At 42.3% G+C, this 72,089-nt stretch overlaps 1 protein-coding gene across 5 annotated transcripts; it reads left to right on the forward strand.

Moving 5' to 3' along the window:
* Positions 1–16,130: 16,130 nt before the first annotated feature.
* On the forward strand, positions 16,131–57,013 carry LOC110532248 (solute carrier organic anion transporter family, member 4A1). Of its 5 annotated transcripts, none has more exons than XM_036988190.2 (13): positions 16,157–16,432; positions 46,618–46,688; positions 47,300–48,375; positions 49,651–49,741; positions 50,087–50,208; positions 50,329–50,440; positions 50,788–50,942; positions 51,184–51,454; positions 52,170–52,332; positions 54,478–54,656; positions 54,735–54,799; positions 54,903–55,051; positions 55,239–57,013. In XM_036988190.2, exons 3-13 carry the CDS (start codon positions 47,547–47,549, stop codon positions 55,416–55,418), a joined length of 2,316 nt encoding a protein of 771 aa, XP_036844085.2. In that variant the 5' UTR covers positions 16,157–16,432; positions 46,618–46,688; positions 47,300–47,546; the 3' UTR covers positions 55,419–57,013. The 5 variants fall into 5 exon arrangements, with proteins under 5 accessions (XP_036844086.2, XP_036844085.2, XP_036844083.2 ...); XM_036988188.2 differs by lacking the exon at positions 16,157–16,432 and adding an exon at positions 32,240–32,506; XM_036988187.2 differs by lacking the exon at positions 16,157–16,432 and adding an exon at positions 35,922–36,006.
* Positions 57,014–72,089: the final 15,076 nt, after the last annotated feature.

Consider the following 72,089-nt stretch of genomic DNA (forward strand, 5'->3'; position numbering starts at 1 on the left):
TTGCAGCCATCCACTTCCTTATGTCTGAAACACAGGCTTCTAAGCGAGGGCAATTTTGGGTTTTCACCATGTTTCATTGAAATGTGTGTCATCCGCATAGCAGTGAAAGTTAATATTATGTTTTTGAAAGACATCCACAAGAGATAAAATATATAGTGAAAACAATAGTGGTCCTAAAACGGAACCTTGAGGAACACCGAAATGTACAGTTGATTTGTCAGAGGACAAACCATTCACAGAGACAAACTGATATCTTTCCGACAGATAAGATCTAAACCAGGCCAGAACTTGTCCGTGTCGACCAATTTGGGTTTCCAATCTCTCCAAAAGAATGTGGTGATCGATGGTATCAAAAGCAGCACTAAGGTCTAGGAGCACGAGGACAGATGCAGAGCCTCGGTCTGATGCCATTAAAAGGTCATTTACCACCTTCACACGTGCAGTATCGGTGCTATGATGGGTCTAAAACCAGACTGAAGCATTTCGTATACATTGTTTGTATTCAGGAGGGCAGTGAGTTGCCGCGCTTTTTCTAACATTTTTGAGAAGAATGGAAGATTCGATATAGGCCGATAGTTTTTTATATTTTCTTGGTCAAGGTTTGGCTTTTTCAAGAGAGGCTTTATTACTGCCACTTTTAGTGAGTTTGGTACACATCCGGTGGATAGAGAGACATTTATTATGTTCAACATAGGAGGGCAAAGCACAGGAAGCTGCTCTTTCAGTAGTTTAGTTGGACTAGGGTCCAGTATGCAGCTTGACGGTTTAGAGGCCATGATTATTTTTATCATTGTGTCAGGAGATATAGTACTAAAACACTTGAGTGTCTCTCTTGATCCTAGGTCCTGGCAGAGTTGTGCAGACTCAGGACAACTGAGCTTTGAAGGAATACGCAGATTTAAAGAGGAGTCCGTAATTTGCTTTCTAATATATGATCTCTTCCTCAAAGAAGTTCATGAATTTGTTATTGCTGAAGTGAAAGCCGTCCTCACTTGGGGAATGTTGCTTTTTAGTTAGCTTTGCGACAGTATCAAAAATACATTTCAATTGTTCTTATTTCCCTCAATTAGGTTGGAAAAATAGGATGATCGAGCAGCAGTGAGGGCTCTTCGATACTGCACGGTACTGTCTTTCCAAGCTAGTCGGAAGACTTCCAGTTTGGTGTGGCGCCATTTCCGTTCCAATTTTCTGGAAGCTTGCTTCAGAGCTCGGGTATTTCCTGTATACCAGGGAGCTAGTTTCTTATGACAAATGTTTTTAGTTTTTAGGGGTGCAACTGCATCTAGGGTATTGCACAAGGTTAAATTGAGTTCCTCAGTTAGGTGGTTAACTGATTTTTGTCCTCTGACGTCCTTGGGTAGGCAGAGGGAGTCTGGAAGGGCATCAAGGAATCTTTGTGTTGTCTGAAAATTTATAGCACGACTTTTGATGCTCCTTGGTTGGGGTCTGAGCAGATTATTTGTTGCAATTGCAAACATAATAAAAATGGTGGTCCGATTGTCCAGTGTTATGAGGAAAAATATTATTAAAAAAACAAATATTATAAAACAAAATAACAATAACGAGGCTATATACAGGGGGTACCGGTACTGAGTCAGTGTGTATAGGTTAGTCTAAGTAATTTGTACATTTAGGTGGGGGTGACTATTCATAGATAATAAACAGCGAGTAGCAGCACTGTTAATTCTTGAATCTACTTGAGACGCACATGTCCCAAGTAGGCACCTGGAAATGCAAATGCGCTACGCTAAATGCTAAATGTACTCGTTAAAACTCAAACCTTGATCAAAATTCACAAGCAGGGTATTAAATTAAAGCTACACTCGTTGTGAACCTAGCCAGCAAGTCAGATTTTTAAAATGCTTTTCGGCGAAAGCATCAGAAGCTATTATCTGATAGCATGCACCCCCCAAAATGCCAGCTCGACACGTAAACAACAGATTTTGCGATAGACGGCGCTACCCAAAACGCAGAAATAAAATATAAAACATTCATTACCTTAGACGAGCTTCTTTCTTGGCACTCCTATATGCCCCATAAACATCACTATTGGGTCTTTTTTTCGTTTAAATCGGTCCATATATACCCAAAATAGCTTTGTATAGAAGTAGTGTCATTCAGAAAAATTCATCGTTTTTAAACGCTGCGTAATTTTTTAAAATTAAAAAAGTCGACGATAAACTTTCACAAAACACTTCGAAATCCTTTTGTAATCCAACTTTAGGTATTAGTAAACGTTTATAATCTATCAAAACGATTACAGGGCGATGTCTCTTCAATAGGTCCTCACTTGAAAAACAATGCAATCTGATCTCTCCTTAAACTGCATCCGGGTGAAGACTGGAGAACTTGGGGTCAGACGGATGGATTTTCCAACAATTAATTCGATTGAAAATTAGTACAATGGCGCCATCGTGCGGAATTTGTAGACGGTGCAGGCAAATTCCCATTAAATTCTGTTCTCCTTTAACAACTGGTGGAAGTGACTTATGGAAATTATTTTTTGCTTTCAGAGAGCAGTTTTTCTTGCGTTTTTCAATGAAACACACGCTCTGTTATAGTCACAGCCGTGATTTAACCAGTTTTATAAACTTCAGAGTGTTTTCTATCCACACATACTAATCATATGCATATACTATATTCCTGGCATGAGTAGCAGGACGCTGAAAAGTTGCGCGATTTTTAACAGAATTTTCAAAAAAGGGGGGGGTAGATTTAAGAGGTTAAAATCAAATGGGGGAGTGTCAATGTAAATAATCCGGTGGTCATTTGATTAATTGTTCAACAGTCTTATGGCTTGGGGGTAGAAGCTGTTAAGGAGCCTTTTGGTCCTAGACTTTGCGCTCCGGTACCACTTGCCGTGCGGTATCAGAGGAAACAGCCTATGACTTGGAGTCTTTGACAATTTTTGGGGCTTTCCTCTGACACCGCCTAGTATATATGTCCTCGATGGCAGGAAGCTTGGCCCCAGTGATGTACTGGGCCATACGCACTACCCTCTGTCGTGCCTTACGGTCAGATGCCGTTCAGTTACCATACCAGGCGGTGATGCAACCGGTCAAGATGGTCGCGATGGTGCAGCTGTAGAACTTTTTGAGGATTTGGGGACCCATGCCAAATCTTTTCAGTCTCCTGAGGGGGAAAAGGTGTTGTCGTGCCCTCTTCATGACTGTCTTGGTGCGTTCGGACTATGATAGTTTGTTGGTGATGTGGACACCAAGGAACTTGAAACTCTCGACCCACTCTGCTGCAGCCCCATTGATGTTAATGGAGGCTTGATCGGTCCTCCTTTTCCTGTAGTCCGAGATTATCGTTGTCGGTGATCAGGCCTACCATTGTTGTGTTGTCAGCAAACTTAATGATGGTGTTGGAGTTGTGTTTGGCCACGCAGTCGTGGGTGAACACAGAGTACAGGAGGGGACTAAGAAAACACCCCTGAGGGGCCCCAGTGTTGAGGATCAGTTTAGCAGTTGTTTATGCAGGATTATTCACTAAGTATACAGAACATTAAGGACACCTGCTCTTTCCTGACATAGACTGACCAGGTGAATCCAGGTGAAAGCTATGATCTCTTATTGATGCCACTTGTTAAATTCACTTCAATCACTATAGATGAAGTGGAGGAGACAGGTTAAAGAAGGATTTTTAAGTCTTGAGACAATTGAGACAAGGGTAAATGGTCAAGACAATTAATGTATGTGCCTTTAAACAGGGTATGGTAGTAGATGCCAGGTGTAATGGTTTGTGTCAAGAACTGCAGCGTTTTTCAAGCTCAACAGTTTCCCATGTGTATCAGAGGAGAAACCAAACTTCCACGAATGATATATCATCGAATAGATATGTGAAAAACACCTTGAGGATTGATTCTAAACAACGTTTGCCATGTTTCTGTTGATATTATGGAGTTAATTTGGAAAAAAGTTTGGCGTTATGACTGAATTTTCGTTTTTTTTTCTTAGCCAAACGTGATGAACAAAACGGAGCGATTTCTCCTACACAAATAATATTTTTGGAAAAACTGAACATTTGCTATCTAACTGAGTCTCCTCATTGAAAACATCTGAAGTTCTTCAAAGGTAAATTATTTTATTTGAATGCTTTTCTTGTTTTTGTGAAAATGTTGCATGCTGAATGCTAGGCTTAATGCTATGCTAGCTATCAATACTCTCACACAAATGCTTCTTTTGCTATGGTTGAAAAGCATATTTTGAAAATCTGAGATGACAGTGTTGTTAACAAAAGGCTATGCTTGAGAGCCAATATATTTATTTCATTTAATTTGAGATTTTCATGAATAGTTAACGTTGCGTTATGGTAATTAGCTTGAGGCTATAATTACGCTCCCGGATACGGGATTGCTCGTCGCAACATATTTGTCAAGTTACAATATGTGAAAGTGAGGAAGATGTGTGTGAAAAGCCTCTAATCATCTAAATCATAAATTGTTAATTATAAAAAGTCAACTAGTATGATACAATTTGGTATACAGTCAGATACATAATTATTGGCACCCTTGATAAAGATGAGCAAAAAAAGACTATATAAAATAAATAATACTAATACTGAGATATATTGTATGCAAAAGAAAATGGGAATTGTGTATGATTTTAGACTAATACTATTGCTCATGGAAAGAGATTTTGTAAGAATGAGGAAACGGCCTTCTACTTATATTTAAAGTGTAACTTATTAAATTGATCAACCAGTTTGCACTTTGCCCTGCTGTAGATCACCACACATTGTCTATGGATAATTAACGTGTCTTATCAACCAAGACACAGAGCCAGAAATCTTATAGCAGTAGGAAAGGAGGCTACATGTGCAACATCATATTCTAGTGGTTAATCATTCTAAACATAGACTTTAGTCAGACGTTGTGTTACACAGCAAACATTCAGAATAATTTGCCCTGGCCCTAAGATATGTCAGTTATGTTTATCTTCAGTCTGTCCCCAACATTATTTGAATGACGATGAGGGAGACTAGGCACATCTATTCCACCCGTATAATTTACTTTGCAGGATTATATGCATGCTTGTGAACTCCTCAACCATAGCAGTAACCGAACAGAGAACAAACAACCCCTTATCTGACCACAAAAACAGACTTCTGAGACTGGGATGCACCTGGTCTGCCTCTGACATACACAGTACAGCCACCTATAACATCCGTGAGAACATCACTTCGCAAGGAAGATGATGCTGCAGACTGCAACCACGTCCTCAACCTGCCAACCCAACAGGACATGGTTGAATGACACCCAGACAGAGTTGCAGATTACTTCACCCTCACAACACAACAGTATCTGATGACAGACATGGACTATATACTGTAGCTCTACAACCCCCAACACATTTAATTGGGTAAATATTTTCACATGAATTGTGCAGGAAACACATAAAGTACATTGGTAGCCTAAAATACAAGCTGCTCCAAAATCCTTCTCATCTAGCCTAGCCCACTTCAGTAGCCTACACTTTCTCCCATTTGATATGTTTACCATAAACTATATTGAAATGAATGACATCTCCAAGCAGTTTAGACTAATCGTTTGACCAAATATCGTAAGAAAGGTCACGAATTGGAGCCACATCTCATACTCATACTCATATCGATGCCTGTCATCCGATAGATCCTGCGTCACACCAATTGCTCCAGAAACAATAGCGCCATAGGGGGATCTATACGTGCTTTCTATACGTGCTTTATTTCAAAGGGACATTGTATCCATTCCTTGTGTCACAACTTACTGGAATACGTTTGTCAATAATATCTGTTGGGAAAAAAAGGTCTGGTTATTACCACAGAAATACCTGCTTGTTAACAAGGTCAAAGAGGTCTCTTTCAGAATGATCCATAAGTGTTACCCTGCAAATCATTACCTGAAGAAACTCAAAATAAAGACATGACTGTACTCTTTGTGTTGAGCATCCAGAAACAGTTTTGCATTTATTTTGACAAAGTCTACATGTAAGTAAATTACAGAAAGATATAGTGTTCATAGTGTTATAATTGTTAATATTTTTTGATGACTTGTTTTTTTTTATGGGAGAATGTGCTGCTCGGTCCCTTCATTTTACCTCATAAATGTAACTGTGCTAATGGCAAAATGTCATATTCATAAATGTAAATTCAATAATAAAAACCACTCTTCCGTGTTTTCTATAAGGAATTCAAGCAGTACATTAAGACAATTCTAATAAGAAAGCTGTTAAAGCAATCAATGTGTGTTTCTTTTAAGGTCTTTGTATGATCTGTAATTTGTTGTACCTCCTAGCATATGTCATCATTGTCTGTTTGTATACGTCTTGTATGTATACTGCTTTTTCTGACTTTTTCTTCTTCTTCTAATAATAATAAAAATACAGCGGCATAGGGGGTGGAATATCATTGGACACCATCAGCCTCTTTGAATTTGACTGCATACCATTTTGCGTACCTACACAACTAAACTATACTACAACTATAACGCATGTGGCTTGATGTGAGAATGTACCATGTGGTCATTGTTTTACTAAAAACCCAAGTCAATAGGCTATACACCAACTTAACTGTCACAGATCCACAAGTAGCCTAAAACTATACTGTACAGCTCAAAGAATATATATATATACATATACATACATACACTACCGTTCAAAAGTTTGGGGTCACTTAGAAATGTCCTTGTTTTTGAAAGAAAATCACATTTTTTTGTCCATTAAAATAACGTAAAATTGATGAGAAATACAGTGCAGTCATAGTTAATGTTGTAAATGACTATTGTAGCTGGAAATGTCAGATATTTTATGGAATATCTACATAGGCGTACAGAGGCCCATTATCAGCAACGATCACTCCATCACTCCTGTGAGTCTACAGTGAAGAGGCTACTCCGGGATGCTGGCCTTCTAGGCAGAGTTCCTCTATCCAGTGTCTGTGTTCTTTTTCCCATCTTAATATTTGATTTTTATTTGCCAGCCTGAGATAAGGCCATCATCCCGAAGTCCCCTCTTCACTCTTGACCTTGAGACGGGTGTTTTGCAGGTACTCTTTAAGGAAGCTGCCAGCTGCCAGTGAGGCATCTGTTTCTCAAACTAATCTAATGTACTTTTACTTGTCCTCTTTCTCCTCTTTCTATTCTGGTTAGAGACCGTTTGCGCTGTTCTGTGAAGGGAGTAGTTCAGAGCATTGTCCGAGATCTTCAGTTTCTTGGAAATTTCTAGCAAGGAATAGCCCTTAATTTCTCAGAACAAGAATAGACTGACGGGTTTCAGAAGAAACGTATTTGTTTCTGGCCAATTTGAGCCTGTAATAGAACCAACAAATGCTGATGCTGCAGATACTCAACTAGTCTGAAGAAGGCCAGTTGTATTGCTTCTTTAATCAGAACAACAGTTTTTAGCTGTGCTAACATAATTGCAAAATGGTTTGCTAATGATCAATTAGCTAACACAACTTGCCATTGGAACACAGGAGTGATGTTTGCTGATTATGGGCCTCTGGATGCCTATGTACTGTATATATTTCAATAAAAAAATCGGCCGAGTCCTATATCGACATAACCTGAAAGGCCGCTCAGCAAGGAAGAAGCCGGCTTGCAACTGCACATGTTTCCCTTCATGTCTTTGTTGGTGATTGTTTGTTGTATGTTTTGTGCAAGTCGTGTTCTGGTGTGCGACGGGTTTTGTACCCTTTAATATTATTTTTGTATATATTGGTTTGAATTTTTTTTTTAGCATTTATTAAACTGCTCCGTTTATACCAAGTTCACTCTCCTGCGCCTGACTTCCCTGCCACCAGCACGCACCCATTACAGTCACAAAAACTGTTGTGTTAAATAGCAAATGTGCTCACTCTGGTCTTGGCATGTGCACTCTAGCAAACAGCTCACAGATATAGTGCAGGTAAGCTACCTACATTATGAGATCCTTACGAATAAGAGTGATGTAATTTTTATTTGTCAAACGGCAGCCAAGCATCGATCATCATGTCACCAGAATAAAACCCTTGACATTTATTGGAAAGTAGCATCAATCTCAATCTCACTGAGTACCATAAAATGAGTCAAAATACCCATAAAACATAGCGGTAAAACTCGGAAAAGGTTCCAATCATTTTCCACCATTCATATTTCTGTAGGGTATTTTAGAACTACTTCATGTAAGGTCTGTGTTTCGTGTAGGTTTACCCTGGCTTGATCTTTTCATAACTGCCCAATTCTTTCTCCGACAAGGTCACTTTTATAAATATATTCGCAAGTAATTACAAAACAAAATGAAATGCTAATTAGATGCTAATGTGGCTATCAAACAGAACTATACAACCTGTTGCAAGCTTTGACGTAATCACTCAAGACACAGGGTGGGGAAAAGCTCCATATTTCTCAATGCAAACTCTCATCGACAATTAGCAAGTAACCTAGTAAGTAGATTACATAGCCTGTGGTTAGCTAGATGTTTTTGAAAATTAGCTAGATAGCCACTGACTGTAGTTAAGTGTATAACGCACGTTACTTTTCTAATAAGTAAAAATAAAACCAGCATAGCCTAACATAATGACCTGTTGTGACCTTTTATTGTTGACAATTCTTTTGTGAGCTAGCCAACTATTTAACTTCCGCTCACAGTTTGTGTAGTCATACTTTTGAAATGTTAGCTAACCAGGGCAGGGATATAGCTTGCTAAGTACTGCCTGGTGGGCTAGCTAGTTAGGCACCTTGGTTGGCTAGTTTGCTGCATTAGATAATATTAGCTGGCTAACGTTGCACAGTATCTCACATGGTGTAGTCGGACTTTCCCAACAGGCGGTGACATGCTAGCGAAGGTGACTAACATTAGCAGTTAGTGCTAACTAGCTAATGTTAAATATCACTGCCATGGTGGACTAGCTAGCATGACACAACCTATGGGGTGGGGAAAAGTCTGACTACACGAAAGATGAGCTAACGTGACTAGCTAGCTAAACGGTATCTAAATATCCCTGCCCTTGTGTACAAACATTAGCTAGCATGTCACCACATGGAAAATTGTGACAACACGAAAGGTGAGTTCATGTGAAGTCAGTTATAAATGTCAGCAGGGATGGAAATTAAGCTTGCCTGAGGCTAGTACTTTTCAGACTGGGCTAGTAGACAAAGTGCCAAACAAGCTTGGCACAGAAGTGAAACGTTGCCTTCACAAACATCGCATGGCACAGATTTAGCACCCGAATTTTACCCAGTGTAGTAGAAATTGTGGTCTGCTGGCCAGTGCCCAAAATCCTTGTGTTCCATCCCTGCATGTCAGTACCTTTCCCCCATCACTGTTGGTCCTCCTCAGTGACCTCACGGCTGAGGGTTTTCTCTTTTCTCTTGAGAATTAGAATCAGGACTACAGTTGTATAGCTCATCGCAAATTTCACCTCTTCGGGCAGAAATTACCCTAGACTGTCCTGATCATGTAGTTCAGCATTCCAGATAATTCCTCCATCCCAGCAGAAATGTCCCATCCACATAGGAGGATTTTAGATGTGCAGCCAAACCAAAGCCCAGCCTATTTTACCATTACTATAGTCAAGTCTATGGGTTATGGTATTTTTAATAGAAATGTTACCATTTTAGTAATCAACTTAGCTAGCTAGTAACAGTTGAAAAAAAATCTCTTTAACATGGGCGGACTGGAAACCCAGTGACAACACTCGTGTCTGCAGCTGCCATTTTCCAGTGGGAAAGAGAAATGGCCCTGTATTTACCAGAAAAGGTAATTCATCCATCATGACAAAAGAGGAATATCCAGACTGTTGATTGGGAAACAAGAACAAATAATGAGGCATGAGGATTGGGTGTTGAGGGACCACTTGTCACATTGTCCAAGGGGGGTTTGTGTTATGATAAACAACGCCTTTTCTGCCAAGATAAAGATGGTAATACAGAATTGAAAAAGATCTACCACTGACCAAATGTCTCTTTGTTTTCCAGTCCAACAGGAGTATATTTCCTTAGCCACTGATGGTTCCTTAGCAACTGAAGATCCTCCTCTGTGGGCGCTCGGGACAGAGGGTTGTAATTCTTCGGCTGGGTACAGGTCCTGCCCTGACTGCAACTGGTTGGGCACGGCTGACTTCCTCCACTCGCATTCCACATCCATACGGTTGATATTGTGAACCGCCAAAATAGGCTGCATGGCTAGACTTGAGGATCAAATCAAATCAAATTCTATTGGTCTCATACACAGATTTAGCAATGTTATTGCGGGTGTAGCGAAATGCTCGTGTTCCTAGCTACAACAGTGCAGTAATATCCAACAACACACAACAATACACACAAATCTAAAAAGTAAAAGACTGGAATTAAGAAACATAGAAATATTAAGATGAGCAATGTCAGAGTCTGCAGTATATACAGTACCAGTCAAAAGTTTAAACACACCTACTCATTCCAGGGTTTTTCTTTATTTTTTCAATTTTCTACATTGTAGAATAATAGTGAAGACATCAAAACTATGAAATTACACATATGGAATCATGTAGTAAATCATGTTGTTGAGTTCATTTTTGGAATGTCTTTCCTTCGTAATGTGTTTGAGCCAATCAGTTGTGACAAGGTAGGGGTGGTATACAGAAGATAGCCCTATTTGGTAAAAGACCAAGTCCATATTATGGCAAGAAAAGCTCAAATGAGCAAAGAGAATAGACAGTCCATAGACAGTCCATCAATACTTTTAAGACAGGAAGGTCAGTCAATACGGAACATTTCAAGAACTTTGAACGTTTTTTAGAGTGCAGTTGCAAAAACCATCAAGGGCTGTGATGAAACTGGCTCTCCACGGGAAAGGAAGACCCAGAGTTACCTCTAATGCAGAGGATACGTTCTTAAGAGTTACCAGCCTCAGAAATTGCAGCCCAAGTAAATGTTTCACAGACTTCAAGTAACAGATAAATCTCAACATCAACTGTTCAGAAGAGACTGTGTAAATCATGTTTTCATGGTGGAATTGCTGAAAAGAAACCACTACTAAAGGACACCAATAATAAGAAGAGACTTGCTTTGGCCAAGAAACACGAACAATGGACATTAGACCGGTGGAAATCTGTCCTTTGCTCTGATGAGTCCAATTTTGAGATTTTTGGTTCCAACCGCCGTGTCTTTGTGAGACGCAGAGTAGGTCGACGGATGATCTTTGCATGTGTCGTTCCCACCGAGAAGCATGGAGGTGTGATGGTGTGGGGGTGCTTTTCTGGTGACACTGTCTGTGAACAATTTCAAATTCAAGGGACACTTAACCAGCATGACTACCACAGGATTCTGCAGCGATATACCATCCCTTCTGGTTTGTTCTTCAACAGGACAATGACCCAATACACTTCGAGGTTGTGTAATGGCTATTTGACCAAGAAGGGGAGTGATTGAGTACTGCATCAGGTGAACTGGCCTCCACAATTGAGATGAGTTGGAGCACAGAGTGAAGGAAACGCAGCCAACATGTGCTCAGCTTATGTGGAAACTCCTTCAAGACTGTTGGAAAAGCATTCCTGGTGAAGCTGGTTAAGAGAATGCCAAGAGTGTGCAAAGCTGTCATCAAGGGGAAGGGTGGTTACTTTGAAGAATAAAAATATATTTTGATATTTTTAACAATTTTTTGGTTACTACATGATTAATGTGTTATTTCATAGGTTTGATGTCTTCACTATTATTCTTCAATGTAGAAAATAGTAAAAATAAAGAAAAACCCTTGAATGAGTAGGTGTGTCCAAACTTTTGACTGGTACTGTACATATACAGTGGGGAGAACAAGTATTTGATACACTGCCGATTTTGCAGGTTTTCCTACTTACAAAACATGTAGAGGTCTGTTATTTTTATCATAGGTACACTTCAACTGTGAGAGACGGAATCTAATCTAATCTACTCCTTTCCTCAGTGAGAGCATTGAAGATGGGTCGTGGCTGGGTATTCCAGCATGACAACGACCCGAAACACACAGCCAGGGCAACTAAGGAGTGGCTCCGTAAGATGCATCTCAAGGTCCTGGAGTGGCCTAGCCAGTCTCCAGACCTGAACCCAATAGAAAATCTTTGGAGGGAGCTGAAAGTCCGTTTTGCCCAGCGACAGCCCCGAAACCTGAAGGATCTGGAGAAGGTCTGTATGGAGGAGTGGGCCAAAATCCCTGCTGCATTGTGTGCAAACCTGGTCAAGAACTACAGGAAACGTATGTTCTCTGTAATTGCAAACAAAGGTTTCTGTACCAAATATTAATTTCTGCTTTTCTGATGGATCAAACTTATGTCATGCAATAAAATGCAAATTAATTACTTAAAAATCATACAATGTGATTTTCTGGATTTTTAGATTCCGTCTCACAGTTGAAGTGTACCTATGATAAAAATTACAGACCTCTACATGCTTTGTAAGTAGGAAAACCTGCAAAATCAGCAGTGTATCAAATACTTGTTAGAATCAAATCAAATCAAATTTGTTTATATAGCCCTTCATACATCAGCTGATATCTCAAAGTGCTGTACAGAAACCCAGCCTAAATCCCCAAACAGCAAGAAATGCAAGTGTAGAAGCACGGTGGCTAGGAAAAACTCCCTAGAAAGGCCAAAACCTAGGAAGAAACCTAGAGAGGAACCAGGCTATGTGGGGTGGCCAGTCCTCTTCTGGCTGTGCCAGGTGAAGATTATAACAGAACATGGCCAAGATGTTCAAATGTTCATAAATGACCAGCATGGTCAAATAATAATAATCACAGGCAGAACAGTTGAAACTGGAGCAGCAGCACGGCCAGGTGGACTGGGGACAGCAAGGACTTGTTCTCCCCACTGTATATACAGTGTGTGCAATTGAGGTAAGATAAGGGAGGTAAGTCAATAAAATAAACCATAATGGTGAGGAAATTATGATATAGCAATTAAACACTGGAGTGATAGATGTGCAGAAGATGAATGTGCAAGTGGAGATACTGGGGTGCAAAGGAGCAAAATAAATAAATACAGTATGGGGATGGGGTATTTGGATGGGCTATTTACAGATGGGCTATGTACAGGTGCAATGATATGTGAGCTGCTCTGACAGCTGGTGCTTGAAGTTAGTGAGGGAGATAAGAGTCTCCAGCTCCAGCGATTTTTGCCGTTTGTTCCAGTCATTGGCAGCAGAGATGCGGGTGGGTGCTGCTATGGTGATCATTGAACTGAGATAAGGTGGGGTTTTACCTAGCAAAGACTTGTAGATGACCTGGAGACAGTGGGTTTGGCGACGGGTATGAAGCGAGGGCCAGCCAACGAGAGCATACAGGTCGCTGTGGTGGGTAGTATATGGGGCTTTGGTGACAAAAAGAATGGCACTGTGATAGACTGCATCCAATTTGTTGAGTAGAGTGTTGGAGGCTATTTTGTAAATGACATTGCTGAAGTCGAGGATCGGTAGGATGGTCAGTTTTACGAGGGTATGTTTGGCAGCATGAGTGAAGGATGCTTTGTTGTGAAATAGGAAGCCGATTCTAGATTTCATTTTGGATTGGAGATGCTTAATGTGGGTCTGGAAGGAGAGTTTACAGTCTAACCAGACACCTAGGTATTTGTAGTTGTCCACATATTCTACGTCGGAACCGTCCAGAATAGTGATGCTGGACGGGCGGGCAGGTGTGGGCAGTGATCGGTTGAAGAGCATGCATTTAGTTTTACTTGCATTTAAGAGCAATTGGAGGCCACGGAAGGAGATTTGTATGGCATTGAAGCTCGTCTGGAGGTTAGTTAGCACAGCGTCCATAGTAGAGCCAGAAGTATACAGAATGGGGTCGTGTGTGTGGAGGTGGATCAGAAAATCACCAGCAGCAAGAGCGACATCATTGATGTATACAGAGAAGAGAGTCAGCCCGAGAATTGAAACCTGTGGCACCCCCATTGAGACTGCCAGAGGTCCGGACAACAGGCCCTCCGATTTGACACACTGAACCCTATCAGAGAAGTAGTTGGTGAACCAGGCAAGGCAGTCATGTCAAGACCCGGTTACGAACTCGGGTCTCCGGTGTGAGAAACAGTCACTTAGTAAACTGAGCCACTAATAGTCGGCAGAACCCAGAAGATGAGGCAGACACAGCAGTACTTGAGACGGTGTCTTAATAAAGTAAAAAGGAAAGTTCGGACTTTGGGGTGGGCCAATCCGCTACCGCCCCTACCTTCCTGGAGTGCATTTGGACTTGACCGGGTCCAAAAAAAAGCACAATGGGGGCATCTAGTGGCCAAAACCGGAACAATCCTGGCCAAATCCTGACAAGTCATTTGAGAAACCAAGACTGTTGAGTCTGCCGACAAGAATTTGGTGATTGACAGAGTCTAAAGCATTGGCCATGTCGATGGATACGGCTGCACAGTATTGTCTCTTATCGATGGCAGTTATGATATTGTTTAGGACCTTGAGCGTGGCTGAGGTGCCTCCATGACCAGCTCTGAAACCAGATTGCGTAGCAGAGAAGTTACGGCGGGATTCAAAATGGTCGGTGATCTGTTTGTTAACTTGGCTTTCGAAGACCTTAGAAAGGCAGGGTAAGATAAATATAGGTCTGTAGCAGTTTGGGTCTAGAGTATCTCCCCCTTTGAAGAGGGGGATGACCACGGCAGCTTTCCAAGCTTTGGGGATCTCAGACGACACGAAAGAGAGGTTGAACAGTCTAGTAATAGGGGTTGCAACAATTTCGGCAGAACATTTTAGAAATAGAGGGTCCAGATTGTCTAGCCCGGCTGATTTGTAGGGGTTCGAATTTTGCAGCTCTTTCAGAACACCCGCTATCTGGATTTGGGTGAAGGAGAAATGGGGCGAGTTGCTGTGGGGGGTGCAGGGCTGTTGACCGGGGTAAAGGTAGCTAGGTGCAAAGCATGGCCAGCCGTAGAAAAATACTTATTGAAATTCTCAATTATCATAACATTCTACCCATGAGGCCACGGGGTAATTTGACTGCAGGAAAGGGCTACTGATTATATTATTGATTAAGTGTCTCTTTCCTTGTAGAATGTTGACAGCTGTATAGAACACATTGTATTGCTAAGATGCTCAAACTTAACTTAATAGATACACTCACCAACACAGGATAAACTTTAACCCTCATATTAGCCCTGACCAAACCGGTAAGTATCCACTCACTATAGCTGCACTTCGCCACATGCTCATCCTTGAAAAATTCAAAAAGGTCTGAAATAGACACCAAAGACGACATACTGTACAAACAATTATGTAGGCTAAGTAATACAAAATTATTGTTTTACCTACTGCTCTCCTAACTAGCTAGCTAAAGCGTAGTCAATGGCTAGAAAGAGAAAGACGGTGATCAAAACGTCACGCCAAGGTAAGCCTACACCAAACACATACTTAAGTGTTTGTAAAATTATGGTGGAAAGATGATTGGAACCATTTCCGTGTTTGACAGCTAGGTTTTATGGGTATTATGACCTGTCCACTGTGGCGGACTATTAACTGTATAATTTCCTGAGTCGTAGTGGGCGGACAACACAACATAAAAGCGTTTCCACCGCAATTTCTCGTGAAATTCATTTGACAGAAAGAAAAAGATCCCACCATGACGAACAAACAAATTGTCTCTCACCATTTATAAGATTGTACTGACATATCCCGTTTCCATCAGCTGGGTTGTAACGTTTTTCATGCATCAGCTCAGGTAATTCATCCACATGAAATGGTTGGATGGAAACCTGGTTAAAGAGAAGAATAAAACGAATGAATCTAAGTACACAGTGATTTATCCTTTATTCTCGTTACAGAGTACTATTGGGTTACATTTGCACCACACCAATTACGAAAAAGGATGGCATTCAGAGTGCAGTATAACTGCTGTTAGAGTGCAGTATAACTGCTGTCAGAGTGCAGTATAACTGCTGTCAGAGTGCAGTATAACTGCTGTCAGAGTGCAGTATAACTGCTGTCAGAGTGCAGTATAACTGCTGTCAGAGTGCAGTATAACTGCTGTTAGAGTGCAGTATAACTGCAGTGTGCTGCTAATACTGAGTCCAAAATAACAATGTTTCTTTTACTGCAGTTTTATTGCAGTAAAACAGCAATTTAACTGCAGTACACTGCAGATATTCTGCAATTACTGCGTCCAAAATACCACAGTTGACTGCAGTTACTTCAAAACGGCAATATTTTTTTTGTAAGAGACAGAACGCACTGCCTCTGCAATGCTGCAAGGCAAATGCAGGGTTCTATTGGAAATTCATGTAGGCTACATCTTGTGGACCAAAACGCAATAACACTGTCGGTCTAACCGAAACATCACGGACTGTCTAATCGAGGCGTAGAGACCCGACGCTGCCGCCAACTGGGAGGACCAACAAACAGGGAAGGACGTCGTTACGTATCAATGTAGACATTTTAATCATTATTTCATTCACCCAATGGAATTGTCATCCGCCCAATGGCATGGTCGAGACAACGGGTAGCAACCTAAAAGGACACTAACATGTAAGTATTTTACATTTTGCATCCGATACATCAGTCATTCCAGTTCTGTTTAGGGATACTCTCAGGAATTCTGTATCCCGATGGCCAGCATGTTCGTGGTCTATGGCTGTCATTACTGTAAAGCCAACGAACGTGGATACCGTTACCCAGTGGCGCACATGTTTTACTCCAAGTCATTAATACAATATTTATTCTCAGCTCTGCATAGCCTAAACTGATTAAAGCATTGTTGTTCCTCAGTCACATCGGGCTTAATGATGGTTGATAGATAAACAAAAGCGTCTACAGCATCAACAACATCTGGTCGTATCTAGCCTATTTAATCCTTTACATTGCGTAGGAAGCATTATAAAGGCATTCTGTATAGGATGTAAATGAGTTAGTTCATACAATACAGTCACCATACGGACTGATGGGCTGATAACCGACTGTTTGATTATTATTATTATTATTATTGATCATTATTTTACAATTAGGTGGATTTAACTGGCTACCTGTCCATTGGTATATGCCTTAGCATATAATCTATTTACAGGAGTATGAGAGGATTCACTCGAATACTTTTTGGGTTATTAGCGCATTAATTTGCTGCTGGATTTGCCCATCATGACAAGAGGAAGTGTTGAGGCGTGACACCGAGGAAAACAATGGAAGAAAACGAAATGGATATTAAATAGGGCGAAACTAAACTTGGTGGCATAATTTCTCCTGGTATTATTATTCCGTTATAACAGTGCCACAGCAGCTATTTGTTTTTGGTCTCACTGTTGTAGCCCGAATAGCCTACATATCTGAGCAATGAACGGTCGACATGCAGGGTGTTTATATATAAGACACCTACGTCTCTTCTGCATAGGCCTACTGGGTTTCCGATCATACTCCCATCCTTTGTCTATGCAGTCGCGCAACAAAGCCATGCAGAGCGCAACACAGTTTCATGCATGTTATTGTATTCACTCAGGTTATTATTAAAAAGGGTCAAACACTAACACCTGCGTCTCTATGGTCAAACAGTGACACCTGCGTCTCTATGGTCAAACAGTGACACCTGCGTCTCTATGGTCAAACAGTGACACCTGCGTCTCTCGTGTTGCTTCCTCGTACTTAGGCTAAGTCAACATGGCAAAATGTCTTCCATGCAGTCTCCAAACGCTACTGTGTGCGAGTGGCATGCCTGCATTGTGCACCTGCTCTTTTACAAAAGCACGTGAAATAGGCCTTGGCCCAATGAATGCATACCAACCTACTCAAATATAAACCTTATGCTTACTCATGGTACACATTATGTGCATCATATGGTCTGTAACCTTTGGTAACCAGTATTTGCATATAAACCTATAGCATACTGAATAAAACAGAAATGTTGACCAAAAAAGAAAAAAGAAATGTCCCCTATATCTTGTATGCCTGGGGATATATTGTCATTACACTATAACAGTCTCTGTGAGAATTTGATTTCAAATCTGAACCACTGCCAGACCAGGCTTGACACATGGCAGTTTTACACACTTAAAACCCTTCTGTTTCCCCATGCCTGTAACATTTTGATATTTTAAGAGTGATTCTCAGTAACACTTGATCCCTTGTCCCTTATACATAATTGACAGGGGTCTCCCATGTGAGCTTGTCCATTGTTACGTGCCCATTGACTGGTGTGCATCCCCCCTCCCCCATCCCACAGGAGACCACTACTCACTTTAAAAACCACATGAAAAATTAGCCCTGTTGACCAAGTGACAGCAGTGGTTGCAGAGGGCAACGTGTTGAAGGTCTTAAACCAATCACGGTCCCCAGACCCCCCATACCCTCCCCGACCAATCCTACTGTATGCCACTATGTGGATGGAGAGAGTATCCTCTGTGTGTCATGGTGTGGTTGCAATAAATTATATAGATGTTAATCATAATATGTTTTGATCCAAGGACCATACATTTTAGGGTCATATAGAATAAGGTAGTGTAAACCTAAGTGTGTGTGTGTGTATGCGTGTGTGTAAGTATGATATGATTGAATGTGTGTGTGTGTGTGTGTGCTAGTGAGGAGTTCAAAGGAAAGAATAAGACCTATATGCTTCATATCCTCATGTTTCTTGTTATACTGTGTATGCACGACCATGCCTGCCATAAGCCCGTGCAATAGCAATGAGAACTGTATACGGTCTGGACTCTGGTTAGGCATCCCCAGCCTGGTTAGCGAGGTTCAGCCTCCTCCCTCTCCGTGCCACCTGCTCCCCATTTGAGCCTGGCAAACGAATATTGCCTGAGTGAGCACCGTTTGGCACAATAAGGAGAGGTAGCCACCAAAACAAACCACTTATCAGTGGTATGCTATCCAATACTGTGTGTGTGTGTGTGTGTGTGTGTGTGTGTGTGTGAGAGAGAGAGGTAGGTCAAGTTAGTATATGATGTAATGTACATGAAATCTAAAAGAAAACATGACTGAGTGAACTTTATAATAGAATAGAGATACTCTGTACTCAGCTATATAGTTTACCAAGCTACAAGTTACTTCACACCAGAAGAACTTAAGCTACACTAAAGCTACCCCTGAGAAATATATAGTTTACTCAACTGAAGTTACTTCACAAAAGAAGTTCACTACATCTAAACTACTTTGTGATATATTATCATATCTAAATCTTAAATGTCATAGACTACAAAGTGCAAGAACAGATCACTCTGGAGTCAGGTGTTAACAGAATGTGTAATTTATTAAATGCAAGTGAGAATTAGACATGTCTGATGTCGGAAGAGAAAGGAACTTCTTGCCTACTTCACCTATGTTTTCTTCCTGCAAAAAAAGTAGCGTGTAGTTCCAGTAGATAGCTAAATCAAATCAAAACAAATGTATTTGTCACATACACATGGTTAGCCGATGTTAATCCACTCCATATATATAAGACACCTACGCGGGACTAGGTGCGTGAGAAAGGAATCAGGCGCAGAGAGTTCCACAGGGAAAAGGTGCACTTTAATGCGGCACAAAATAACAAGCCCACAACACAGGGCGCGGACAATAATGTGTACCACCCAAAACACAGGGTGCCAGGTCCAGAACACAAACACCTCTACCTAATGCACACACGTAACAAAAATACAATCCCGCACAAAACAAGGGCGGGTACACGTACTTTAAATAAGGAAGCCCATTAAGCACATACAACAGGACACAGGTGAAACTAATAAGACAAAACAAACAGACAACGAAAAGGGATCGGTGGCGGCTAGTAGGCCGGTGACGACAACCGCCGAGCACCGCCCGAACAGGAAGGGGAGCCAACTTTGGCGGAAGTCGTGACAGGTTAGGACATCGACTGTGCATGACACCAGTAATTTTTCCAATAATTGTTTACAGACAGATTATTTAACTTATAATTCACTGTATCACAATTCCAGTGGGTCATACACTAAGTGGACTGCCTTTAAACAGCTTGGAAAATTCCAGAAAACTATGTAATGGCTTTAGAAGCTTCTGATAGGCTAATTAACATAATTTGAGTCAGTTGGAGGTGTACCTGTGGATGTATTTCAAGGCCTACGTTCAAACTCAGTGCCTCTTTGCTTGACGTCATAGGAAATTCAAAAGAAATCAGTCAAGACCTCAGATTTTTTTTGTAGACTTCCACAAGTCTGGTTCATCCTTGGGGGCAATTTCCAAATGCCTGAAGATACCACGTTCATCTGTACAAACAATAGTACGCAAGTATAAACACCATGAGACCAGGAGTTATGTCTCCCAGAGATGAACGTACTTTGGTGCGAAAAGTGCAAATCATTCTCAGAACAACAGGAAAGGACCTTGTGAAGATGCTGGAGGAAACAGGTGCAAAAGTATCTATATCCACAGTTAAACGAGTCCTATATCAACATAACCTAAAAGGCCGCTCAGCAAGGAAGAAGCCCCTGCTTCCATACTACGGAAAGCAAATGCACATGGGGACAAAGATCGTACTTTTTGGAGAAATGTCCTCTGGTCTGATGAAACAAAAATAGAACTGTTTGGCCATAATGACCATCGTTATGTTTGGAGGATAAAGGGGGACGCTTGCAAGCTGAAGAACCCCATCCCAACTGTGAAGCACGGGGGTGGCAACATCATGTTGTGGGGATGATTTGCTACAGGAGGGACTGTTGCACTTCACAAAATAGATGGCATCATGAGGTGTGAAAATTATGTGGATATATTAAAGCAACATCTCATGACATCAGTTAGGAAGTTAAAGCTTGGTCGCAAATGGGTCTTACTAATGGACAATGACCCCAAGCACACTTCCAAAGTTGTGGCAAAATGGCTTAAGGACAACAAAGTCAAGGTATTGGAGTCTCCATCACAAAGCCCTGACATCAATCCTATAGAAAATCTGTGGGCAGAACTGAAAAAGCGTGTGCGAGCAAGGAGTCCTACAAACCTGACTCAGTTACACCAGCTCTATCAGGAGGAATGGGCCAGAATTCACCCAACTTATTGTGGGAAGCTTGTGGAAGGCTACCCGAAATATTTGACCCAAGTTAAACAATTTACAGGCAATGCTACCAAATACTAATTGAGTGTATGTTAACTTCTGACCCACTGGGAATGTGAAGAAAATAAATTAAAGCTGAAATAAATCATTCTCTCTAATATTATTCTGACATTTCACAATCTTAAAATAAAGTGGTGATCCTAACTGTCCTAAAACAGGACATTTTTACTCGGATTAAATGTCAGGAATTGTGAAAAAGTTTAAATGTATTTGGCTAAGGTGTATGTAAACTTCCGACTTCAACTGTACATGTAGTTCACTACTCCCTAACACTGGATAGTGGCTAGTTTGGTTGACAGACAAGAATTTGTTCATTATATGTTATTTTCAAAATTACTGTATCCCCTTTTAAAGCTTTACTGTTATCTGCAATGCTTTGTCAAATACTCCAGCGAAGATACAAGTTATTGCAATGCCTAGTGTACTGTAGATAGATACCACTCTTCCCTGTCTTCATTTGCATGAAGAAAATAATTGAAATAACTTTAAATAGCTTGACATTGAAAGACAACTGTCAAAGTGACTCACATGTTAGATACATTTTACAGTACTGAGCTGATGTGAGACTTGTTAGCGCTGTAATAAATCAAATCAAATGTTATTTGTCACATGCATTGTACACCACAGGTGTAGACTAGGACTGAAATTAGAGTTAAATACAGCCTAATACCGAAGCATGTCTGTTCTATGTAATACAGTGCCTTGCGAAAGTACTCGGCCCCCTTGAACTTTGCGACCTTTTGCCACATTTCAGGCTTCAAACATAAAGATATAAAACTGTATTTTTTTTGTGAAGAATCAACAACAAGTGGGAAACAATCATGAAGTGGAACGACATTTATTGGATATTTCAAACTTTTTTAACAAATCAAAAACTGAAAAATTGGGCGTGCAAAATTATTCAGCCCCTTTACTTTCAGTGCAGCAAACTCTCTCCAGAAGTTCAGTGAGGATCTCTGAATGATCCAATGTTGACCTAAATGACTAATGATGATAAATACAATCCACCTGTGTGTAATCAAGTCTCTGTATAAATGCACCTGCACTGTGATCGTCTCAGAGGTCCGTTAAAAGCGCAGAGAGCATCATGAAGAACAAGGAACACACCAGGCAGGTCCGAGATACTGTTGTGAAGAAGTTTAAAGCCGGATTTGGATACAAAAAGATTTCCCAAGCTTTAAACATCCCAAGGAGCACTGTGCAAGCGATAATATTGAAATGAAAGGAGTATCAGACCACTGAAAATCTACCAAGACCTGGCCGTCCCTCTAAACTTTCAGCTCATACAAGGAGAAGACTGATCAGAGATGCAGCCAAGAGGCCCATGATCACTCTGGATGAACTGCAGAGATCTACAGCTGAGGTGGGAGACTCTGTCCATAGGACAACAATCAGTCGTATATTGCACAAATCTGGCCTTTATGGAAGAGTGGCAAGAAGAAAGCCATTTCTTAAATATATCCATAAAAAGTGTTGTTTAAAGTTTGCCACAAGCCACCTGGGAGACACACCAAACATGTGGAAGAAGGTGCTCTGGTCAGATGAAACCAAAATTGAACTTTTTGGCAACAATGCAAAACGTTATGTTTGGCGTAAAAGCAACACAGCTCATCACCCTGAACACACCATACCCACTGTCAAACATGGTGGTGGCAGCATCATGATTTGGGCCTGCTTTTCTTTAGCAGGGACAGGGAAGATGGTTAAAATTGATGGGAAGATGGATGGAGCCAAATACAGGACCATTCTGGAAGAAAACCTGATGGAGTCTGCAAAAGACCTGAGACTGGGACGGAGATTTGTCTTCCAACAAGACAATGATCCAAAACATAAAGCAAAATCTACAATGGAATGGTTCAAAAATAAACATATCCAGGTATTAGAATGGCCAAGTCAAAGTCCAGACCTGAATCCAATCGAGAATCTGTGGAAAGAACTGAAAACTGCTGTTCACAAATGCTCTCCATCTAACCTCACTGAGCTCGAGCTGTTTTGCAAGGAGGAATGGGAAAAAATGTCAGTCTCTCGATGTGCAAAACTGATAGAGACATACCCCAAGCGACTTACAGCTGTAATCGCAGCAAAATGTGGCGCTACAAAGTATTAACTTAAGGGGGCTGAATAATTTTGCACGCCCAATTTTTCAGTTTTTGATTTGTTAAAAAAGTTTGAAATATCCAATAAATGTCGTTCCACTTCATGATTGTGTCCCACTTGTTGTTGATTCTTCACCAAAAAATAGTTTTATATCTTTATGTTTGAAGCCTGAAATGTGGCAAAAGGTCGCAAAGTTGAAGGGGGCCGAATACTTTCGCAAGGCACTGTATATTCTCAAATATTTCATTGTATGTGTTATGCTGTGTGTAATGAACTGAGATGCATGATTGTTGCTGATACTGATGTTCAGATGAAGGAAATTAGACCGTGTACAATGCACACCACCGTGGCACTCAACTCAGGGCGATGTTAACAAATTAGCAAAATTATCCTTCTCAATAACACTTGTGTCTGTAGGCACCACACACTACAACAAAAGCTAGCTAAACCGTGGGAAAGCTAGGCTACTGCATGCGCTCTCAGGAGTGACGTGTCAAGGCCTTCAAGAAGGCGGAAGTTTAAAAAAATCCTCAGGAATCCTTAGGCGTTCACTGAGGGCGTAGAAGGCCCTCACTGTTTCCCACTGCCCTCCACTCTCCATGTGGTTGAACTGGTTGACCTATATCCTGCTCTGAGTGTTCCTGTAGCTTCACTGTGAGGTCTGGTTCATTTGCAGCGTTGTGTTTATTTTTTCAGTCTTTCTTTTCATCTCTGAAGTTGAGGCAAGCCCAACCTCGGCAGGCAGTGAGCATCAGGGTCAGCAGACACGGGTAATTAATTAGCATCATCTACATGGTGGCCTCTCCTCACCCCTCAGAAAGCTCATATAAGGGTAAGTCTGGCTTGGAGATGTCTGATTGGCTTACTGGAGGTCATTTCTTCCAGTCGGTTTCACCTGCGATCCAACACGTCAACAGCAGATAGCGAGCCTGCCTGGAAAAGTAGGGCTGAAGGTTCATCTGTGTGTGTCGGTATGCGTCTTATTTTGGATGGAATCGGACCTTTACACAGTGATTTGTACAGTAAATGGACATCATTTTCCTCCACTCAACAAACTCTTACCTATCCCCATCAAAATCACCCCACTCCTATAGGCCTGAGGCAGCACATTACACCACTCAAACCACACAGTCAGAGGGATAGGGACCAATCCTCCTTTAAAGCCTTCCAGTATACAGCATTTCTGGCTTTGGTTGGCTTTGATTTAATTCATCACACGTGTATGCACACAACTCACAAATGTAGATTTGCATATGTATATGATAAACTATATAACATCTGAGGAAGGATGCATTGGTGTGTCCCCATTTATGACTCTCAGCCGCCAAAGACAAATAGTGCTGGGGTGCAACCAGGGGAGGTGAGAGTAGAAAGAGCCGTCCCCTCTCCTACTAGTGTTTCGTAGGATACCGAAACTTCACTACTTTTTTGATACTAGAACATAAATAAAACATTTTGGTACTAGAATTTGTGTTACTTTTGGTCAAATGTGTCTCATGTCATATACCGATTGAGAGGATCGAGTGTCTAGTAATTTGTCTGAATCTTTTCATGGTGGCAGTAGCTAGCCAGGCTACTTTGGCTTGGTCATGCAGCTTACACAGCGCAAGCCACTTTTGAGAAGCAAGTGAGAGGAGAGAGAAAATGAAAAACATCATACCTCCATGCATGTAGCTTGATGACAAAACTGGCTCCAGAAGCAAACTATGGGAATACATTGATTACAGAGCAGATGATGAGGGCCAGTCCACTGAAACAACAAGTAAAAGGGGTCACACAGCAGTACAGTGCACTGCATCATTGTCGTTATTCTACTAAATTAGAATTATTTTTGATTGACAGTGACATGATCATACTGTATATTCAGTATGACATTCATGTGAGCATTATAGTATGAGGGCAGCAGGTAGCCTAGCGGTTAAGAGCGTTGGGCCAGTAATAGGTCGCAGGTTCAAATCCCCGAGCCGACTAGGTGAAAAATATGTTGACGTGGCCTTAAGCAAGGCAATTAACCCTAATTGCTCCTGTAAGTCACTCTGGATAAGAGTCTGCTTTAATTTTTTAATTACACAACCCTAAAGTCACGTGAAATTCACAATATTTAGACTACTTGATATTTGTCTAGGCTTGCTATCAGTAACCACTAGCCAGCCAACAGCCCTGGGGGGAGCATTGCACCCTGGGAAGTGAAATCGTAGTATGCTGTGTAAAATCCATTGTATTTATATGGTGTGTTAACTATTGTAATATAGAAGCTTCAAAGTGTTTTTATATCGTTTTGGAACTAAACTATTAATTTAATAGATTCAATTATTTAGCTGTAAAGAATTAATGAATCACAGGAGGTTGGTGGAACCTTAATTGGGGAGGACAGGTTTGTGGTAATGGCTGGAGTGGAATATATGAATGGTATCAAATAAATCAAACTAATGGTTTGATGCCATTCCATTCACTCCATTATTATGAGGTGTCTTCCCCTCAGCAGCCTCCACTGTAATGAATCATAGGTCATTTGACCCAATATAAGAGATACAAAAATTAACCCTGGGTCTCTGATATGGTTTTGCATAAGGTACATTTAAGGTATTCTTCTGTTATTTAATGTGGGATTTATTTTTTGCAAGAAATTGAATAAAGAATTGGCCGCAGGGTGATGTTAGCCCTGTGAGCAGCAAGTGGAAAGCCATTATTGGGTCAGTGCCTGCCTTGTCCAGTCTCATTAGCTCCAATAGTGTGAGTTGTGCCCTGTGGGGTGTACTGTTACTGCAATGAGCTGGAAGGCTGAGGGATTTTTCCACACATACCTTTCTGTACAGTAGGACATCACACACTGGTTGGCATATTATGGGTGTCAATGGAATCCGTCCATTTAGAAAGCTATTGATATTAAATACAGTTTAACCACACTGGGGATATCTGTTCCTGGAGTCTCCCCACAGCCCAGTTACACATCTGACTCACCTGTTGTTCTGAGGCAGTACCAGGAAGTGCTGATTAGGCTTCAAGATCAGCCAAGAGGTTTCAAAGTTCACATTTCTTTCAAATAGGATGGAATGGCCTCATCCAAAATACTGAACGTGCCAATCCCAAGGGAGACTGGGCAGGGCATAGGTTTGATATCAAGAAACCAAAATGTACTGCTCAACTGCTGTGTCGGGAGATACAGGCTGTTAAAACTGCTGCTACTGCTGCTGTTAGTGAAAAACTTTGGTAGGGAAGCTTTGGGGATTTAAAATGCCTTTTAGCTCAGTGGATACAGTATGTTAGATACTGTACTAGTGGATCTACCAAATGGATCACCTGACAGAACTGGTCTCATCTGCTGTATGGAATACATATCAACAGAAGGGAAACGAAAAGACAGTCAGCACATCTTTAGGAGGAAAATAACTGAAAGTAAAAGGAATGTAAAACTGAAGATCAGTTACTCTGACTTGGTATGTACAGTAAACAGTTTTTGAATAGGTCTTACTTACATTTTCCAAAATTCTAAAAGGAAATCTCTGAATACACTTGGCTGAATCAACTGTGGTTGAGGTACCTGTATCAAGCACAAATATGAAAGGCGTTTAGTTTAATGGCACACAGTTGTATTGTATATACATTCCATAATAGAGCAGTAAAGTGTAATAACATCAACTTACTGTGAGTAGGATTCCAAAGGGCACCCTGGACCCAGTGTCACTACAGCTACTGTCACTGTTACATGTGGTAGGGTACAATGTAACGTGCGTAACCAGAGTACATTTGTACAAATTGTAGCTAAGGAGATGGACTGCACATTTGGAAATGTAGGACCTATTTCCTACCTTATGAAAAACGAAATCGTAATATTTCAAATTCTTCACTGGTCTTATCATGCATAGCCTGCAGAAGCATCATGAAGGGAAGCTTAGTAACTACCTGTTTAATTGGGAGGTAATGTCCCATGATAACGGCATCTGGACAATGATAACAGAAAACTGCTGCCATAACCAGGATCATAAACGTATGAGTCCTGTCCGCCCCATGTGTTTCAGGTTGGCCCTGCCTTACGCTTCAGGCACCCAGAGGGAAAACTAGCCACTAACATGCACACGGAACTGATGCATAGGCATACTATAGGTACAGTGGGAGTGTGTGACAGATAGTCAGTTAAAGATGGAGAACTGGGACCTACAGTGTGGCGTATTGTTTAGACTGAGCGCGTGTAGCTGTATGCGTTACGGCCCGGATGTTGGAGAGAGACAGACAGACAGACACTGTCTCCATGCTGAGTCCAGGGCCTGGCGTTCTGGCAATGTCATAGTGCCCAGCCTCAGCCCCAGTCAAGATCTCTGCTGGCCTGAGGGACAACCTGCTGACGCCTACTCACTGAGGGCCCGGCTGTCTGTCCCTGGCTGTCTGTCTGGCAGTTCTATACCTGCTGTGCCATGTCTTTCTGTCTGTCAGTTCTTGTTTGCAGCTCTGTCTACTGTATGATGTAAGTTGTCGTTTTCTTGTGGCTGCTATGTATGGAGTGTATCCCTCTGTCTCGCTAGTGCTTTTGAAGTGACTGTGTGCATCACGTGACTCTGATCATGATGTCCATAATGTGCACTGATCACCTCATAATTCATCATCAGGCACTAGTCAGAATGATGCTGCTCATCTATGACATACTGGTACTCCTACAGTATGTAAACATATTGGCTATAATGGATTGAATACATGTTGTAAGACTTCAGTACACATCATGGACATCATGATCAGAGTCATGTGATGCACACAGAGACAGTGCCTTGCAAAAGTATTCACCCCCTTGGCATTTTTCCTATTTTGTTTCATTACAACCTGTAATTTAAATGGATTTTTATTTGGATTTCATGTAATGGACATACACAAAATAGTCTAAATTGGTGAAGTGAAATGGGAAGAAAAACTTATTTCAAAATATTCAAAAAAAATCTAAATGCTATGAAGCCCCTAAATAAGATCAGGAGCAACGAATTACATTCAGAAGTCACATAATTAGTTAAATAAAGTCCACCTGTGTGCAATCTAAGTATCACACGATCTGTCACATGATCTCAGTATATATACACCTGTTCTGAAAGGCCCCAGAGTCTGCAACACCACTATGCAAGGGGCAGCACCAAGCAAGCGGCACCATGAAGACCAAGGAGCTCTCCAAACAGGCCAGGGGCAAAGTTGTGGAGAAGTACAGATCAGGGTTGGGTTATAAAAAAATATCAGAAACTTTGAACATCCCACCATTAAATCTATTCTTAAAAAATGGAAAGAATATGGCATCACAACAAACCTGCTAAGAGAGGGCCACCCATAAAACTCACGGACCAGGCAAGGAGGGCCTTAATCAGAGAGGCAACAAAGAGACCAAAGATAACCCTGAAGGAGCTGCAGAGCTTCACAGCGGAGATTGGAGTATCTGTCCATAGGACCACTTTAAGCCATACACTCCACAGAGCTGGGCTTTACAGAAGAGTGGCCATAAAAAAATAAGCATGTGGGAGACTGCCCAAACATGTAGAAGAAGGTACTCTGGTCAGATGAGACTAAAATGTAGCTTTTTGGCCATCAAGGAAAACGCTATGTCTGGTGCAAACCTAACACCTCTCATCACCCCGAGAACACCATCCCTACAGTGAAGCATGGTGGTGGCAGCATCATGCTGTGGGGATGTTTTTCATCGTCAGGGACTGGGAAACTGGTCAGAATTAAAGGAATGATGGATGGCGCTATATAGAGGATGGCACACACTTTGAAGATGCAATTTTTTTAATTTATTGTGAAACAAACAAAAAAACAGAACTTGAGCGTGCATAACTATTCACCCCCCCCAAAGTCAATACTTTGTAGAGCCACCTTTTGCAGCAATTACAGCTGCAATTCTCTTGGGGTATGTCTCTATAAGCTTGGCAGATCTATTCACTGGGGCTTTTGCCCATTCTTCAAGGCAAAACTGCTCCAGCTCCTTCAAGTTGGATGGGTTCCGCTTGTATACATCTTTAAGTCATACCACAGATTCTCAATTGGATTGAGGTCTGGGCTTTGACTTTGTTTCACAATTTAAAAAAAAAATTGCATCTTCAAAGTGTTGTGTTGTGTAAATCAAATTATATTGTCCTGCTTAGGGTCATTGTCCTGCTGGACCTCCCAAAAATCCATTTTAATTCCGGGTTGTAAGGCAACAAAATAGGAAAAATGCAGAGGGGGGTGAATACCAAGCCAGTGTAATGTTTGTGATGAGAGTCAGAACTTTATTTATTCAACTAGGCAAGTCAGTTAAGAACAAATCCTTATTTACAATGATGACCTAGGAACAGTGGGTTAACTAACTGCCTTGTTCAGGGGCAGAACAACATATGTTTTACCTTGTCAGCTCAGGGATTCAATCTAGCAACCTTCCGGTTAATGGCCCAACGTTCTAACCACTAGGCTAGCTGCTGCCCACAACTTACTGTAAGTGCTCAACTTGGGTGGTATTAGCCTACACAGCACATGCAATGGGTGTCGACCACCTCATAAAATGTCCTGAAATTCTTTTTTTGAGGGCATACAGTATGGATGTACTGTAACTGTATAAAGATAAACAGTATGGAGAACAATACTACCCTGGGGCCAAACAGAGATGAAGGAATATCAGGGTTTTAATAGTGTACTTTGTAGACTAGACACAATGGTTAGATCAGTATCGGAGATTGTTCTAATGGAAATAGTATGTTTGCTGTTGCCTGAACCTCCCAGGAACATTGAGCCAACGGGGGCTGAAAGACAACAATGTTAGTGGGCTGTTCCCTGGTTCGTTATGTAGTGATTGGTTAAATTTGAGTTTTTCTTTCGGACATCTATGACGTTGCAATCGGACCATACATTGTCTGATCTCAGCAGGCAAAAGCAAATCTTCTGTGTGCTCTGGACCAATCCGTCACAAGATACAGAAACATACAGTTCTTCCCCAAATTATTGATTTTCAAATATGTTTAGTTTAATATTTTTCCTAAAAAATATGTTTATCAGCGTCAAGTTACGGTACCTTATTACCGAACTTAAACCTGATAATAAGTGTGTTACATCCATATTCCATCCTCTGTTGTAGTTGAGGAACGGAGGTCGAATGAAGCTTCACTATTGAAAGTGCTTCCCTTCCAGGAACAACAGGTGAGAAATGAGTAGGGTGTCTTCCCTACCCTGCTATTTTATGTGAGTCAGTGGTTCTACCCAGAGCCACGTATTTAGGGTGCGTTTGTAAATTCACTCTGGCAATCTACTCCCGAAAGTTCAGAGCACTCTGGTTTGAGATTATCAGAGCGAAGAATAATTGATGAATTTACAAACAGCCTAGCACCGTGGTTATGACAGGTGTCAGTAAACATTGGCTAAAAAACTGTCATTAAACCTTAAGATAACATGAAAACAGTATAACCAGCTCTGCAAGGGTGAGTGAAATGGTCCAAGTGAGGTGTTCTCTTATTTGTGACTGAAAGTAGCTAGCAAGCTTATCAACATTAGCCAGTTAGCTTGGGTGCATGATTGCTGCTGTGAGGTCAGATTGCTCGGATCAACTCTACTTCTCGGCCAGAGCGTCCAGTGTGCACTATGAATTTACAAACGGACAATCTGACAACACTCTGAATTTAGGAACGGCCCAGAATACACTCTTGACTATCCAGGGTAAATTTACGAATGCACTCTTAATGAGTTGGGCCTTTGAGGTTTCTGAATTATGATGCATTTGCATGACACTACAACATTCTATGGCAGCCATGTTAACTCCCCATTAAAATGACACGGGGGATATTTAAACAATGCTATGGAACTGAATGTCTAGAATAAGAACAAAATAAAAAATTCTAAAAGTTGTCCCAAATCTAAAGATATGGCTCTGGTTCTACCTCTTGGCTCTGCATGCAATAGCCATGTGAGCGCCTCCAACAACACATCAAAGGAAACTGTTTACCAAAGAGGAGGAAACCCTCCTCACTCCAAAGCAAACACTGCTGCTATTCATAAGAATGAGCTGCTATTCATAAGAATGAGGACCGGTAGCCCCTTTGCTTATTCATCTGAGCTCCCTCATTTTGATCTCACTTTGATATAGAAATGAAAAGACTCGAAGATCCCAATATAAATGGAACAGGTCTGTAAAACACTAGAAGGTTTGCCAAATCTTGTGTTTGGGCCTTGTTTTTCTTCATATATCCGTTGCACTGGGATACGCAAACAACTAAATAACAGACATCACCCCATGGCTCATTGTGAACATTGTACCCTGGCTCAAGTGCGTCCTTCCAGCTCCAGACTAGTTCCCATAGTCTAATCTAGAGTCTTACTCTCTCTCTCTCAAACCATCTGAGGGAAATGGGGATATCTCCACTTGGCCATCAATCAACTGCTCAATACGATTTAATTAGGATTTAATCAAATGTTCTGGTCTGGCTCACCACCGCATACTCTTATATCTGCAATCATCATGACCATTGTTGCTGAAGCCAGATAGTACTCGTCTTTCTCTGTTGTTTTAACAGCAGTAACAGACCACCAGTGCCATCATTTCATGCAGAATTATGAGGACAATATTACTACTACTGTATATGGCATGTAGCCAAAAACCCTGATGTCATAAACATCCTCAAAGCTGTGAAAATCAGGTTTTTGGTATTACCTTTGTGGACTGAGCGCAGAGGTTCTGGCAAATAATTGCTCGTTTTGAGGATCCTGAAGGCAGCAGCAGATGATTTAACCTGTAAAGTGGCCCTCAGGGAAAATCAGGCAAAACCTGAGGGTATATCATAAAGGTGATGAGGTAAAGGGTGTATTTGTTTGTGTGTGTGTATTTTAGCGAGGGAGAGAGAGTAGAGAAACACCTCACAAACACACAACACTGTGATAATTCACTTCAGAAGAGCTGAAGTGCTAATCTGTTCACGGTTAGGATAACGTTTCCCTATATACTGGTCCTGAAACGACCCCACACAAACAATGGCTGTGTGGCTGGCGGTCAGACTAGGCTATTTCATTCTCCTGTTCACACACAACATTCACATTAATTTGCTGCTCTAGTGAATATGTGTTCAAATAATGAGTTTGCATTTACAGTAGTTACCGTTGTTTACGATTCACCCTTTGAGCTATAACCACAGAGATGTGTGATCTAAAACGAGATTATACTGCAGTTATATTATATCATATATATTATGTTATACTGTATTCTACAGCGGTGGTGTGTGTGTGCGCGTGTCATGGTTGGCCAGTGGTGGTAAGCCCTAGCCAATTATCCAGGTGGATTAGGTACTGTAGTGGTGGGCTGTCCCACATGGCTGTCATCAGCAGGATCTGTACGTCAGGATTGGGCGTTGAGCTGTCTCAGTGTTAGCCTTTAAGAGGCTTGGAGAGACTGGGTTAGAACCTGGGATACCTCTGTCTCTATCTCTCTCCATGACTCAGTTTCCCTTACCCTGTGAGGAAGAGTGGAGGTAGGATGCAAATCATGCTTAATATTTCGCTTTCTAATGAGTATTTATTGTAATGCTTCATTATTGGTATTGGGGAGTAATTGAGAAAACGGTATGGTCAATCTGAGGATTTTATTTAATTCTCTGCGAGTTTAATCTTCAATCTGATCATATTGTTAACTAAATGATGTTGTACTGAGGAGAGGAGGGTTAGCATATTATGCGAAAAGTTGGTAAATAGTTTACAGGTCGTGCGTAGCTTCCAAAGCTGAGGAAGAAAGGATTTTCTCCAGTCTCAAAATAACAGATAACAGCAGCGTGCTTTAATTGCATACTTGAAACAGTTGTTAGCTTTTCTTTCCAAGTACTTGCTCACCAGGGTTTAGTTGATCATTCAACAAAGCATCACATGTTTATGGCTCTGAAGAATGTTGGCAGGCCAAACTGTTTCTGCAGGTATCCTGAATGTTCTAAAGCAGGTGGATTGTATGGAATAGAATGTTTTCCAAAATGTAAACCAAAAATGCTCTGTACAAACCAAGCAACAAGGAGTATGTTTAATAAGGTATTTTTTTTATGTTTGAAATAATGATTTGGTCATAGAAATATCCAAGTGTTATCTGACTAAAGGCTTTCAGTTCTTTTTCGTTGCTGTTGGAATAGGTTTAATGAGATGGAGTCAGCTGTATAATTTGATTTAAGCAGTAATACATGAGGTCATGTGTTATGACAATTGTATCACGGCTGTTACAGCCAAGGCGAAGCCGTAGACCACCACAGCCATGATAAAAATGTCATAACACATGGCTTCTCATATAGTATTGCTTTTATACAACAGGTTACCAGCATTAAAAAGCAAGATTCTTTCCCCAACCATACAGTTTCTACAAAAGGTGATGCTACATTCACTAACATTGGTTGTCAAGTGCAATTGTAGGCACTTTCTGGTTATTATTCTATTCGTATTGGCTGCCATGTAAAACAAAACGACCCAAGCGCTGGTTGATAGTTCCAGAAATGTGCAGGTTGCTATGGCAAGCAAAAATGGTTGCTATGGAGGCTCTTCCCCCTTGCTAGATAGCCAACTACACAGCTACCACACAATCACTGAAGCTGGAAAGACAGCAAACTAGCTGCATTTTGTTTCGTTTTACCAGTTTTTCTATAGAAAATTATTTCTATCCATAGAAATTATGCTGATACATGATTTTGACTGGCTGAGAAAAGCTGCCCGTCTGTCTTGCCCCGACTTCCAACACATTCATTATTATGGGACGCAGTGGAGATTGAATTTCAATATTGCAACCATGTTACAAATGTTGGACATAATGTATAATGCTTTATACAGTGGACAAGTTTATAAATTGCATGGCTTGGCAGATGAGACAGTGGATCTGTAAAGGTAGTAGTGTGTTGCTAGGTAATGACATGAACAATGGTACTTCTTATGAATGTACTGGCCATGTGTATATTGTCTCATGAAATGGGTTGTTTGGATTCTGGATGCTAATTGGTTGATACAGTATATGGGAGTTGTGGGACAATGCTCCTGCAAAATACCATGATGTGTTAATGTCATCATTCCACTGTCCTGCAGCCCAAGTATAAAATTCATAAAATATTTTGTTTGGATTGTATTCATTTTTCCTGTCTGCCCATAACCGGTGCAACAATGTATAATTTTACAAATGCGATCTCTCCTGTTCCAAGAATAAATGTGAAACTAACAATTGGCCATGGAAACCATAAACACTCAGAATTCCATTCATTCATTAACCAGCGCACGCTTATTGGATATTTATTAGCTAAATCATTTACTGAAGTTCTTGTCTCTCATCATCATTGCATCTCTGCTAGCTAGTTACATGCCAATGATTTGTTTAGCACAGCAATGTTGAATGATTAAAATTAACGACTGGGTCAAAACATGACAAAATAACTAAACATCCAGCCCGCTTGGGTAGCTACTTCAGAATGCAAAAGTTATGGTGCGGGCCTGGAGGCAAGGGGAATAATGGCTATGAATGGTCATCGGTGTGAGAGCTCACTCAATAGTTATTGGCTGCACCATGGAGAACAGAAAGTGCTGGATAGCCATTTTAGCACGATTTGAGTGGGGCGTCCCATTTTCAGCCAAAGAAGAGGCAAGCACTGGCTGTCACCAACCAGCGCCAGGACCATGGACAGTTCTTCCACTCGTGTGCCATCAACGACACTATTAACATTACCAACTAACTTCGTTAGACTTGCCAACCCTAATAGTTGTTGCTTATGTAGGCCTTTATTAAATCTTTATTTACTGAAGTTATTTTCTCTCATCATCATTGAATCTCTGCTAGCTATCAAAATTCCAATGATTTGATTATCTTAGCAATGTCTATAGAATAGCATTATTAGAATGAATGACTGGGTCAAAGCAGCCCCTAGTCGTGAGTTATTTAAGTAATAAGGCACGAGGGGGTGTGGTATATGGCCAATATACCAAGGCTAAGTGCTGTTCTTGCGGAGTGCCTGGATACAGTCCTTAGCCATGGTATATTGGCCATATACCACAAACCGAGGTGCCTTATTGCTATTATAAACGGGTTCTACTTCATACCTTTCAGACCACCAGTACGGTTGAAAGTAGGGATTATATTCCTCAAATCCCTTTTGGCCCGACAGTCTAGGGGGGGGATGGTAACGAGACTCATGCAAATTATAATAGTGAAAAGGTAAAAGTGAGAACGAAATAACCACAGACAACTAAATTACCGTCAAACACATGGTTTATTAGAAAACACATGGTAATGGGGGGCTGGACCCAAGGAAAGAAACAATAAGCATCCAAAACACTCCTAAACTAGCCTATTTCAACAACAGCTAACTAACTACACAGTGGGTGGTCCGCCCAGTTCTAACTAGTGTTTTTAACAAAGTTTCCCCACGGGTAGTGTATGCCCATAGGCGACTTGTCTTGGTTCCCCCTTTTCCCACCAGCAAGCAAACAAACACCATAACCAAAAACAATACTCACAGGTGAGGACAAAGTGATATGGAGGTGCTCAAACAAAAAATAGCTCAATACATAAAGAGCGATAGAGAGACATAGTAGGAGAGGGTGAAACAGAGCGATCTACAGACATATGGCATTTACAGAGAGATTGAGCTCTCGAGCAAACAACTGCCAGGGTTTTTAAACCAAGGGAAAGGAACTGTGATTGGGTAGGAAAGAGGAGGAGGTGTGTCTTCTGATTGATGATTGTTTGGTGACTGATTGGGGAGTGATGATTTTCACCTGTGAGGGGAGAAGGAGAGAAAAGAACACAGGATATATACACACACACCCACAGGATACCTGTATCCGCGCAGGTCAAGTATTAGTAACAACAAAGTCACGCCGGTGACGTGACAGCATGGGAGGACATCAGACCACACTCTGTTTCTTATTTCTTCTCGCAATGTTAGCTTAGCCGTATCGCACAAGTTGACTGCTCTGCTGCTCCCTTTTTATTGATTGCATCTTCCCAGTTCTCAGGAGGGTAAGCTAAACTCTGTGTGAGTTGTGTGTACTGTCAGTCTGTCACCAACAGCCTGTGACCTCTGGGTCAGAGCACGAAACTTGCCCTCCAAGTCTGTGTGACAGCTCCCTTTTATTGAAGGATATCTGGCTTCCTTGTCTCGTGCTGACCACAGTACTCCGGTGCTAACCATGTCAAGATATCCTCCACTGCTGTGCTTGTTATCGAGGCCACCGGGCACTAGTCATCCTTCGACTATTTAAAACTCTGATGGGTATTTTCCCTAAACTTCCCTTTGTGTGTTATTCGGATAAATAAGCCTACATTTAAACATGTTACCTCTCCTGCTCCATTAAGTCCATTAAGTCTCAAAGCTAAAGATGGGACAGAGGAGTCATTCCAGGGCTCTGATCACACAGAGTCAGAAGGAAGCTCTGCCTCACTATGCACGGCCCTGCATGCGGCCTTAGCTAGGCTAGAGCTTGATCACCCTCAAGCCACAGCCCCTGCCGCTAACCTGTTCATTAAGAAAAGCACCGGCAGCTACACCGTTCAGTGTGCCACCTTCACCGGCTTTTCTTACGGAGCTTCAGAGATGTTGGGTGACCCGCGAGCACTTGCCCACCACGGTAAGGACAGTAGGACGGTATCTGCCATATGTGACGCAAAACAACATGGGCTGGACCATATGCCTGAGGTGGATGTATGCATAGGAGAGCTGATGCTCTCCGCAGATGAAGCCTTGAAAGATGAAGTCCGCTGCCCAAGACCTCAGTGCAGGGCCAAAGAGGAGCTACTGTCACGTGCCTACAACACAGCGGTCCGTATGGCCCACATTGGGAAGTCCTTCTCAGTGCTCATGCTAGCACAAAACAGGACCTGGACCTCTGCAACCTGGATGACATCTCTTCAAGCGTTTGCGTTCATGACCAGAGAGCTAAGCAGACTGATGTCCACCCTTGTTGTGACTCATCGCCAGGTCTGGCTCGCCTAAGCTCCAATGTCTGATGACTCTGAGACAAACGCTGAGAAAGATCCCAGTGTTCCCCGGACTGCTTTTCGGACCTGCGGCTGAGCGGGCCATCGAACGTAGAAAACAGATGACTTAGTCTACACCACTGTGGGACCCACAGGCCAGAAACCAGGCATCACAGTCGTGGCAGAGGGAGGCGTGATGCACGTGAACCTCGCCGTTCTCACTTGGCCCAGCCGTACACACACCCTTGGTCCTACCACCAGCCTAACACTGGTGCTCGCCAGCCCCAGACGGCGATGCAGCCACCCCCCAACCCCCAAGAGGCCAGGCCATGGTCATTGTCAGTGCCTCCCTAACCACACAAACAGGCGTGGAGGCAGAAACTGAATGGCAGGGCTCGGTCGTAGGCCGATTTTCCCAGCAGCACCTGACCTACTGGGCATCTCACTCCTCAGACCCATGGGTGGTGATGACCCTCTCACAGGGGTACAGGCTGCATTTCTGACGCCGACCCCCACCATTGTCAGGGATCAGAATGACCCCTGAAAGCGTGCACCCTCAACCAGGAGATCACATCCCTCCTTGGTAAGGGTGCAATCACAAGATTAAAAGCATCAGAACAGCAAGATGGCTTTTACTCAACCTATTTCCTGGTTCCGAAGAAAGATGGAGGCTTCTGTCCAGTTCTGGATTTAAAAGGGTTCAATGTTTTCCAAAAAGCACTACCCGGCAATGGTTCACGTCCCTGGACTTACTATCACATTCCAGTGTTACCGGAACACAGGCGTTTTCTGCGGTTCGCATTCCAGAGCCAGGGATACCAGTTTCCAGTATTACCCTTCGGTCTCTCCCTGGCTCCTCATGTCTTCACAAGATGCGTGTGCGCAGCCTTGAGCTCCCTCCACCTACAAGGGATCAAGATCCTTCCTTACCTCAACGACTGTCTCATCTGGGCCCCCTTTCGCGAGTGTGCAGCCGAGGGAACTGCGCTGACTCTGAACCAAGTTATTGGCATGGCTCTGAACTCCCACACAATGAGGGCATGTATAACACCTCAGCTCGTGGACAGCATTCTTCTTCTTCTGCAACAATTTCAATTGATTGCATTGGTGAAGGTACGAACCTTCCAACAACAGATGGGCATGCTCGCGGAGGCCTCTGCGGTGACACTGTTCGGCCAGCTGTCTTTATGTCCACTACAAGCGTAGTTCAACGATCTCCGCTTGGACCCCAAGTGTGACAGAAACACCAAAATACAGGTGATAAGGGTGTGCTACTCTACTCTACAGACGTAGAGGAAGAGAGCCTATCCTATCTACAAGTGTCCCTCTCGGATCAATTCCGGCAAGGCAATAGGTAGTAACGACCGACGCTTTGCTAACAGGCTGGGGAGCAGTGTGGCAGCACAGGTCTGTATAGGGAGAGTGGTGACCCGCTGGAGGAAAGAGCATATCTACGTGCTAGAACTTCAGACAGTTTACCTAGCTCTGAGTCACTATTTGACGGTTCTCAAACACAAACATGTCCTGATACAATCAGACAATATTGTGGCTTGCGAAAGTATTCACACCCTTTGCATTTTTCCTATTTTGTTGCCTTATAACCTGGAATTAAAATATATATTTTTTTGGGGGGAGGATTGTATCATTTGATTTACACAACATGCCTACCACTTTGAAGATGTAAAATATTTTTTATTGCGAAACAAACTAAAAAAAAAAAAAAACTGAACTTGAGCGTGCATAACTATTCACCCCCCAAAATCAATACTTTGTAGAGCCACCTTTTGCAGCAATTACAGCTGCAAGTCTCTTGGTGTATGTCGCTATAAGCTTGGCACATCTTTCGACGGGGATTTTTGCCCATTCTTCAAGGCAAAGCTGCTCCAGCTCCTTCAAGTTGGTTGGGTTCTGCTGGTGTAAAGCAATCTTTAAGTCACACCACAGATTCTCAATTGGCTTGAGGCCATTTCAAGACATTTAAATGTTTCCCCTTAAACCCCTTAAGTGTTGCTTTAGCAATATGCTTAGTGTCATTGTCGTGCTGGAAGGTGAACCTCCGTCCTGGTCTCAAATCTCTGTAAGACTGAAACCGGTTTCCCTCAATAATTTCCCTGTATTTAGCGGCATCCATCATTCCTTCAAATTTGACCATTTTCCCAGTCCCTGCCGATGAACATCAGCAAAGCATGATGCTGCCACCACCATGCTTCCCTGTGGGGATGGTGTTCTCGGGGTGATGGGAGGTGTTGGGTTTGCACCAGACATAGCGTTTTCCTTGATGGCCAAAAAGCTACATTTTAGTCTCATCTGACCAGAGTACCATCTTCCATATGTTTAGGGAGTCTCCCACATGCCTTTTGGCGAACACCAAATGGGTTTGCTTATTTTGTTCTTTAAGCAATGGCTTTTTTCTGGCCACTCTTCCATAAAGCCCAGCTCTGTGGAGTGTATGGCGTAAAGTGGTCCTATGGACAGATACTCCCATCTCCACTGTGGAGCTTTGCAGCTTGGTGCGTGGCCCTCTCTTGGCAGGTTTGTTGTGGTGCCATATTCTTTACATTTTTTTATAATGGATTTAATGGTGCTCTGTGGGATGTTCAAAGTTTCAGATATTTTTTTATAACCCAACCCTGATCTGTACTTCTCCACAACTTTGTCCCTGACCTGTTTGGAGAGCTCCTTGGTCTTGCTTGGTGCCGCCTGCTTGGTGCTTCCCCTTGCCTAGTGGTGTTGCAGACTATGGGGCCTTTCAGAACAGGTGTATACATACTGAGATCATGTGACAGATCATGTGACTCTTAGATTGCACACAGCTAGACTTTATTTAACTGACTATGTGACTTCTGAAGGTAATTGGTTGCACCAGATCTTATTTAGGGGCTTCATAGCAAAGGGGTGAATAAATATGCACGCACCACTTTTCCGCTTTTTATTTTAGAGTTTTTTTTTAAATTTCACTTCACCAATTTGGACTATTTTGTGTATGTCCATTACATGAAATGCAACAAAATAGGAAAAACGCCAAGGGGGATGAATGCTTTTGCAAGGCATTGTACACCAACGGTGTTCCACATCAACCATCAAGGGGAATGAGGTCTGTATGGTCCCTACAGGTGGCCCAACAAGTCTTGATATGGGCCCTACCACATCTGGCCTTCCTATGAGCCATTCATCTCCCAGGCCAGGTGGACGAGGTGGCCGACCTTTTGTCGCAAGTAGTGATGATATGGCAGAGGTTTGGAACAGCACATGTGGACCTGTTCGCCATAGGTAAAACATCCTACTGCTCCCTCTGGTTCTCCAGGGCATGGATACCTTAGGCCACACATGGCCAGGGCCTTCTGTATGCTTTCCCTCTGATGGCCAGCGAGACCCTGTTTTCCAACCCTCCTCAGTCTTCTGGTGGGAGTGCCATGGCAGCTGCCTCACAGACAGGACCTGCTTTCACAGTTGGAATGCAGGATATGGCATCCCAGCAAAGAGAAACTTCAGCTATGGGTGTGGCCATAGCCAGACCCTCTACTGATTGGCTGCGATCCTGCTATTATCGGATGAAACCTCCTTTCAAGCATACGGAGGAGCCGGGCATGAAATGGTTCTCTCTGAAAATGGCCTTTCTCTTAGCTATTTCAACAACAAAATGTGTGTGTGAGCTCTCTATGAGCCCGGTCTGCCTACGATGGAAGGCAGATGACCTAGGTGTGACCTTATGGCCCAATCCAGCCTTTTTGCATAAGGGGTTTATCACCCCTTCACATCAATCAAGCCATTGAACTGGTGGCCTACTGCCCCTCTCCTTTCCAGAATGCGGAGGAGGAGCGATCAAATCTCTTGTGTCCAGTCCGTTCCATAATACACTATATACAAGCCTCGGAACACTACAGAAAGTCAGAGCAGCTGTTTCTGTGCTTTGGTGGGAAGTCAATAGGCCTTGCATTATCCAAGCAGAGGCTTTCACAGTGGGTTGTGGATGTCATCGCTCAGGCCTACAAGGTAGGGCTCCCTGTCCCAGAAGCTGTGATATATCGCTCTACCAGAAGTGTCCTGGGCTGCGATCAGAAGTGTCCTGGGAGGCGTCCCCCTGAATGAGATGTGCGCTACTGCTATCTGGTCGTCGCCCTGCACGTTCTCAAGATTTTACAAGGTCAACGTCACATCCTTCCACACCATGGGCTCTGCCATTCTTCCAGTGGCACTGGTGCATTAGTAGTGCTATTCCTTGTGCCCTTGTTGGTATGATTCATCTGTACTTTCAACCGTACTGAGGGTCTGAAAGGTATGAAGTAGAATGGACATTTAGAATGTAACTATGGTTCTACGAATACCTGGAAGACCGTCAGTACTTTCCTGTCACTCTGAATCTTTTGGTCAAGAAGATCCTCTGAGACAGTGCGTGGTTTGACGTACAGTTTTATATGAACTGGGGGGCAGGTCCTCCCATGCTGTCACGTCACATCCGTGACTTTGTTGTTTATTATTACTTGACCTGTGCGGAATGCGAGGGATATAATCCATCATTTCAACTGTACTGACGGTCTTCCAGGTATTCGTGGAACCATAGTTACATTCGTAACTTCCGCTACCAACGTAATTAGAACAGTAAAAATAAATGTTTTGTCATAATCGTGGTATACGGTCTGATATAGCCAATCAGCATTCCGGGCTTGAACCACCCAGTTTATAATGCACTTTAATCCCAGGTGGATCTAATCCTGGATGCTTATCGCATTCTAGCTGGTGTATATTCCACAAGTTACCACCGGCAAAAGCTATGACGTTGAAATGCCTATTTACTCTGTTCCATCTCACTGCTCAATCCACTGTCTCCTCAGCCCAGACAGGCAATTTATAAACTTGATCTCCACTATAAAAAGCATCTTGACATTATCTCCCATTTCTTTTTGATTGTCAAAAGCAGAGATTTGTATAAACCTAGCTGTCTATTTCAATATTGAAATTCCATCTCCAGATGTCCCATAATATTGAACGTTTCAGGAGTCGGGACGAGACAGACAGGCAGGCAACGTTTCTCAGCCAGTCGAAATAATGAATCAGCTGGGGTCATTTTTATGGATATATATATATACAACGAAATGTCAATAGAAAACGAAATGCAGCTAGTTTGCTGTCTTTCCAGATTCAATTTGAAGTGATTGTGTTAGATATGCTGTTGGCTAGCTCCTCTGAACAATAGTGTCCCGATGACAGAGTACATTTTCTGTGCCAGGCGAAATCGTTCATCATTAGCTCGTTGTTATGGATCTATCCAAATAAATGTCACTAGAAAACTGATTAATGATCAAATGCAAATGCAGCTACCTTGCTGTTATTCTGGCTGCACTGTTTGACGTTACTGTAAGTTAGTTGGCTAGCTGGCAAGCAAGGGATAAGAACGTTGCCAGCCAGTATGGCAATGGAACATTTAGAACGAACGACTCGGTCGCGTCCATAGATATAGAACAAAAATACTAAATGACTGGGTCTCAAATCTGGCAACCAGACTGATAGATGAACGGGTTGCAACCCTAGATTTGTATCAGGACTATATCTTGGAAGGATGAAAAAGTATGAATAAATGAATCAAAATAAAGTTTTTAATGAAAATATGTCAATCATTATTTCAATATGTCGGTAACCCATTGTATAAAAGTGTTAATACCCTCTAAGCCGGTGTTTGGGGTTAATATTTGCATGGTTTTCCGGGCCTGAGACGACCCGTGCCAATATATCCTTAGAACACTAGCTTTTTGGGCATTGTCACTTAAGCATATCATGGGCAGGATAGGACGTAACAATGGGAATTCCAAACCACCCGGTGAATAATAGCTAGTAAGCTCATAGTTCGCGTTGGTATTAGATAGAATGTCGCGGCCCCGCCCACCTGTGAGGAAAACAACCTGTGGTTATCTAGGTTACCCCATTGGCTCACAGCAAAAACTTCATCTTTTTCAAACAAAATGTTCTTGCTGTGTGCTTGTTTTAGTAAATTACAAAACTACATTTAAGAAAAGTACAACATGTCTAAAGATTGCATTTCAACATTGTCTGCTCCAGAGCGTTTTCACTACTTAGAATTTTTTTCACAACAGCACTAGCAGCCACGTGAGTGAGTGCAAGCTACCTACCGACCGGAACATTAAGCTAGCCAAGACCAGCCACACAAATTAACAGACTATACAGCTACAAGTAGTGAGTGCTGTTACAAACAAACTATACCTAACAGGTTAAATGGTAATTGCAGTGACATCTGTTGCACAGACAGCTTCTCCCACTCTCATTTAGGCCAGAATTGATGGGAAAAGTTGCTAAATCCTATTAAAACCATTGGTGGTAAAACCAAGGCAGCCTGAAAAGTAGGCGGATGTCGTTTTTTTTTTTTTAAACAAAACTTGACAGGCCTGAAAACTCGCTAAATACAGAAACAAAGTTGCTAAATTGGCAACACTGTGCTTAATGTCAATCACTCCTATGCCTAGGGTATAAGGGCAGTGTGTTTCTGTTTCATATTTTAGTGTTTTGCATTGTTTAACAGTGTAATGTAAGCATAGGGCTGTTGATGCAGAAACCTATTGTGTCTGTGGTCAGCTGTCTGAACCATGGACACACACACAGCCCTTCACAGAGTTAGGCATACATTTCAGTACTTCTCTCTGCCTTACCATCCATTTTAAGTTGTTTACTCGGTGTGGGGAATGAGAAGTGGAGGCGAGGTAAGGTGGGGTAAGAGATCGAGGGGTCAGGCGATGCTCTGATGGATGACCTTTGGTTCACCTGTTAGCCTGTGCTCTCTACCTTCTGTTCCACAGCACCAAATGCAATCAGTGGGTTTATTTGTATACATTATTACCCTCATATGGTACCATTGTTTAGTCCAAGATATTTTTCAAAGTGTTTCCACCTTCATTCATGGAGCACAATGAGAGTCAGTAGAGTACAGTATATAGGGAACAGTCACTGACTAGATATGTCTTCATGTAAAATGTGGGATTTTGATTTACACATGTTTGAGTTGTCAATTAATGTGATTTTCAACAGGAAATCAGCAAAAAATTGCACCCTGTCATTGGATTTAAGTTCAAAGTTAGGTGAAAAAATATGAAATTCCCTTACAAATCAAATCAAATTTTATTTGTCTCATGCTTTGTAAACAAAAGGTGTAGACTAACAGTGAAATGCTTATATATGGGCCCTTCCCAACAATGCAGAGAGAAAGAAAATAGAGAAATAATCGAAAAGTGGCCCTGCGTCGTTAGGGTTAGGGGAGGGTTTGGCCAATGGGATGTCATTGTCCCATCGCGCACTAGCGACTCCTGTGGCGGGCCAGGCGCAGTGCACGCTGACACGGTCGCCAGGTGCACGGTGTTTCCTCCTGTGTTTCCTGGCTTCCGGGTTAAGTGGGCATTGTGTCAAGAAGCAGTGCGGCTTGGTTGGGTTGTGTTTCGGAGGACGTGCGGCTCTCAACCTTCACCTCTCCCAAGTATGTATGGGAGTTGCAGCGATGAGACAAGACTGTAACTACCAATTGGATGCCACAAAATTGACGATAAAACAGGGTAAAAAAAGAGAAAGAAAAAAAAAAGAGGTCCTGAATGGCAGGGAGCTCGGCCTTCTGTAGCACCTTGGGGTCGGATGGCAAGCTGTTGCCATACCAAGCGGTGATGGAGCCAGTCAAGATGCTCTCAAAGGTGCAGTTGTTTAACTTTTTAAGGATCTGAGGGCCCATGCCAAATCTTTTCAGCCTCCTGAAGGGGGAGAGGCGCTGTTGTGCCCTCTTCACAATTGTGTTGGTGTGTATGGACCAGTGGTGTAAAGAACTTAATTCAAAAATATTTTAAAAGTACTACTTCAGTAGTTTTTTGGGTTATCTGTACTTTTACTTTTTCTTTACTATGTTCCTAAAGACAAAAAATAAAATAGTGCCGTCTGGTTTGCTTTTTACATTATTTATACTTTTACTTTTGATACTAAAGTATATTTAAAACCAAATACTTTTAAAAACTTTTTCTCAAGTACTATTTTACTGGGTCACTTTTACTTGAGTCATTTTCTATGAAGGCATCTTTACTTTTACTCAAGTATGACAATAGGGTACTTTTTCCACCACTGGTGTGGACAATGATAGATCCTTAGTGATGTGGACACTGAGGAACTTGAAGCTCCCGACCCGCTCCACTACAGCCCTATCGATGTGAATGGGGGCGTGCTCCCCTCCGTTTCCTTTAGTTCACAATCAACTCCTTTGTCTTGCTAATGTTGAGGGGGAAGTTGTTTTTCTGGCATCACACTGTCTGTTCTCTGACAGTCTCCTCCCAATAGACTGTCTCATCGTCATTGGTGATCAGGTCAACCACCATCATCGGCAAACTTAATGATGGAATCGTGCAAGGCCGTGCAGTCATGTGTAAACCGGAAGTACAGGAGGGGACTAAACAGTACCCCTGAGGGGCCCCCATGTTGAGGGTCAGCATGGCGGATGTGTTGTTGCCTACACTCACCACCTGTGGGGGGCCTGTCAGGAAGTCCTTTGCTTAGTGATGAGCTTGGAGGGCACTATGGTGTTGAACGCTGAGATGTAGCCAATGAACAGAATTCTCACACAGGTGTTCCTCTTATCCAGGTGGGCAGAGCAGTGTGGGGTGTAATAGAGCAGTGTTTCAAATCAAATCAAACTTTTTGTCACATTCGCCGAATACAACTGGTGTAGACCTTAAGGTGAAATGTAAATTACAAGCCCTTAACCAACAGTGCAGTTCAAGAAGAGTTAAGAAAATATTTACTAAATAAACTAAAGTTTAAAAAAAAAATTAAAGAAAAGTAACACAAGATGTTTTCATGAGGTATTCCACCTCAGGCGAGCAATACCTCGAGACTTTGATATTTAAAATATTTGACATTGCGCACCAGCAGTTATTGACAAATAGACTCAGACCCGCCCCTCGTCTTACCAGACATCACCACCCAGCTCTATATTATCTGTGTCGTTATTCAAGGACATCTCAGTGAAACTTAAGATATTACCGTTATTTTTTTCTTCCCTTTGTAATCTGTGATAGCAAGCTCTGCCAGATCCGACAAGCATCAGAGCCGGTGTAGTAGGATTAGTCCTGTATTCGATCTTAGTCCTGCTTTGCCTGTTTGATGATACGTCGGAGGGCATCGCGGAATTTCTTATCAGTGTCTCGATTAGCGTGGCGCTCCTTGAAAGCAGAAGCTCTAGCCTTTAGTTCAGTGAGGATTTTTCCTGTGATCCATTGCTTCTGGTTGGGATATGTACGTAAGGTCACTATTGGGACAAAGTCATTGTTGTGCTTATTAATGAAGCCGGTGACTGATGTGGTAAACTCCTCAATTCCATTGGAATAACATAGAGACACACACCTCCTCCCTTGAGCTTACCTGACATTGCCTTTCTGTCCTGCCGATGAATAGATAAAATAGCTTGATGTATATTATCCATGCCCTTGTTCCACCACTGTCCCGTTGATAGGATAGTCCTGAACGATTCTCGTCCAGTTTGTTGTCCAGTGATTATGCATTCGCCAATAGAATGTAGGGTAGAGGCGGTTTATGTACTCACCGATGTAGTTTCGTCAGGGTGCCCGTAAGTTGGCCTCTCTTATGCAATTGTTTCATTTTCTGTGTTTCTGGGATTAGGGCCTTTCCAGGGTGAGCAGTATGTCCTGCTCCTCCGACTCGTTGAAGTAGAATTCTTCATCCAAATCGAGGTTAGTGATCACTGTTTTGATGTCCAGAAGCTCTTTTCGGTCATAGTGGAAACATTATGTACCAAAGAAATTAATATCAGCGCAGAAAAAACACTAAAAATAGCAGAATTGGTCAGTAGCCTGTACAACGAATGCTATCCAATGCAGCGCCATTACTCATATGTTGAAGACTTTTGGCAAATTCAATCAGTTTTCTATGATGATTCAATGGCAACACATACAAAAATGTGTTGATATGACGTGGAAAAAAAGCGTTGATTCAACCAATTTTAGCCCACTGGGCTGTGTTTTTTGGGGGAAACCTGTGGGTCTGGACAGATAAGAGAAAGCAGTGATAGTTGTGCTAAAGCTACCATGCAGAGCTTATTCCGTTAGTGTTTTGTTCTGGTCCTATGGACCGCTCCAATGCCCTGGGCACCATCACACGAGGATAATAGAGACCTGGCTAAACCATGAGACCTGGCTAAACCCAACCAGAGACAGATGTCCCCTGTCAGCACGCACTAGACAAAGGAATTGGCTTAAATTAATGTGCTATATTAGAATTATGATTTTTTTTATCCCAACATTTTTATATTTTCAAAATATGTCCTGTTCTCTCTTCTCTTTAGGATGAAGTTTCCCAGAGGCTCCAGAATGGCACATCCTGTCCATTCCCCGGTATAGTGGCCCTCCTGCAGAGCTGTGCTTTCCACATGCAGAGACTTTGACAGCTCCATGGCATAGGCACATACTGGGTACAGACAGTAGCCTACAGGAGAACAGCATCCTTATCTTTTAGCAGTCTCTCCCTCCCCCAAAATACTACCCTGTCTCCCAGGCCCCTCTCTCCCTCTCAGAGAGCCTCTCCCTGGAGCCATGCCCATCCTACTTAATGCCGACACCTCCTTCAGCTCCAAGCAGGAGCTCCTGGACCTCCAGAATGGCACCATGGACCCATCCCTGGATACACCCAGCCCCTTGAACTCTCACGAGGATAGCCCAGTGGGCTCAGGCCCCGGCAGCCCTGCTGGAGAAGGCCCTGCTTGCCACCTCATCCTCACCAGGGCTTCTGCCCCTCTGCCTGGACAGCTTTACGGGGTTGAGGTGCCCGCAGAGACCCCCCTAGGCCTCAAATTAATCTCCACGGACTCAGAAGGGCTGTGTGGCTGGGGGGCCCTGACGCCCCGATCCATCCAGACCTTCAACACCCCTCGCTGGGTGCTCTTCTTCCTCTGTGTGGCTTCCTTCCTCCAGGGCATGATCATCAACGGCTTCATCAACACTGTGGTGACCTCCATAGAGAGGCGCTTTGACCTGCGTAGCTACCAGGCCGGGCTCATCGCCAGCTCCTACGACATCGCTGCCTGTGTGTGCCTGGCCTTCGTCAGTTACTTTGGTGGGACGGGGCACAAGCCTCGTTGGCTGGGCTGGGGGGTGCTAGTCATGGCGCTAGGTTCTCTGGTGTTCGCCCTGCCTCACTTCACCACTCCCCCATACCATGTCAGCATTCCTGAGCGGACAGGGGTGTGCACAGGGAACCGTACCAGCCCTTGCCATGATAGCGAGGGTGGGGGCCTGTCCAGCTACCGCTTTGTCTTCATGCTGGGCCAGTTCCTGCACGGGGTGGGAGCCACTCCCCTGTACACTCTGGGGGTCACCTACCTGGATGAGAATGTCAAGTCCAGCTATGCTCCAGTGTACATTGGTGAGTCACTAAGCACTGACTGTAGGACCATTGTTCTATCTAATCTTTTTTGGAACGTGTATTTTCTCAAGTGTACTTTTCAGATTTTATCTGGTGCACATATTTGTCATCCATCAGAGAATAGCTTTAATTGTGTTTAATAATGTTACAATATTTGATTTTAACGTAACTAAAAACAGTAAATGTACTATCAAAGGAACTGTGAACTGTAGATGACTTACTTGATTTGCTTATGGTCTAAACCAGGGGTACTCAACTCTTACCCTATGATGTCTGTAGCCTGCTGGTTTTCTGTTCAACCTGATAATTAATTGCACCCACCTGGTGTCACAGGTCTAAATCAGTCCCTGACTATAGGGGAACAATGAAAAAATGCAGTGGGGTTGAGTTTGAGGGGTCTAGACTTGCTTCATGCTACTCTTGAAGTGTGCTGCCAGTATTTGTGGCTGCTGTGATGACTGATATCCTGTGTGATCTATAACCCTGTGGTCACTTCTCCATTAGGTGTGTCCACAGAATGACCCACGCTGCACAGAAGCAGTAACCAGGATGCTGTGAGACTTGTCAGACAAGTTATAATGACAGAAAACTAGTCAGGATGAGAGCAGAGCCTGCTTCGCTGATGTAATTGGTGAATAGATTAGTCCTTCGAGAATTCACATATTAGAGAAAGACTCTTAAAGAAAGAGGTCTTAGATGTGAAAGTTAGGGTTATATCTAATGGCTCGGAAAGGCAGTATTTAACTCTAAAACAATAACAGACTGTTACATCCCTGTTGATTGAGCTCGATTGTAGTTGAAAATTGTTGAAATTGGATGTGTGCGACGTTATGTCTCCACCTGAGGTTCAGCAGACAAGCCACAGAAACCCCCGCCACATCTGACGTTCCCTATTGACCTACCATCAAGCAGGATCAATGTCACACCCAGAATGAGGCCTACAATTTTGACCTTTTCAGGTTCCCTTAGACTTCCCATCTTTCCATTCAGCAGTTTCACCAAAGACATGAATAATATGCCCTTGAATTGTGACTCTCCCCGCTCTCCTAATTTCAAAGGCAACAGAGGCAATCGAAGACAATCTCCACCTTGCGTACCCCAGCGAGGATTCAGTGAATTCGCTCTTTTTCTGCGAGCTTATCTATCACATTTAAACAACGCAGATGAAAACCAAACCATCAAAGCAGGAACGTTTAGGTATTTTTACTTAATTGAAAGGAAGTAGGAAGTCCCTAACTGATGCACGCAGCTCTCCTCTGGTCTCTGTTTCCTCAGGAATCTTCTATACAGCAGCCATCGTGGGTCCAGCAGCAGGGTACCTTCTAGGAGGACACTTTCTCAACATCTACACAGAGGTTCACATGACGTGAGTACCTCAGTTGTTCTGTCTCCACCTACCATACACCTGGACTAACCTCAGGGAGTTAGCCACTTAAGGTAGCTGTGCTTACCGTTTCTAGATCAGTTAGACCCATAGACTGTATAAAAATGGTTCACCTTAAAATTGGAGATGGCAGCAGAGCAAAATCTTTCTACAGATAAAGAATAGTGCCATCTAGTGGCCATTTGTAGTGTAACCTTTGCTCAAATCCCCCCCCCCCCCAAAAAAAAGCTCTGAACTTAATTATTGCCCCTAGCACACTCTTTCTCCCTCTTTTGTCTCTTTCTCATCTTCTTCATTCCTCCTTCCGTGCCCCTTCCCTGTGTGTAGAACGGAGCTGACTCCAGAGAACCCTCTGTGGGTGGGGGCCTGGTGGATTGGCTTCCTTGCAGGAGGGGCAGCAGCGCTGGTCATCGCCCTGCCCATCCTGGGCTACCCACGCCAACTACCAGGTTACTTACCAATTTAGTGTTACTTCACCAGCACCACAGAGCACTAAACAATCAGATCAGCAACTACCCCAATCTTTGCCATCAACATGAATATCTCTATTTCCCCCCTTCTCTCTCTAGGCTCTCAGAAGTATGTGGCCATGCGGGTATCTGAGGCTCACCAGCTGAAAGATGGCAGTCAGGCCAGTGCATCAGATCCTCAGTTTGGGAAGTCAGTGAAGGACATGCCTAGGTAGGTGGCCATACACTCTAGGACACTAGAGGGACCACCAGAAATCCCTACACTCTTACTTCATAACTCTCACACAGATATACAACATACATACGATAGTGTAATCCCTCCATGCATAGCTACAGTGTTTATTATGTGTCCTGTACCCCACTTGAGCTCAGAAAGCCAGCTGGTTCTCCATGGCAACAGGGGATTACTGAGAGGAAACAGGACAGTGATTACATCGTATAACATGGTAGTAAAGTATTTATTTTCCAGGGTCAGGGATGGACCTTTAATTAAGAAGATAAGGTCTTACTAAAGAGAACTCTCTTGCGCTCTCTCTCACTCGCTCTCTCTCTTTCCAGGTCAGTGTTGCTCCTGCTGAAGAACCCTCCCTTCCTCTTCCTGTGTCTGGCGGGGGCCACGGAGGCCACCCTCATCGCTGGCATGTCCACCTTTGGCCCAAAGTTCCTGGAGTCTCAGTTCAGCTTGAGTGCATCTGAGGCAGCCACATGGTTCGGTGAGAGACTACTGAACCAGACAACTAACATTACCCCATACACAAACATGCACTTATAGCACATTGTCTATTTGAAACACCACCTACCCCCTCCACTATATTAGGGCCCTTCCTCATCTACCACTCTTCTTTTAGTCACACTATTACCATTTAGCTAGTTATGCTTCCATCCTCTTCCATCCTCATCCATCCTCGTCCCTCACATACACATGGGTATTAACTTTCCCTTTAACCCCACCAGGCTACATGGTGGTGCCCGCGGGCGGAGGTGGCACCTTCCTGGGCGGCTACATCGTGAAGAAGCTGAACTTACGTTGCCGTGGCATCATCCGTTTCTGCATGGTGTGTGCCCTCGTCAGTCTCCTGGCCATATTCATCTTCCTCATCCACTGTCCCAATGTCCCTATGGCCGGGGTGACCGCTCCCTACCGCAGCAACCTGCCACCGGGCCATCAGTACAACAAGAAGTACAATGAACAGTACTATGAGCAAGCCAACAACCTCCGCAACAGGTAAACCCAGACTAGGCGCAATGGACAGACCATCGGTGTCCTTTATAATATATGACATTATTTCTGTAATGTTACATTATCATATGGTCAGGATATTTAGGTGAAAATCAGGACGAGCTCAATTGAATTGTGAAAATCTTAAGAAACAAAAAAAAGCATACAGAGTAGCCCACAGTAAACAACACAAATGACTCAACATTAAAGCAGCACACATTAACACTGAGTTGATTACACATTAGTTGATGCCCTCTGGCTGTGGAATACTAATAAACAGAGAGGAAGCAGAGGGATTGTACAACCCACCAGGGGAGGAGAGGAGGGTATGCTGTTTGACAAGTATTTTACAGTCTAAAACTTTTAGTTTGTCAGCTGCATGTCTCTGCACAATGTGAAAGACAAGACATTCCCCTTCAAGGAAATGAATATATTTAGCTAGTCAACAACTAGACCAGCTCCTTATTGTCCTATGCCAGTTCCATTCCACGAAACGATCAACAGTTAGCCATGGTACAAGTCTGTTTAGGTTACATACCGCCGAATAGTTTTGGAATGACACAGAGTTTAAGGAGTGAAGTGTTAGCTAAACAGACTGGTTTGCAGGCTAATTAACATTAATAACACAGTAGAATAAATACTACTGCATACAGAGCAACACATATTAATCATGGAGGTCATAGAAAATAACCTTTCAACTCTTTCTCTCTCCCTCTCTCAGCTCTTTGTTGGGGGGCAACCTGACGGTGGGGTGTAATGCAGATTGCCACTGTTTACGAGAGCTCTATAACCCGGTCTGTGGAGCCGACGGTGTGATGTATTACTCCCCATGCCATGCAGGATGCAGCACAATCAACCACACAGAGATCTCAACAGGCAGACAGGTAATGAACCAAACCTTCAGCAAAGATCTCACTTTGGTTAGAACTCAAATTGTAAAAACCGATGGGCAGGGTCTGTGTAACAGGTCTGTGTTAGATGAAGATGAATGAATGAAGATACATTAAATAAATTAGATACATTAGTTAATGAAGATGAATGATAGCCAGTATACATGTCACGCCCTGACCTTAGAGAGCCTTTTTTATTCTCTATTTGGTTAGGTCAGGGTGTGACTTGGGTGGGCAAATCTATGTGTTCTATTTCTTTGTTGGCCGGGTATGGTTCCCAATCAGAGGCAGCTGTCTATCGTTGTCTCTGATTGGGGATCATACTTAGGCAGCCTGTTTTCCACCTGAGTTTGTGGGATCTTGTTTTTGTACAGTTACTCTGTAGCCTGCAGAACGTTACGTTCGTTAAAATTTTATTTTTTGTTGTTGGTGTTCATCAAAATAAAGTAAGATGTACGCTTACAACGCTGCACCTTGGTCTCTATCTCTAAACGACCGTAACAACACAGTTGAAGTCAGAAGTTTACATACACCGTAGCCAAATACATTGAAACTCTGTTTTTCACAATTCCTGACATTTAATCATAGTAAAAATTCCCTGTTTTAGGTCAGTTAGGATCACCACTTTATTTTAATAATGTGAAATGTCACAATAATAGTAGAGAGAATTATTTATTTGAGCTTTTATTTCTTTCATCACATTCCCAGTGGGTCAGAAGTTTACATACACTCAATTCGTATTTGGTAGCGTTGCCTTTAAATTGTTGAACTTGGGTCAAACATTTAAGGTAGCCTTCCACAAGCTTGCCACAATATGTTTGGTGAATTTTGGCCCATTCCTGGGAATGGTGTGACAGAGTCAGGTTTGTAGGCCTCCTTGTGCGCACACGCATTTTCAGTTCTGCCCACAGATTTTAAAATAGGATTGAGGTCAGGGCTTTGTGATGGCCAATCCAATACCTTGACTTTGTTGTCTTTAAGCCATTTTGCCACAACTTTGGAAGTATGCTTGGGGTCATTGTCCATTTGGAAGACCCATTTGCGACCAAGCTTTAACTTCCTGACTGATGTTTTGATGTTGCTTCAATATATCCACATAATTTTCACACCTCATGATGCCATCTATTTTGTGAAGTGCACCAGTCCCTCCTGCAGCAAAGCACCCCCACAACATGATGCTGCCACCCCCATGCTTCACGGTTGGGATGGTGTTCTTCGGCTTGCAAGCATCCCCTTTTTTCCTCCAAACATAACAATGGTCATTATGACCAAACATTCTATTTTTGTTTCACCAGACCAGAGGACATTTCTCCAAAGAGTACGATCTTTGTCCCCATGTGCAGTTTCAAACCGTAGTCTGGCTTTTTTATGATGGTTTTTGAGCAGTGGCTTCTTCCTTGCTGAGCTGCCTTTCAGGTTATGTCGATATAGTACTCATTTTACTGTGGATATAGATATTTTTGTACCTGTATCCTCCAGCATCTTCACAAGGTCCTTTGCTGTTGTTCTGGGATTGATTTGCACTTTTCGCACCAAAGTACGTTAATCTCTAGGAGACAGAACGCATCTCCTTCCTGAGCGGTATGATGGCTGCGTGGTCCCATGGTGTTTATACTTGCATACGATTGTTTGTACAGATGAACATGGTACCTTCAGGCGTTTGGAAATTGCTCTCAAGGATGAACCAGACTTGTGGAGGTCTACAATTGTTTTTCTGAGTCTTGGCTGATTTCTTTTGATTTTCCTATGATTTCAAGTAAAGAGGCACTGAGTTTGAAGGTAGGCCTTGAAATAGATCCACAGATACACCTCCAATTGACTCAAATGATGTCAATTAGCCTATCAGAAGCTTCTAAAGCCATGACATAATTTTATGGAATTTTCCAAGCTGTTTAAAGGCACAGTCAACTTAGTGTATGTAAACTTCTGACCCACTGGAATTGTGATACAGTGAAATAATCTGTGTCATGCACAAAGTAAATGTCCTAACCAACTTACCAAAACTATAGTTTGTTAGACATTTGTGGAGCTGTTGAAAAACGAGTCTTAATGACTCCAACCTCAGTGTAAACTTCCGACTTCAACTGTAAGTGTTGACTTTGACTGACTGTCTCCTCTGTCTGGTGTGTCCCTGTGCAGGTGTACTTGGGCTGCAGCTGTGTGGTGGGTGGGAATGTGACATCGGGGCAGGAGGGCCTGGCACTGGATGGGAAATGCACCAGCTCCTGTAGCCACAGGCCAGCCTTCCTCACCTTCCTCTTCATCATCATCTCCTTCACCTTCCTGTGTAGTATACCAGCCCTCACCGCTACCCTCAGGTGGGTACGGATCAGACAGACTAAAGGGAGGGAGAACTCAGTGATATAGTCCTGTTATAAACTGCTCTCCCCCTCCAGGTGTGTTCCAGACAACCAGAGGTCCTTTGGACTGGGGATCCAATGGATTGTGGTGCGAAGTCTAGGTACTGTATGCTCTTGCTGAATTTGATTTGATTTGATTAATGGCCTTGTAGCCTGACATTCCCAACAACAAGCATTATATGATGTGATATGTTCTTCCTGAAGGTGGGATCCCAGGCCCGATAGCATTTGGCTCTGTGATCGACATCTCATGCCTGCTGTGGGAGGACCAGTGTGGAGAGCAGGGCTCCTGCCATCTCTACCAGAACTCTGCCATGAGCCGCTACACCCTTATTGCTGGCATCATCTACAAGGTAACTCAAGGCCTACAAGTTGTCTGGGCTGTTATCTACGCCTGTTGCAGGTGGAGGATTGTGTTCAAGTATTTTCTTTATACTCGTAACCATATCAAATGTTTGTTTAACTTAGAGAGAATTCTATTCTCCCTACTTTAACTGTAGTGCATGTCTCATTCCCTCCCTCCCTCCCTCTTTCTGTCAGGTTCTCGGCACACTGTTCTTCCTGCTGGCCAGTGTTCTGTACAAGCCCCCTCCAGAGTCACCCCAGAGCAGCTGTGAGAGCACCGACCATGGGCCGGGGGATAGCGGGGGTGAGACGGGGGACCTCCCCATCAAGGACCTTCCACCAGAGATCATCGCCAATGTACACACCAGGTTATGATGACTTCAGACCCCACCCACCCTGCACTACAGTGTGTATCACCCCACATCTCACCGCACGTGTATGTTGGTGTGTGTGGCGTACCACTGCTTCCCCCACCACTGCCAGCCCGTCTCATAGCCACTCCCAACACATAGACACATCACCCCAGGGCATTTCTCACCTACTGACCCCACGTTCATCCCATCGGCCTGCCCTCCACTGCCAGCCCACTGAACTTGGGGTGTGTGTGATGTGATGAAAGACTAGGGTCACAGATAGGGTCAGAGGTTAATCTGAGAAGTAGCTAAGAGGTTTCTCCTGATGGCCTTTGGGATTTAAACCAGTCCAAAATCGCAATTTTAAATGAAGATTTTTTGTTTCCCAGTCGGATCTAAAGGATGGGACATAGGGGCTGTTTGTATAGCTTATGTCATGTCATGAGTATGAAGCATTCCTTATGAGTGTTGAAAGAGGCATTTACACCCGTAAAACAACCCTGTTGTCTTGCCCTATCACAGATACATCTTTTTTTTAATCTACACTGAAACAGAATTGAAATACAAAGAGAAACAGAATTTTCATATCATATAAAAACTATAGACCAATAGTATTTAAAGGCACTTACTGTTATTATAACTATACCTATTGAAAAAAAAATAACACACATATATTTTAACAAATGGAAGAGCACACACCTATTTATGACAGCCTTTAGCACATGTATGACATTGAATGACCTGTAGCAGGCTGCCATTTAACAGAAGTGAAGACAAAACCCAAGAGGCCATGAAGATGATGATGCTATGTCATCCTGTCCACTATCCACCAACTATTTTGTATGAAGGGGTAATACCAAGACCCTTTTTCACAACCAGACACTTTGCTGCACTTTAAAACTAATCAGCTCTGATGAATTTAGACAATGGTATTATATGAGAGTTATTCTGGCAGTGTATGCTGGTTGAAAAAATTGTAGGAACAATGCACTAATGGAATGAGTTGCCATAAAAACAAGAACAACAAGCCTCTTATCCAAACCTACAAGTGTGCCAAAGTAGCATTGCCCCAATCTCTCTTCTGTTTTGTGATCTAGATCATTTATTTATGATGGAAATTAAAAGCACAGATTGCTCATATGGTCTTTCAATTTGTTGTTTTCCGCATGATTTGATATTGTCCAGACATATTTGTATAAAGATGCTGTAGTTAATGATTTACACTGAAAAATGGACCCACAGAAGTTTACCATGACAAACAATCTCCCCTAAAACTACCCTGTTCAATAAAGTGTTAAAATATAGTCTTTGTTGTTTAATGTAACAGTAATGACACTTTACAACTTGTTGGTAATTTCCATTTCTCATGTTTTTGTTTTAAATGTATTCATTTGTAATGGACCCAAATGCCTCCAGATCAGCTCTCCACCATTCTCCAATTGGGGAGAGCGGGGCTTGACCGCCATTACAGAGTATGTGTAATCACAAACATTCCTAGTCTTATTGTTATGCCTCCTCACTCCCTAGCACTTCGTAAAATTAGACTTTTGGATTTTGTTTTGGTACTTTTGTAAATGAAATGGAAACGTAAGAATTTGATTAAAATGTTTCTTAAGATGTCCTGTTTTTTTTTAAACAACAGGTGAACAATGGAATCATTTGTTTTGTTTAGATGTTTTATCAGTATTTGAAAGTATTGGATGTGTCTGCTCACTTCAAACTCTCTCGCATGTACCACATACAGTACCAGTAAAACGTTTGGACACAGCCACTCTTTACATGGTTTGTATTTATTTTTTACTATTTTCTACTTTGTAGAATAATAGTGAAGACATCAAAACTATGAAATAACACATACGGAATCATGTAGTAACCAAAAAGTGTTATATTTGATCTTTTTCAAAGTAGCCACCCTTTGCCTTGATGACAACTTTGCACGCTCTTGGCATTCTCTCAACCAGCTTCATGAGGTAGTCACCTGGAATGCATTTCAATTAACAGGTGTGCCTTGTTAAATTAATTTGTGGAATTTCTTTCCTTAACGCCTTTGAGCCAATCATTTGTGTTGTGACAAGGTAGAGGTGGTATACAGAAGATGGCTCTATTTGGTAAAAGACCAAGTCCATATTATGGCAAGAACAGCTCAAATAAGCAAAGAGAAACGAAAGTCCATCAATACTTTAAGACATGAAGGTCAGTCAATACGGAACATTTCAAGAACTGAAAGTTTCTTCAAGCGGTGTCGCAAAAACCATCAAGGGCTATGATGAAACTGGCTCTCATGAGGACCGCCACAGGAAAGGAGTGACCTCTGCTGCAGAGGATAAGTTCATAAGAGTTACCAGCCTCAGAAATTGCAGTCCAAATACATTTTTTCACAGAGTTCAAGTGACATACACATCTCAACATCAACTGCTCAGAGGAGACTGTGAATCAGGCCATGGTCGAATTGCTGCAAAGAAATCACTACTAAAGAACACCAATAATAAGAAGAGACTTGCTTGTGCCAAAAAACACTAGGAATATTTCAAATTCAAGGCACACTTAACCAGCATGGCTACCACAGCATTCTGCAGCAATACGCCATCCCATCTGGTTTGCACTCAGTGGGACTATCATTTGTTTTTCAGCAGGGTGGCTACTTTGAAGAATCTCAAATATAAAATATATTTTGATTTGGTTAACACTTATTTGCTTACTCCCTGATTCCATATGTGTGTTTTTCATAGTGTTGATGTCTTCACTACTATTCTTCATGGTAGAAAATAGTAAAGATAAAGATAAATCCTGGAATGATTAGGTTTGTCTAAACGTTTGACTGGTACTGTATGTACACATAACCAAACAAATGACAAATGCATGTGACATATGTCCCACAGTTCTCTCTTACTCTCTGTATCTCCTCCTGTATCCTCTTGTGTCTTCCTCAAACAAACACATTCTCTCATCCTCTTACTCAGCCAGCAGAACCCACAACTATATAGGAACAGACACATATTTCCGCTTTTTTAATTCCAGGGGATTCGATGAATATGACTGAAACAAGTTTTTTTTCCACAGATCAAAACACAGACACTGGCACCGAGAACATTAGGCCGACAAACATGGGCACTTTTGTACCCAACACATTGAGGGATTTAATTGTCACCGGGTTCTTCATAGAACAGTATTAAAGAAATGAGCAAGGTCACGCAAAAAGAGACAGGATTAGAAGACAAACTATGTAGGAGAGAGGATTGTAGGACAAAGGATCAGTTTCCATGGATACTGGTTGAGTCATAACTCAGCAGCACTGCTGTCTGTCTTGTCTGGTTTGTGTGCAGACATTACATTTATGACCCTTGGCAAATAAACGCAGGGACACATTAATGAACATTAAATACTCATAAAGATCTCACGCTCAAATACACATACTTACAGAAAACCAAACACAGTGTGAATGAATGTACTGACAGAAACAACAGTGGATGTTGTGACCATAATGATAATATTTTTTTTTTAAATGTTGAGCCATTAGTAGCTATGATATCGAACATTATCAGTAGCCATTTTAATCTACATTGACGGATCTTATACATCCATTAGGATCACCTTCTCTTTCCATGACATAGACTGACCAGTTGAATCCACGTGAAACCTATGATCCCTTATTGATGTAACCTGTTAAATCCAAAATTCAATCAGTGTAGATGAAGGGGAGGAGACAGGTTAAAGAAGGATATTTAAGCCTTGAGACAACTGAGACATGGAATGTGTATGTGTGCCATTCACACATATGCAAGGGTGAATGGGCAAGACAAAATATTTAAGTGCCTTTGAATGGGGTATGGTAGTAGGTGACAGGTGCACCGGTTTGAGTGTGTCAAGAAATGGTCCACCACCAAAAGGACATTCAGCCAACTTGACACGACTGTGGGAAGCATTGGAGTCAACATAGGCCAGCATCCCTGTGGAACGCTTTCCACACCTTGTAGTCCATGCCCTGATGAATTGAGGCTCTTCTGAGGGCAACAGGAGGTGCAACTCAATATTAGGAAGGTGTTCATAATGTTTTGTACACTCGGCGTATTATGTTTTCAATAATAACTATTACCGATCATGAGCTTTTTAATCCCACCCTTCAGATACTCTCAGCCCATCCCACCTATCTCAGTAGACAACCCTCTTTTGATTTCCACGTGACATATATTTTTCAACTTGCTTACATGAATTTTGAACCTTTCTAATTGCATAGTATCCACAGACTGTAAATTAAAGATTATTATTTTTCCTAAGATTATTATTATATCGTTGATTGGTTGGTTGTGGCTTTCCAAATCGCTCAACACTGCTATTTGTAAGGTTAATATTAAATGAATCTACTGATGTTTCAGCCACAGGTTTAGTAAACAACAGGTTTAGACTAACAGTGTAATGCTTACTTACGGGCCCTTTTCTAACAATACAGATTTAAAGACAATTTTTTTTAAAATAAGCTTTTTACATAATGAATAACAAACAAGTAAAAAATGACATGGCTATATACAGTGAGTACCAGTACTGAGCCGATGTGCAGGGGTACGAGGTAATTGAGGTAGCTATGTATAGAGCCTTTGGAAAGTATTCAAACCCCTTCACTTTTTCCACATTCTGTTACATTTCAGCCTTAGTCTAAAATTGATACAATTGTTTTTTTCCTCACCAATGTACACACAATACGTGTTTTTAGACATTTTTGCAAATGTATTAAAATAAAAAACTGAAATATGACATTTATTTAAGTATTCAGACTCTTTACTCAGTACTTTGTTGAAGCACCTTTGGCAGAAATTACAGCCTCAAGTCTTCTTGGGTATGACACTACAAGCTTGGCACACCTGTATTTCGGGAGTTTCTCCCATTCTTCTCTGCAGATCCTCTTAAGCTCTGTCAGGTTGGATTGGGAGCGTTGCAGCACAGCTTTTTTCAGGTCTCCAGAAATATTAGACTGTGTTCAATTCCGGGCCCTGGCTGGGAAACTCAAGGACATTCAGAGACTTGTCCTGAAGCCACTCCTGCGTTGTCTTGGCTGTGTGCTTAGAGTCGTTGTCTTGTTGGAAGGTGAACCTTCGCTCCAGTCTGAGGTCCTGAGCACTCTGGAGCAGGTTTTCATCAAGGATCTCTCTGTACTTTGCTCCGTTCTTCTTTTTCTCAATCCTGACTTGTCTCCCAGTCCCTGCCGCTGAAAAACATCCCCACTGCATAATGCTGTCACCACCATGCTTCACCGTAGGGATGGTGCCTGGTTTCCTCTAGAAGTGACACTTGGCATTCAGGCCAAAGAGTTCAATCTTGGTTTGATCAGACCAGAGAATCTTGTTTCTCATGGTCTGGGAGTCTTTATGTGCATTTTGGCAATCTCCAAGTGGGCTGTCTCATGCCTTTTACTGAGGAGTGTTTTCTGTCTGGCCACTCTACCATGAAGGCCTGAGTGGTGGAGTGTTGCAGAGATGGTTGTTCTTCTGGAAGGTTCTCCCATCTCCACAGAGGAACTCTAGAGTTGTGTCAGACTAACCATTGGGTTATTGGTCACCTCCCTGGCCTTCTCCCCCGATTGCTCAGTTTGGCCGGCTGGCCAGTTCTAAGAAGAGTCTTGGTGTTTCCAAACTTCCTTCATTTAAGAATGATGGAGGCCACTGTTTTCTTGGGAACCTTCAATACTGCAGAAATGTGTTGGTACCCTTCCCCAGATCTGTGCCTCGACACAATCCTGTCTCAGAGCTCTACAGACAATTCCTTCGACCTCATGGCTCGGTTTTTGCTCTGACATGCACTGTCAACTGTGGGACCTTATATAGACAGGTGTGTGCCTTTCTAAATCATGTCCAATTAACTGAATTTATCACAGGTCAACTCCAATCAAGTTGTAGAAACATCTCAAGGGTGATCAATGGAAAGAGGAAGCTCCTGAGCTGAATTCCATGTGTCATAGCAAAGGGTCTGAATACTTATGTAAATAAGGTATTCCTGTTTTTCTAAAAATCTGTTTTCAATTTGTCATTATGGGGTATTGTGTGTAGATTAATGAGGATTGTTTTTATTTAATCCATTTTAGAATAAGACTAAAATAAAAACATGTGGAAAAAATCAAGGCATAGGAATACTTTCTGAATGCACTGCCTACAGTGCCTTCATAAAGTATTCACACCCTGTCATGCTCTGACCTTAGATATCTCTGTTTTCTTTATATTTTGGTTAGGTCAGGGTGTGACGATGGTGGGTATGCTAGTTTTTGTATTGTCTAGGGGTTTTGTATGTCTAGGTATTTGTATGTCTATGGTGGCCTGATATAGTTCCCAATCAGAGGCAGCTGTTTATCATTGTCTCTGATTGGGGATCATATTTAGGTAGCCATTTTCCCTTTTGTGTTCGTGGGATCTTGTCTATGTGTAGTTGCCTGTCAGCACTTGTTTGTATAGCTTCACGTTTAGTTTTGTTATTTTGTTAGTTTGTTTAGTGTTCATACTTTAAATAAATAAGAATGTGCGCATACCACGCTGCGCCTTGGTCCGATCCTTATAACGAACTTGACAGAAGAACCCACCAAAAATGGACCAAGCAGCGTGTTCAGGAGGAATGGACCTGGGAGGAGATCCTGGATGGGAGCAGGACCCTGGACGCAGGCTGGGGAGTATCACCTTCCTAAGGAGTAGATAGAGGCAGCGAAGGCGGAACGGCGATATTACGTGGAGTTATACCAACGAAGAAAGCCACATAAACCCAAAGAAGATTTTGGGGTGGCACATGGAGCAGTCGGCAAAGTTGAGGGGTGAGTCAGAGACTGTAACGGAAGTTATTGGACAGATTGGAGGAGAGTGAACGGAGGGGAGGATATGAGACCTTCGAGGAGTTGTTGATCAAATTGGAGGAGAGTGAAGAGAGAGAGCTGTTGGTTTGGCGTAGTATGCACGGCATTCGCCCTGAGGAGCGTGTTAGCTGTCCTATGCCACCTGTGTCAGTTCCTCGTACTCGTCCTGAAACGTGTGTTAAAGTTCCAGAACAATTGATGCCGGCTCTACACACCAGGTCTCCAGTGTACCTTCACAACCCGGTGTGTCATGTTCCTGCTCCTCACACTCTCCTTCAAGTGCGCTTCCATAGTCCAGTATGTCCTGTGCCTCTTCCTCGCACTCGCCCTGAGGTGTGTGTCATCAGCCCGGTGCCATGTATACCGGTCCCACGCATCAGGTCTCCAGTGCGCCTCCACAGTCCAGTACGTCCTGTGCCTCTTCCTCACCCTGAGGTGCGTATCTTCAGCCCGGTGCCAACTCCAGTGTATATTTGGTCTTGTGTTTTAGGTAATTGTCCTGCTGTAAGGTGAATTTGTCTCCCAGTGTCTGTTGAAAAGCAGACTGAACCAAGTTTTCCTGTTGGATTTTGCCTGTGCTTAGCTCTATTATGTTTATTTTTCTTTTAAAAAACAACATTTTCCTTGTTAATGACAAGCATACCCATAACATGATGCAGCCACCACTATGCTGCTTGATAATATGAAGAGTGGTACTCAGTGATGTGTCGTGTTGGATTTACCTCAAATACAACTTTGTATTCAGAACAAAAAGTGCAATTCTTTGCCACATCCTTTGCAGTATTACTTTAGTGCATGTTTAGTTGCATGTTTTGGAATATGTTTTATTCTGTACAAGCTTCCTTATTTTCACTATGTAATTTATGTTAGTATTGTGGAGTAACTACAATGTTGTTGATCCATCCTCTATCTTCTAGCACAGCCATTAAACTCTGTAACTGTTTTAAAATCACCATTGGCCTAATGGTGAAGTCCCTGAGCGTTTTCCTTCCTCTCTGGCAACTGAGTTAGGAAGGACGCCTATATTTTTTATAGTGACAGGGTGTATTGATACACCACACAAAGTGTAATTAATAACTTCACCATGCTCAAAGGGATATTCAATGTCTGTTCAATGTCTTTTATCTACCAATAGGTACCCTTCTTTGCGAACCAATGGAAAACCTCACTGGTCTTTGTGGTTAAATCTGTGCTTAAAATTCACTCCCCGACTAAGGAACCTTGCAGATAATTGTATGTGTGGGGTACAGAGGTGGGGTCATTTATACAAAAAAAATCATTATTGCACAGAGTCCATACAACTTATTATGTGACTTGTTCAGCGCATTTTTACACCTGAACTTATTTAGGCTTGCCATAACAAAAGGGTTGAATACTTATTGACTCAAGACATTTCAGCTTTTCATTTTTAATTAATTTGTAAACATTTCTTAAAACTTCATTCCACTTTGACATTATGGGGTATTGTGTGTAGGCACAAAATCTCTATTTAATCCATTCTAAATTCAGGCTGTAACACAACAAAATGTAGAAAAAGTCAAGGAGTGTGAATACTTTTTGAAGCATTTCAGCCCCCCAAACTCATTTCATTATACAAATAGTCACATTTAATCTTGCCTGACTTAGCATTCCAAATAAATTGAACTATTTTTGGCTCATATGGTTTAAAAAACAAGTTGTCTGGTGTGGGTAGTGCTATAAATAAATAGGTAAGCTGTGATATGAAGAAAGAGTTAACCAGGGTGATTTTTCCATAAAGACAGGTATTTACCTCTCCATGGTTGAAGGATCTTGTCTATTTTTGTTAACTTTCTATATCAATTTGTTATGGTAAGTTCATTTATATATTTTGGGATATGAATACCAGTATACCTACATCCCCAACAGCCCATTTTATTGGTAAACTACAGGGTCATGTGAAAGTTGTGTCTTTTAAAGATCCTGTATATAATATGGTACACATAATGGTACACTCATAATCGTGTTTTAATCCGGAGGCTAGAGAAGGGATCTTCAAAGAGACCATGCAGAGGTCCAGATTGCGGACTTAAGTTAAGAGGAAACTTGACACTTTTGTTTTTAATAATATGAATATTAATACAGTATCTTTACACATACATTCAAACTATATATTTGATTCATTCATCTCTTATTCCCACTATCTCTCTTATCCTCCCCTTTCTTGATCTCAGGAATAAACAACTTGTAACCTGTGACACAGATCCTGCTGATCGGCTGGAAGGAGAAAAGGAAAGGAGACCCCCAGGTCTGGGAGGTGGAAGGAGAGGTCAAACAGTAGCCCTCTTCTCCTGCAGCCTGTGAGGCCCACTGTGCAACTGGTCCAACATCAGTCTTGAGTATATATTGCCATGGAGCTGTCGCATAATGATAGAAGGTCGCAGGGCTAAAGTCTGCTGCAACGCCAGTGAGAGCGATGGGCCAATGGCGCTCATTGATTCAGCCATGCCATACCCCCCAGACAGGAGACACTCTGATCTGAACACCTTGGACTATCTGCTGCTCTTCTCCGCTATGGAGATTTACCACAACACAGTGCCTTTAAGAGCTGAGGGGAGTTGGGGATGGATGGGTTTACTGGGTTTACTGCATTTGTGCGTGTGTGCGTGTACTGTACGTGTGTGGTTGTGTGTAGAGGGAATGAATGCATGAGGAGGCTGCGTATGCAACAGTGTTTTAACGTGCCTCTAATCTATTATCATCTACTGTTGCTGTTGTGTCAAATCTTGAATGAGGAAGAAAAATCTAAGATAACAGAGTGATGTTGTGTTGCATTGACATGTATGGAGGTTGCACTGCAAGATTACCATGTACATTTCTGTGAATATTTATTTTGTACCATCACCGTCTTTGTGATTTACTGTACCAATGCATTTACCATATCCAATTATGTTGGAAGTTAATTTAATGTCCTTACTGTATGGGTCCTCATGTACTATGAAATGTGTTATGAATTGTTGAATATTCAATGTGAATGAAAACTATTCAAGTTCAGGCTCAGTGGTTTTGAGTTGTTTCCCATAGTGACATTAAGTGCTGAGTGGGAATGTACTGTATCATTCAGCTGTACCTACTGTAAGTAGCCAGATACACAGGTGTACTGTGTAGCAAAACCTTCCTTATTAGGCCAAAAGTTGACCCCAAAGCAAAGGCAACAGTCCCCCAATGACAGATACCCCTAATTGTGGCACTATTGTGAGACCAGTCACTGATTGAGACAGGAATATATGGGGGTTCCACAGACAGCATTCATCTTCCCTTTCCCATTGCACCTTTTATTTTGAGGGCATACTGTAGTCTTCTAGTTTATCAACAACATTGAATGCTGTGTTTACTGTGTTACACCCGTGATTTATTCAGCATCACTATGCCATTTAAAACAGTACAGTATGTTGAACATCTTGTGCCCCCTGTTTACCAGGGTTTGGGTCAATTATATTTCACTTCCAGTCAATTCAGAAAGTAAACCAAATTCTACTACTTCCTGAATTGACTGGAATTTAAATGGAACTGACCCCAACCCCTCTTTTTACCACAAGCAAGGTCAGAACAGTGAGTAACTCAACTACTCAGCCATTTAAGAAAAACACAAACATGCAGAGCATACAACTCCATGTAAGCTTCAATGGGAATTGAGACAGTCACCTTATCATGGATCAAATGTGACCAGTTACTGTGTGGTATTCTCTTTTTCTAGTAGTTAGTGACGTTGTTTTGTGTATGTTAATCAGTTGTCATAAGGCCTTGCCTTTGTCCCCTGATAGGGGCTCTGAATGGGGACAAAAAGCACATTGGAGACATGTCTTAGAAATGCAAAACTGATATTGGAATTGGGCAAGGAATTTGAATTGAGCTGTTTTTTTAACTAATAAAAGTTGTAAAATTCCATGTGATTGAGTCTACTACTATTCATATGATCATTCAGTGGAGATAATGTTCTCCCCCAAATGGATCTGACTATATTAACCACTAGGTGGAAACAGGTACCCATGATGACCCCAGCCTCCTGTTGCACCCAGTTCCCATCATCCTGCCATTGAAACCCTAAAACCCTGAAAACCTACAGTAATCTGAATAGGTGTAAAATGATTTCCTGTCAAAAGGCAACAGCGGTAAATCAAATACCACGGGTAAATGTAATAACCTTTACATTTTGTTTGTGTAATAAACACAGTTAATGTAATAACTTGCCGGTAAACATAATCAAATGTAAAAATGTATTACATTAACCATTAATATATAAAACTGAACACTAAAGAATACAAAATAAAAAGTGAATGACACAAACGAAAACCGAAACAGTCCTGAAATGTGAAACAAACATTACAACAGGAAACAATCACACACAACTCAAAAGTGAAACCAGGCTACCTAAGTATGGTTCTCAATCAGGGACAAGGATTGACAGCTGCCTCTGATTGAGAACCATACCAGGCCAAACACAGAAATCCCAAAACATAGAACGAGGAACATAGACAACCCACCCAACTCACGCCCTGACCATACTAAAACAAAGACATAACTACCAAACTAAGGTCAGAACGGGACAATAACAAAATAACTTCCTTCATTATCAAGCTGACATAGGGTGTTTCACATTTTCAGGGAGCTGTCTAATCCAGGTGGTTTAAGTAAAATAATTATACTTTAGTCATTTCAAATTTACTTTCCAATGACAAAAATCTAATCGAAACTGTAGAAAGAATAATGGACCTACAGTGCCTTCAGAAAGTATTCACACCCCTTGACTTTAAAAAAAATGTTGTTGTGTTACGGCCTGAATTTAAAACGGATTAAATTGAGATTGTGACACTGGCCCCATAATGTCAAAGTGGATTTGGGGGTGGGATGTTTTACAAATTTAGAAAAAATGAAAAGATGAAATGTCTTAAGTCTAAGTATTCAACCCCTTTGATATGTCAAGCCTAAATAAATACAAGAGTATAAGTTTGGTTAGCAAGTCAGATACTAAGTTGCATGGACTCAGTGTGCATTTATAGTGGTTAACATGATTTTTGAATGACTACCCCATCTCTGTACGACACACGTACAATTATCTTTAAGGTCCCGCAGTCGAGAACATTTCAAGCACAGGTTCAACTACAAAGACCAGGGAGGTTTTCTAATGCCTCGCAAAGAATGGCACCTATTGGTTTAAAAAAGCAGACACTGAATATCACTTTGAGCATGGTGAAGTTATCAACTACGCTTTGGATGGTGTATCAGTCACTACAAAGATACAGGCGCTCTTCCATATTTAGTTGCCAGTGAGGAAGGAAACCGCTCAGGGATTTGACCATGGTGATTTTTTAAAACAGTTATAGAGTTTAATGAAATCAAATCAAATGTATAATAAAATGTATACATTTATTTATATAGCCCTTCGTACATCAGCTGATATCTCAAAGTGCTCTACAGAAACCCAGCCTAAAACCCCAAACAGCAAGCAATGCAGGTGTAGAATCAAGGTGGCTAGGAAAAACTCCCTAGAAAGGCCAAAACCTAGAAAGGAACCAGGCTATGAGGGGTGGCCAGTCCTCTTCTGGCTGTGTCGGGTGGAGATGATAACAGAACATGGCCAAGATGTTCAAATGTTCATAGATGACCAGCATGGTCAAATAATAATAATCACAGTAGTTGTCGAGGGTGCAGCAAGTCAGCACCTCAGGAGTAAATGTCAGTTGGCTTTTCATAGCCGATCATTAAGAGGATCTCTACCACTCCTGCTGTCTCTAGAGAGTTGAAAACAGCAGGTCTGGGACAGGTAGCACGTCCGGTGAACAGGTCAGGATTCCATAGCTGCAGGCAGAACAGTTGAAACTGGAGCAGCAGCACTGCCAGGTGGGCTGGGGACAGCAAGGAGTCATCATGCCAGGTAGTCCTGAGGCATGGTCCTAGGGCTCAGGTCCTCCGAGAGAGAGAAAGAAAGAGAGAAAGAGAGAATCAGAGAGAGCATACTTAAATTCACACAGGACACCAGATAAGACAGGAGAAGTACTCCAGATATAACAAACTGACCCTAGCCCCCCGACACATAAACTACTGCTGCATAAATACTGGAGGCTGAGACAGGAGGGGTCAGGGGACACTGTGGCCCCATCCAATGATACCCCCGGACAGGGCCAAACATGAAGGATATAACCCCACCCGCTTTTCCAAAGCACAGCCCCCACACCACTAGAGGGATATCCTCAACCACCAACTTACCATCCTGAGACAAGGCCGAGTATAGCCCACAAAGATCTCTGCCACGGCACAACCCAAGGGGGGGCGCCAACCCAGACAGGAAGATCACGTCAGTGACTCAACCCACTCAAGTGACGGCATGGAAGAGCACCAGTAAGCCAGTGACTCAGCCCCTGTAATATGGTTAAAGGCAGAGAACCCCAGTGGAGAGAGGGGACCCGGCCAGGCAGAGACAGCAAGGGCGGTTCGTTGCTCCAGAGCCTTTCCGTTCAACATCACATTCCTGGCCAGACTACACTCAATCATATGACCCACTGAAGAGATGAATCTTCAGTAAAAACTTAAAGCTTGAGACCGAGTCTGCGTCTCTCACATGGGTAGGCAGACCATTCCATAAAAATGGAGCTCTGTAGGAGAAAGCCCTGCCTCCAGCTGTTTGCTTAGAAATTCTAGGGACAATTAGGAGGCCTGCGTCTTGTGACCGTAGCGTACGTGTAGGTATGTACGGCAGGACCAAATCAGAGAGATAGGTAGGAGCAAGCCCATGTAATGCTTTGTAGGTTAGCAGTAATACCTTGAAATCAGCCCTTGCCTTAACAGGAAGCCAGTGTAGGGAGGCTAGCACTGGAGTAATATGAACACATTTTTTAGTTATATTCAGGATTCTAGCAGCCATATTTATCACTAACTGAAGTTTATTTAGTGCTTCATCCGGGTAGCCGGAAAGTAGAGCATTGCAGTCGTCTAATCTGCAAGTAACAAAAGCATGGATACATTTTTCTGCATCATTTTTGGACAGAAAGTTTCTGATTTGTGCAATGTTACGAAGATGGAAAAAAGCTGTCCTTGAAACAAGGATATGTTTATCAAAAGAGAGATCAGGGTCCAGAGTAACGCCGAGGTCCTTCACAGTTTTATTTGAGACGACTGTACAACCATTAAGATTAATTGTTAGATACAACAGAAGATCTCTTTGTTTCTTGGGACCTAGAACAAGCATCTTTGTTTTGTCCGAGTTTAAAAGTAGAAAGTTTGCAGCCATCCACTTTTCATCCTTATGTCTGAAACACAGGCTTCTAGTGAGGGCAATTTTGGGGCTTCACCACGTTTCATTGAAATGTACAGCTGTGTGTCATCTGCATAGCAGTGAAAGTTAACATTAACTTTTCGAATGACATCCCCAAGAGGTAAAATATATAGTGAAAACAATAGTGTTCCTAAAATGGAACCTTGAGGAACACCGAAATGTACAATTGATTTGTCACAAGGACAAACCATTCACAGAGACAAACTGACATCTTTCCGACAGATAAGATCTAAACCAGGCCAGAACTTGTACGTGTAGACCAATTTAATGACTGTGATAGGAGGAGAAAATTGAGGATGGATCAACAACATTGTAGTTACTCCACGATACTAATCTAATTGACAGAGTTAAAAGAAGGAAGCCTGTACATAATACACATATTCTAAAACATGCATCCTGTTTGCAATAAGGCACTAAAGTAATACTGGAAAAACATCTGGCAAAGATTTGTCCTGAATAGAAATTTGTCCTGAATAGAAAACGTTATGTTTGGGGCAAATCCAACACAACACATCACTGAGTACCAATCTTTTTGGGATACAAATAAATGGAATAAAGCTAAGCACAGGCATAATCCTAGCGGAATACCTGGTTGTCTGCTTTCCAACAGACACTGGGAGACAAATTCACCTTATAGCAGGACAATAACGTAAATCACAAGGCCAAATATACACTGTAGTTGCTTATCAAGATGACATTGAATGTTCCTGAGCCGCCTAGTTACAGTTTTGACTTAAATAGGCTTGAAAATCTATGGCAAGACTGTATAGCAATGATCAACAACCAACTTGAGAGCTTCTTTTTTTTTTAAACGGGCAAATATTGTATACAGTATACAATGAGCTAAAATGAAAATGCAACATGTAAAGTGTTTCATGAGATGAAATTAAAGATCCCAAAAATGTTCCATATGCACAAAAAGATTACATCTCTCAAATGTTGTGCACAAATTTGTTTACATCCCTGTTAGTGAGCATTTCTCCTTTGCCAAGATAATCCATCCACCTGACAGGTGTGGCATATCACGACGCTGATTAAAGAGCATGATCATTACACGAGTGCACCATGTGCTGGGGACAATAAAGGCCACTCTAAAATGTGTAGTTTTGTCACACCACACAATGCCACAGATGTCTCAAGTTTTGAGGGAGCATGTAATTGGCATGCTGACTGCAGGAATGTCCAGAGCTGTTGCCAGAGAATTTAATGTTAACTGCAGACCACGTGTAACCACACCAGCCCAGGACCTCCACATTCGGCTTCTTTACCTGTGGGATCATCTGAGACCAGCCACCTAAATAGCTGATGAAATTGAGAAGGATTTTTCTGTCTGTAATAAAAAACCTTTGGTGGGGAAAAACTCATTCTGATTGGCTGGGCCTGTTTCCCCAGTGGGTGAGCCTATGGCCTCCCAGGCCCACCCATGGGTGCACCCCTGGCTAGTCATGTGAAATCCATAGATTAGGGCCTAATGAATTAATCTCAATTGACTGATTTCCTTAATTGAACTGTAACTCAGTAAAATTGTTGAAATTGTTGCATGTTGCGTTTATATTTTTGTTCAGTATACATAAGTTTTATTGTCACATACTTTATTGTCAGCATGCCAACCAGTTTTATTGTCAGCATGCCAATTGCATGCTCCCTCTGGCAGTAGTGGAGCGTGGGTAAAATCACTGGGGAAGAAAGAAAGGCCATATTGTGTTGTGATAATTGTGTTGTTTGCTCTATAACCTGTTCGTTCATGTGCCTTGCGACCTTGATATTTAGGCCTAAGGCCGAGACAATAAGAAAACACAATAAATTCAACCAAATCAAATCCAATTTTACAACCTGACTGCAACAGAGACTCATTCGGGACTTCTCCTTAGATGGGGGGCTGCTTTTGTGGCTGTTGGACTTCCTGAGCCAACGTTCACAGCGAGTCAAAATAGGTCCCCACGTGTTGGATATACGCAATACCAACACAGGCTCTCCTCAGGGATATGTTTAGTCCCCACTCCTGTGCATCTTGTACACTAATAGTTGTACTAGTTCCCATACTGACAGACACCTCGTTAAGTTTGCTGATGACACTGCCTTGATCAGCCTGTTGCATGATGACGAGGAACATCATGGCTCGGTCCTAGATGACTTTGTAGAGTGGTGTGAGGAATCACACCTGGTCCTCAATACCAACAAGACCAAAGAGATGTGCATAGACTTCAGGAAGCGTATAACACCTACCTCTGCAACATCTATCAGAGGTCAGAATGTAGAAATTGTAGAGGAATATAAATATCTGGGTGTCCTTTTGGACAATAAGCTTCAGTGGAGTAAATGTACAGACCTGATCTACAAAAAGAGCCAACAGAGACTGTACTTTCTCAAAAAGCTGGGATCTTTTCATGTAGACTGTACTATATTGACTTGGTTTTACAAATCTTTTACTGAGAGTATTTTAACTTTTTCTATTGTTTGTTGGTTTGGCAATGTTACTGTCGGCCAGAGAAATATGTTTAGAAGGATTATTACCACAGCAAGCAAGGTCCTTGGAGTCAAACTGTCAGGCCTGGATGAGACCTTTATGGTCAGGG

The sequence above is a fragment of the Oncorhynchus mykiss genome, chromosome 9 (assembly GCF_057628025.1).
Source record: "Oncorhynchus mykiss isolate SJ-2025 chromosome 9, ASM5762802v1, whole genome shotgun sequence".
Taxonomy (NCBI): Eukaryota; Metazoa; Chordata; class Actinopteri; order Salmoniformes; family Salmonidae; genus Oncorhynchus; species Oncorhynchus mykiss.

Excerpts from the sequence above, each read along its gene's own strand:
- LOC110532248 (XM_036988191.2), top strand. The coding sequence starts at position 47,547 with ATGCCCATCCTACTTAATGCCGACACCTCCTTCAGCTCCAAGCAGGAG. Across the intron at positions 51,455-52,169 it reads GCCAACAACCTCCGCAACAG|CTCTTTGTTGGGGGGCAACC; the intron begins GTAAACCCAGAC and ends TCCCTCTCTCAG. Across the intron at positions 52,333-54,477 it reads AGATCTCAACAGGCAGACAG|GTGTACTTGGGCTGCAGCTG; the intron begins GTAATGAACCAA and ends GTCCCTGTGCAG.